Source organism: Pogona vitticeps, chromosome 5, assembly GCF_051106095.1.
Source record: "Pogona vitticeps strain Pit_001003342236 chromosome 5, PviZW2.1, whole genome shotgun sequence".
NCBI lineage: Eukaryota > Metazoa > Chordata > Lepidosauria > Squamata > Agamidae > Pogona > Pogona vitticeps.
Genome location: NC_135787.1, coordinates 64,905,218 through 64,965,637, shown reverse-complemented (window position 1 = coordinate 64,965,637; position 60,420 = coordinate 64,905,218). Strand labels below are relative to the sequence as shown.

The window sequence follows — 60,420 nt, the reverse complement described above, 5'->3', positions numbered from 1 at the left end:
TTATCTTGAAAGAAAATGGTTGGCCTCACCAGCTTTTTTAAAATTTGGAAAGAATCCAGACTGCAGAGGCTGAAATACTGATCCTCAAGAAAAACGTTTTGAAAAGGAAAAACATTCACTTTACTATGAGACTGAACATTTGTGGTACAGGGTAGCTAGCAAGAGCTTCAGGAAAAGAAGCACTGTATACATCATGGGCAGGAGAGGGACATACCTGGAGAGAAAGCTCTGAAAGGCTGAAAAGACCGTTTCCTTAAAGAGTAAAAGAGAATAGGTTTAAAGAAATTAGTGATAGTCCTCCAGATAGGGATAATTTGCCATATATCCCTCAGTAAACATTCCCTCAGGATTTCTGAGAACAATCTCCTCACATGTATGTACAAAGAAGAAATCATCTCCACCTCTGATGCAATTTGAACTTTTGACCCTATTGTTCAGGATACAGTTAGCTGATTCTTAGAAACCTTTTAACTTCTTCCAGACCACACAGATTTATCAGACTCATGCTTGCAAGGACAGTCTATATCTGGTTGTAAAAAAGGGGGCATAAAACAAATATTTAAAAATACAGATGTTGAAAATGTTTTAAAATATATATTAAAAGAAGAATACAGAAAAATATTTAGAAACTTGCTAGTTTAAGCTGTGAAATTACTGATTTTTGCTTTGTGGCTGAGGATGGCCTTACTCAGGGATGTTGATGAGTCCAAGTCTTTGGTACCAGGTCCCAAGTCCCTATTAAAAACAAGCTTCTCCCCACACACACACAGAAAAGGAAGAGGGTGGGTGGGTTCCGAGTTTCAAGTAGAGTCCAAGTCATTGAAAAAACCCGGAGTCAAATCCAAGTTGAGTCAGCAGTGCAACTTAAGTCCAACTTCAGCGAGTCATGTGACTTCAGTCTCCAAGCAGGAGAAATTCCTAGATCCTGACTCCTTTTTTCATCAATTAACCAACTGTCATCCAAAAACAATTGTCAAATCAAGTTCAAGTTTACAAGTTCACAATTGTTTAAAATAGAAAAATGATCTAATAAAATCACAGACATATAAAATAAGAAACCCTTCATATCTGTGAGTCCCCCGCACAATTGATGGCTTTCAGGAAATTAGCTTGAATATTTCTGCCCACTTTTTCAAACATAAGGGTATGTAACATAAGGGTCACAGTCCGAAAGTAACCTGACCACATTTATCTGAGGGCTTTCCTCTTGTAGAGCAGCCAAAATGTTACCCAGGAGCTTTTCGCTAGGGTTTTCGTAGAGCTGACAGTAGAGTGAATAGTGGACAACATCCTCTATCTCGCCTGCTCCGCAAATACATAGCCTTAGATGTTTAGGGACATTCATATACCTGCCGTCTAAGACAGCGGTTGGCATGGTTTGGAAATGGAGTTCTGTGAATGCGGTTCTCAAGGAGGCAAAAGTAAGTGTATGTAAGTATTGCGCCATTGAGAAGTTTGAAGAGTGAATTAAGGGTAAGTCCTGTTCGTTATCCAATTTGTAGAACCAGTCCCTCAACATTCTTTTAACCCCAGAAAAAATAAAAATATCTGTGGAGAGGGATTTAGATTTTAGTAGAGTTTGAACTGTATCAGTGGAGTAATTGCAGCTTGGCTGCATAGCATCTACTGAGCCTGTAAAAGGGCCCAGATATATTTTTTGGCCCAATATTAATAATATTAATAATTAATAATATATTAATAATTAATAATATTGGGCGGGATGAAGCAAAGGCCTGACCTAGTATTCAATCAGGTTTGTGTTCCCTGTAACTACAGTGGTGCTCCGCTAGACGATTACCTCGCAAAACGACTCAGCATGACAATGAGTTTTTGCGATCGCTATAGCGCTTCGCAAAACTGTTTCCTATAGGCGATTTTCGCTATACGATGTTTCAGGCCATGGTTCACAAGACATGTTTTTTTTCCGGGACCGATGCTTTGCAAGATGATGGTTTTAACAGCTGATCGGCGCTTCACAAAACGGGTGTTTTCGGGACCGATGCTTCGCAAGACAGTGATTTTATCAGCTGATCAGTGCTTCACAAAATGGCTTCCCTATGGGCGATTTTCGCAAAACGACGATTTGTCCCCATTGGAACGCATTAAACGGACTTCAATGCACTCCAATGGGGAGTCACATTTCACAAGACAATGTTTTCACAAGATAGTGATTTCAATGGAACGGATTAACATTGTCTTGCGGGGCACCACTGTACTTTCTACTCGTCCAAGATCAGTATTTCTACCATTCAGAGTCACAATTTGTTACTCATTAAGATGTCAATTTTTGCCTGTTTTTTTTTCCTCTGAAGAAAAACCTACGTTTACACCAGATCCTAGTGTTACTAATACAGTAATATGATGAAGACTAACTAGAGGAAACACCCAAAGAAGTAAATGACTTCCACATGATCCTCTTTTGGTATGTTTTGAGTACATGGATGATACCAGTTCACAGAAATGAATGGGATGTAGGACTGATCACAAGCTGTAATGTATAGCAAGTGAATACAAAGCCAGTATTTAAACATTGATCATAGCAATTATCTTATTTTCTTCAAGAAATTACAAGATGACAGATTACTTCCTCCTTAGTATTTTTATTGTAAAATGATTAAGAACATGTGAAAGGTACAATCTTAATACTGACTAGCAGTATTGAAACATTCATAACCTTGGTTAGTTACTAGGAAAAGCAATGGTGTCCCAAATTTTAGCAACTGTACCACCCAAGAGAAGTTCAGTTCAATGCAGACGTTACTGCAAACACAATTGATTCCCTGTGCTTTCACATGATTTCCCTTCTAATTTACAAAACTGCAGAATAGAGGGCAGAGGAACAAGGAGATAGGGAATGCTGGCCAAGAACACCAAGAGCTGAAGCTCTTTGTGTTACCTATGTTCCAGATTAGGCACCCATGCCTTGAAACACTGTAGCTGGAATCGGTGGCGTGCCGTTTTCGAGCCTCCCTCTCCCTCAGACTACAATTCTATGCATGCTAAGCTTGGAAATGAGCTTCTCTTAACAAAGTGGGATTTATCTTCCAAGTAAACGTGTAGGATAAAGAAACAGGGATCCAAAGTTAACTGTTTTACTTTTCATACATAAACAGTAGGCATTTGAAAGCAGGATCTTAAGAAAGGGTCCCAACTTGTCAATTTGGTTGTTTGAGCTGCAACTGGTTGAGATGCACACAGGCCTAGAAGGCTGTTTCGTAAACCACAGCAGGCTACGGAAGCTCTTGGCAGTGTCATCCTTCTTTATCCAGGGATAGCATCCATCTCACTTCAATCTAATTCCACAGGAAAATCCTCACCAGGGACTACAAGGAGTCGGGCAGTCCCTCAGGTAACTTTCTATGTGGCCTTCCGAAACCTCCAACAATGTTGTAGACACAGTCAACTAAACGAGAAGAGTTGTGTATAAAAAGTGAAGTCCATTGGAAAAAATGTCAAGAAAATGTGCTAATGTTGTCAAATAAATTGCTTTTTAAAAGGTAGGTCTGTTTTAGGACTACTTAGTATCTACAGATATTGTGCCTTAGGTAAATTATACAGGGCATTTACATGCAGCACAACAGAGCTTTTAATTTCTCAGTATCTGCATGCAATACTGCCCGCAGTACACACAATCGTCATATATAATGCCTGGCTTTTCACCCACCTGGAGGTAGCCAATAACTATCTGTTGAAACCTGGGAGCTGCTGAGGGCAGTGCATGAAGATGTTTAACACCTCCAGGCAACCTGGTTCATGCATTTAGAAGAATCAATGGGAAAACATATCTGAAGGGTGGTCCTGGTAAAAAGAAAAATCCTGACACAGGTAGAAGACTATTATGCCATAGAGAAGATCTAACTGCTCATCTGACATGCCAGTTTCCCTACCAGGAAGGAAAGATATTAAAGGGAGCAATCACCAGCCATATTTTCTATCTGTGGTGCCAACATGGTACACCATAACAGCTGTAGGCAGGGGTATTTGATTGAAGGTATAAACTCTTCTCAACTTTCCTAGCTCCCAAGGAGAATTGAAATAAACAGTAAAGAAGAAGTAATTCAACTTCCGTATCTCACAGCTTTCTAATGGGAGAGAAGCCTCCGGAGTTGACAAGCTAGGCTCTACTCTTTAGCCTCTCTGTCCCACCCACCAACTCTGGCCTTAAATACCACTAGATAAGCAGGAGCAAAACTACTGAATATATGTAATGAAAAGCAACACAGGTTAAAACAAACTGGGGCAAGCAAAATCAGGCTCACCAGGTTGTAGTTCAAATAAACATGCAAGACTAATAAAAATATTACCTTGTTGAGGACAGGTTTTGTGGAGAGAATGTTGAATATAGCTGGCAATGAGATGTTCTAGGTGCAGAGAAAAATAAACATTATTTCAGAACAAAAAACAAGAATCTACACAAGTTAATGCTTTATCAGTCTTGCAAAAGCCATAATAGAATAACTATATCTAATCAAATATAAACTAGGTCCAAGAGTTGAATTTTAATTTGAGAAGGGTTTTGAAACTGATTTCCAACATGGATGAGTGGGACCAAGAGCACAGCCAAGCAACATTCTAATTTTCAGTCCCACTGGGTGGGGCTCTGCCCCTCGCGCGTTTGGCTTTGCCCCCATATGTGAATGATTTCCCCCCCCCACGGGGTTCCACTGCAACTGGGTCCAAAGGGGCTGAAAACAATTGGTGCATGGAGGAGGAGGAAGACTGCACGGGGGGGGGGCAGAGGCACCCACGCAGGTGCACACCTTTAAGCAGAGCGTACTGCGTGCTCCTTGGAACCTTGCAGCCAAGTATAATTCTTGATCCAAACATTTTCTTAGCTGAATTCTATACATGTTTATTCAGGAGTAAGCAACAGCCTTCTCACCTACAAGGTAGACCTGCTTGCATTACTCCAAGGAACAGATGATTTTTGTGTATTATTTGAAGTTTACATAGACATTTCCAGAGCAGGTGCTAATCTCTGCAAAACTGTTATGAAACTGACTACCTGTGTCATCCTAAAGCAATGCAAAAGCAAAGCGTGCTGCTTATATACCGCCCCATAGCGCTTCAAGCACTCTCTGGGCAGTTTACAAGTTAGTTATGCAGGCTACACATTCCCCCCGCCCCCAGTGAGCTGAGTACCCATTTTATTGACCTCGGAAGAAGGCTGAGTTAAGTCTGAGCCGGCTACCTGGGATTGAACCTCAGGTTGTGAGCATGGTTTTAGCTGCAGTACAGCAGTTTAACCACTGCACCACGAGGCTCTCTCCTAGAGAGATGGAGGACTCTCTTGCAGGCCTCATTACGTTAAAACAGGGCATCTGTTGGCTTTACATTTTCTAGATACAGGACACAGTATAATATATCATAATGGTGAAGATCTTGAGCAAAAGTCACATCTTGCTTCTACCACATGCTTACCACATGGCTTCAGCTCAATCTTGGCCTTCTAACTTTTTTTGGACTGCAAATCTCCTACTTTTCCATTCTGGAAGTTCTACTGAACAGACACCTGACAGACACCTGAATTGGCTTCTCTGAGAGAAAAACTAACTCTGAGGCCTAGTTCAGCCTAGTTGTGTCTAAGTTTCCTGTTCCTGTCCCAGTGCTAGTTAGGAGCTTCCTTTCCGAACATGAAGACAGAGGCAAAGCCTTCCAGTTTATGCCTTACTCCCAGGTGAGTCATAATTTGGTATCTATTTTAAGGCAGAATTTCTGTTATAAAAACTAAAACTATTCAATTCCTGGAAAGAACACATTACCAGTGCTACTCCATGCCCTAATCTCCTGCTATAAGTTTCAGCCCAGTCAGAAGATTCTACTTTGTTTAAAGGTGACCATAACTCGTTACGTCATCAAGCTCATCAAACAGGTGTGAGTCTTAGCTATGCAGTTGGGCTTGTTTCCACAGCCAAGCTATTGTCTAAAGAAACTGTTCTGTTCCTACCAAGCCTAATTAACAGCTTAGCATTTTTATAGCATAATAAGCTGTTGTGAAACTATAATGGATGCAGACAGGAATACAAAGAAAGGGAAGAGAAGCACAGAAACCCCAGGTTTGTTGCAGTGAAAAATCCTTTATGTCCTTGCAGTACGACAAGGCTGTATATTGTCCCCCCAGCTTATTCAACATATGCAGAATGCATCATGCAAAAGGCTGGACTGGAGGAATCCCAAGCCGAAATTAAGATTGCCGGAAGAAATATCAACAACCTCCGATATGCAGATGACACCACTCTGATGGCAGAAAGTGAGGAGGAATTAAAGAACCTTGTAATGAGGGTGAAAGAGGAGACTGCAAAAAACGGTCTGAAACTCAACATCAAAAAAACTAAGATCATGGCCACTGGTCCCATCACCTCCTGGGAAATAGAAGGAGAAGATATGGAGGCAGTGACAGATTTTATTTTCCTGGGCTCCATGATCACTGCAGATGGAGACAGCAGCCACGAAATTAAAAGACGTCTGCTTCTTGGGAGGAAAGCGATGACAAATCTTGACAGCATCTTAAAAAGCAGAGACATTACCTTGCCAACAAAAGTCCGAATAGTCAAAGCTATGGTTTTTCCTGTTGTGATATATGGAAGTGAGAGCTGGACCATAAAGAAAGCAGACCGCCGAAGAACTGATGCCTTTGAATTGTGGTGCTGGAGGAGACTCTTGAGAATCCCCTGGACTGCAAGGAGAACAAACCTATCAATTCTAAAGGAAATCAACCCTGAGTGCTCACTGGAAGGACAGATCCTGAAGCTGAGGCTCCAGTACTTTGGCCATCTAATGAGAAGAAAAGACTCCCTGGAAAAGACCCTGATGTTGGGAAAGTGTGATGGCAAGAGGAGAAGAGGACGACCGAGGATGAGATGGCTGGACAGTGTCTGCGAAGCAACCAACATGAATTTGACACAACTCCGGGTGGCAGTGGAAGATAGGAGGGCCTGGTGTGCTCTGGTCCATGGGGTCACGAAGAGTCGGACACGACTAAACGACTAAACAAACGAACAAGTGAAAAATCAAAGATGGGAACTCATTTTTTCCAGACTATGACTCCTAAACTGGCATAGGCAGAAACGGGCTGGTCATGCTGGCTGTACAATTCTGGAAACTGTAGTCCCAACTACAAATTCCTCACCGCCAAATATCTCCCATCTTCTGTGTTAAGCCCATGAACTTGGTTGATTTCAAGACTTTACATGTTTTTGTTATGATAAATCTAACACTGTCCTGAACCAAGTGCATTTACAAAGTGTGAATCAAACTGATGAGTTCAGTCATTCATATCTAGCTAGGTTTGGCCATCCATAACTGTCATTAAGTTACATCATTGTTACGTTTCACAAAACTACCTCTTGCTTTGTTTGGTTCAAGCATTTCATTGCAGGATCTCTCCGGTTATCCAGAACAAATGGATCCTTCCAGCGATCGTAATTGGTTTCCACCAAATACCAAATGCCTCTTTTTAAGTCCAAGCTTGAGATAAGAAGAAAAACATAAAATTATTTTCTACCATAGATGCACCGCCCTGAATTTTATTCCTCAGCTACTCCTAAATTCACCAAATTCAAGTTGCTTAAGGTGGAATGCCCTAATAGTACAGAATATTACAAACATACTCTTATGATTACAAACAGAAACTGTTGTAAACTGTAATGCAAAAATAGGTGATATCTCTAGAGACCACGAAAATAATTATCATACATGAGCTTTCACTGGATTAAAACACCACTTCATCAGGTTTCTACCAGTGTGAAGAGCTTCAAAAGTTCATGGCAAGGATTTTGCCAGGAAAGTTGCTCTTAGATATAAAGTCCAAAGGTTCTTGGCAAGAACTTGTGTTGTTCTTCCCTTGACAGAGAATCCATAAAAACAAAAAAACACCCAAGCAACCCTTATGGAGATATTAAAATCACTAATTATACATTTGCAAGCATCAGCTTGTTCAGCAAGTTTAAAAACCTCGTTAAAACACATTTGCTTAAGTAGCTTCATTATCAAGCATGCTTACTTCCAAATGTCTAAGGCAGTCGTCCGAGAACGTGTAATAATGCATCCCTCTCCTGATTTGTTTCCTGCCAGGATGAAATAAGCTGGAGCCAGCAGTTTTGTGTTTGTCAGTTTCTCCTTTGCATCTTCATAACTAAATGCAACAGAAACAATGAGATGGACATACTAATCAGATATGACATACTTGTTCGGAAGCTGGCAGTCCAGAGCTTTTCAAAATTCAGACACCTCTGGGAGGGCATCACAGGGAATAGGGAATAGGAATGACCGCATGAATGGAGAATCCTATACAGTGGTGCCCCACATAACGGGCACCCCATTTAACGACGAATCCACATAGCGATGAGGTTTTTGCGATCGCAAAAGCGATCACATTGCGATGTTTTAAATGGTAGAACATCGCTTTGCGATGATCGGTAAGCTGTTTCGCTTACCGATTTTCGCATAGTGATGTTTTTAGAACAGCTGATCGGCGGTTCCAAAATGGCTGCTGGGTAAAAAAAATGGCAGCCCACTGTGTTTTCGCGCCCATTCCTCGCTTGCCAGGCAGCGAAAATGGCGGCTGTATGGAGGATTTTCGCATAACGGTGAGTTTTTTGCCCATAGGAATGCATTAAACATGTTTTAATGCAGTGGTTCTTAACCTTTTTGAAAGAAACGCCCCCTTGAGCCATTGAGGAAGTTATCATCGCCCCCCTCCCCGCGGCGATGATATCTTTATTTATTTATTTATTTATTTATTTATTTATTTATTCATTTATTTATTTATTTATTTATTTATTTATTTATTGCACTTAAATCCAATGACCCCTGAAAACAAAATTACATTCCAAGAAAATGAAATGTCCCCCAAAAAGTAACATTTAATGATTTAGTGGCAACTGACTTTTAAGACGCAAAAAGAAATATAAAAAGAGCATAAAAACAAATGCAGGAACTAAAAATTTCAAGACAAAAAGTCTGAAACTAAATTAAAATGGGAGAAAAATATATATTCATGCACACTGTAAAAAGGCTGCAGCCATCTTCACAGGTTTGGCTTGCTCCAGCGCCCCCTACCGCCCCCCTTCTGCTCCAGTGCCCCCACACCGCCCCTTTTCGTTCTACCGCCCCCCTGAAAAATGAAATCGCCCCCTGGGGGGGCATTATTGCCCACATTAAGAACCACTGTTTTAATGCATTCCTATGGGCTTTTTTGTTCCGCATAGCGACGAATCCACATAGCGATGATTTTTCTGGAACGGGTTGTCGTCACTATGCGGGGCACCACTGTAAAGGAGTGAGGCTCATTTCATAGCTCCAACAAAGCTCAAGGTAGACAAGCAGAAGCAAATGGATGCAGGTAGTATTTTAAGGAAGGGTAACAATTCTTTAAGGTCTTCTGTAAAGTTAGGCAAAAAAAAGCACAGGAGATATATGCAGCTGCTTCTCAGGTTATGTAAGTGAGTATCAAGTTCATTTAATGCCATGGAGGACAACTCACGGTCCTCCAGCTGTTGTTCAACTACATCTGTCAATCTTCATCATTGGTTCTGTTAACCCTCTCCCTTTCTCCAGTCCCAACAACAGCTGGAGAGCTTCAAGTCACCTAACTGTGTTTTACATCTTGACACCAGCACTTTATTACAACAAGATAAACTCAAGACCAAGAGCCGTCACTGCAGATCAAAGCCCATCCCAGCTTACAGTGAGTGCAAAGAAGATCTCGGGTACAACAGGTAGTGGACGGAAATTTCTCTCCATGAGCAGCAAGTCACATCTACCAGTGGTTACCGTATCTCAAGACTTCTTCAAGTCAAAGCCAGAAGCCTCTGTGTGCTGAGATGAGATGTGGAAGGGTAAGGTATGAACCACACAACAGCCCTACAGGTGAAGCTAGACATAATATGTCAGCATGTATTGTTTTGCTCCAAATATTAGAGAAGGAATCAATAAAATTCAAAGACTATCAGAAGTTGAGTGATTCTTTTCACAACAATGCACAATCTAGGATTTTGTGTGTGTGTGACTCACTGCCTGGAACCAAGAGGTCTACCCTTCAGATAGCCAAGAACCACACACTAGCATTTTTCAAAATATGACAAATACGATGAGATTAAAACTATTTGCAGCATCAATGGTCAGACAGGTTGTTTGATGAATCACTTTAAAACTTGACATCTACCTTGTACTGTTTTCCAATAGATTTCTAGTGAGGAAACTCATCCACCAACCATCTCTTTGGCCAAGGATCCACTCAAAGAGTCCTGTAAGAACCACACAGTTGGAAGAGCTGTAATCCTGAACAACTGTTTTAGTGTTCTCACTGCAAACCAAGCAGACCTGTAGAGAACTGCACTGCAAGCTTCTCATACCATAACCATAATTCAGTTTACAAGTCTGACTTACTTCCAAGATAATATTTGGTCAGATAGTCCTACTGTGCTCCACTATCCTTTTTCTTAAGGTTACATGTACTTTTCAATAAATGCATACACATACAATGTAAAGTTTTATCTTCTTGTTTTCTCTTTTGTACGATTTTTTAAAATCACCATATATTTTATATGTATTGCTGTGTGGCATCTGCAGGATTTTAACGTTTTAACCTGTACCCAGAGTAGAATGGGCACTAGTGGGATGCTACATAAATCAAACAAGCAAACAGTTGTATTTGCTACTAGTTTCATTTTATGCTATCTTGTGCTGTAGCTACTTTTGGTGACTTGGGGCTGTAATTATGATAAAACTACCCTGTTCTATGTCTTCCTAAATTATGTGCACAAGAACAGAACAGTAAGCACACTCACCAATGTAACCTCCATCAACACTGAACCGCTCGTTCATGGTTAGAGTAAAAATGCCCTAAAACATAAATTCAGTCAACACCTGAGTTCAGCATAGTGATGCCTAACAGCCAAAAAAACAGACTAAATTAAGGTGAATATCTAGAACCTTGAATAGTTTCTTACAGGCAGTAATGCTATTGCTACCAATTGTGTTTTATTGATATATGTAGGCTCCCATGTTTAAACTGTGAATGAGTAAATGCAGATCAGCCTGGATAGAAAGAACATTCCACTCTTAGGGATGATGAATCCTTAAGGCTCCAGCTTGTTAGAAGCTAGTCTGAGACTGGTTAATACACCTTGTAGTCTGAGATGTCCCAAATATTGGGAAAATCAGAATGTGGGAAATTTGTTTTGTAAATTTTATCCTCAGAATCAGAACTTGGAAAATTTATATGGACTGAAAGTTGCTGAATCTTCCACTGGCAGTACAGCCCATCGAAGTCAAAATCCTAATAAAAAGCATGCTTTTTGGGGGATGCATGCAGTCTCATGCCACACTAATTACTGGCAAAGTCTGAAATCAGGACATTTTCATACCAATTTAAAAACAGAGTGTGGAAAGAGACCGGACTGAGGAATTTCTTTTGCATCTTCTGCCTTGTGTCTGAGGAAAAGAAAAGTTCCACTGGTAGTAAGGGATCCTTGCAGAAAACACATCACATTTCCTAGTAAATAAACTTTCTAGGTGAAGATACACTTCTTGTGTCTGATGAAATGGACTATATAGTTCACCAGACCTCATAAATATACATGTTCCTTCCTATGGTGGTGGAAGACTCTGCATTTTGCTTTTCCAATTTCATTAAGAAAAGACTACAAGCCCATTTTTCATGTCAGTTACAATAATTGGGAAACTATATCCAAAGAGACAGCCTTGTTAATCTGTTGCAACAAAAACCAAGTTTTGTCCCACATGAGAGATTAACTCATTTATGTTGGCATCAAGATTTTATGAACTATGCCCCACAATAAAGTTTCTGCAGCTTATGAATAAATGCAGCCAAAGGGAAGGGAAGTTTGGAGGCAAACTGTGCTTGAGCCAACCATACGTTGCCACATTTGGAGACACTGATAAGTTCTGAGTTGCTTCTAACTAGAATGAGTGACCCAAAAAAAATTGCGCAATCAACAGATCACTGCAATATTAAAATAGGATTAATACACCAACTTAATACGCTAACAATATCATACCATAAGCATTTATCAATACAGTAAATATACTATGAAGTAAAATAATACCGATATTTATGCATAAAATTAAAATATAAAGTATGATAATTGATTATTTACACCAATTTAACTGGGGACCTCAAATAAGTACAGTAATAAAACTTTAAAATCTATAACATATAACATTTGACTTATGATCCCCGGAATTGTAGAATTAGAAGTTTTTGATCTTCTCCGTTTGCTCCCAGAGGAGACTTCTGCCTCTGCTTGTAACAGCAAACCGTGATTTGCAATTACATCAGAATCCACCTAATACTCTGCAGGAAGTAAAAAAAAAACTTACTGGTTTGACACCAGATATCATTCCCACATAGCCAGCAAGATTCGAAGACTTAAACACCGTTTTATTGTTCCTCTGAAAATCCAAGGACACCATTAATGGCCTCAGTAATTCTGTGGTAGACCAGGTACTATTTTTTACATCCCACCTGCAGGAGGAAAATTTTGAATATAAGTGACATTTGTGTACTGAGTGTTAGTTGTCAGACGAAGCTACTCTACAGCTACAGAATGGACTCATCTCCTGAGGTTAGAACCTTTTGTCCTTGACACTGGCACACGGAAAAATCTGTAAACATTTCTTAACACAAACCCTGCTGCCAATTCTGCTGGGGCTTGTATAAGTCATGAATATAATTTACTTTAAGTAATAATGGGTATCTAAAAGCAGTTATACAGAGGGCTGCAGCCCAGTTCTCAAATGGCTTAATGTCTCCACAGCTGAGTGAAGACCTGAATCTTGTCCATCCTGGTGTAACTCCCACATGCTGGCTTTCCATATCACGGCCAACAGATTCACAATAATTAGGAACTCCTGGCTTCAGCTAAAACGGCGTCTGAGGAGACATTCAGATATTCCACCCACAAAAGCACACTTATGCCTCCTTCTCTTCCTCCAGCACACCCCAGTTAAGATTTTAAAAATACAGCAGTCCATCTTCAGGCCCAGACTCTCAACCCAGGGATCTGTGGCACTATGTCATTAGGTTCTTTAAGAGATCAGGAAGCAAATTTTGTACCCAGCATGATATATATGCTGTCAGCTAAAATGGACGGAAATATCAGGGGTTACTGGTATCTAGCTGGTTGTTGGCAGCACCTTTATTAAAAAATGTGGGATGTTTCACCTTCCTTTTTAAGGTCAGAATTGAATGTTCATTTCCAGTTTTAAACATTTCTGGAAGAAAAGCAAAATTTTGCTAAAGCAAAAGGTATGCCTTACTTTAGGGGGCAACTATGGTTCTCAGAGGCTCTCAGGAATGTGATGCTCTTGTTTTAAACACTTTAACAATTAAATTTAAGAGTACATCTAATTACTCAAAGGCCCATGCTACTGCTTAGCTTTTTGAAATTGGAAAGAATAAAAGAGGGTATATGACCAAGCTACTGTATTTTTACATACCCAAGAAACAGTCCAAAATCAAGATTTCTGGCGTGATACAGCTTGCCTGGTTTGAAAGGGGGAAAAAAAAGAATGGAGTTAAATGGATCAACAATTATTTAGATATCATCATAATCAGAATGCACAGTATCAGTTAAGCTGTATTACCTGAGCTATCTTCTGCTACTATTGAGGTGCACACTGTGAAGATTTCATAAAAGATATTGAACACAACGATGTCACCTAAGGGCAATGGGTGGGTCAAGGAGAAGAGGAAGGAAAGAAAATGGCCAGTAAATTAACGATAAAACAAACAGTGTGTAAAGAGAAGGAAAAGAGTCATTGCACTTCATGCACATGGCACTGGACAGCAACGCACAAAGTGAGAGACACTGGCTGCACAAACACCTAAACATCATAATTGTTGGAAGTGAAGAAATACCTTTGGCCACAATCTGTTGCATATTGAGTCCTGGGGCTTGGCATGCAACAGATAATGCCAACAAAGATTTCTTAACTTATGGAAATTCATGTCTAAAATTTACACCATTTGGCTGAAATTCTGTAGTGCAGTAACATAAAGAACTGCATCTTCTAAAAGTAGCCAGATATGCTAGCAAGATACACAAGTTACATGGCTCATCCTCCTTCAGGAAAGTACCAAAAGCTATCAGAGTTGTCATTTCAGATATGAGTGGAAAGAGGACAGTAGACTGCAAAGAGTATACTGAACATGTTAGCCCATGTTACTTTCTCTCCTGTACTTCAGCTTCTGAATTAATATGGTGTGGCAGAATTCCCACGTCAATCCTGTCTATCATAGTTAAAGCTCAAGTGCAGGAGCCTATGAGAAGACAGGAGGGGCAGAGTCAAAGGGACAGTTAGACAGAGGGAGGCAGTTAGAGAGGAGTTGATGGAGAGTTAGAGAAAAGAATTGGAGAGTTGAAGAGAGAGAATTGGAAAGCTGGAGATTTAAAGAGAATGAGAATGAGATAAATGGAATAGTAAAGCTAAATAGATAGAGAATATTAATTAATTGGTTAATGTGAATAAATACACCACTTGAATGAGCATACGTGTGACCAAATATAAGAAGTTTAATGAGTGATCCTAAACAATAATAAAAGAACATCTATGATTCAAAAACCAAAAGATAAATAAACATGTTATATTGGCAGCACGTTTCTGATGCATATATGGTGCAGTGTGGAAGAGAGATACACTGGTGGTAGCGGAAGAAAGAGTAAATGTATCCAAAGAGTGAATGGTGTTTGGGGGAAACAGAGAACACTGGGTGGAACGTCACATATGGTAATGAAACAGATTTGTCTTCCTGAATTACTCAGTACAACAGCAGTCCCCAATCTGATTACTGGGCTATAGAGTCCTACCAAGGGATCCTCATGATAGAAACAATGATCTAACATGTTTGAAGAGTGCCAGGTTAGGAAAAGCTACCATATGGGCCGTGGATAACCTGAGGCTTCATTTCTTTAAAATCCAACAATCAGGTGACAGGATCAAGGAGATCCAGCGTATAGATCAAGGAACTATGGTGCCCTCAAGTGTTTTGTTCACCACACTGGCAAGAGAATGGACAGATGGAGACCTGCTTCTACTTTTATGGCACCAAACTTCACACCATGGAAGTTAACACCTGATCTGGACTGAGATATGGCCTTCTGATGCAACCTCTACTACATGCTTCGACCATTCTTAGGCACTGAACCTCTAAGTAAGGAGCAGAACCTCCGCATGTACGGTAGAGTAGCAAAGATATGAGCAAATACTTTTGGCTGCCTAAATAAACTTCAAAGCTAGACACTGTAATAAAAAAACAAAAACAAAAAACAAATGTTACCTAAAGGAGCATTAATAGCAGAAGCAATGCCTTTGATCTCTTCATTGAAAGGATAGGGAAGGGTGGACCCAATCCAAGCCTAAGCAGAAAACAAAAACAGTTAGTCAATATCCAAAAATCACAGGATATTTATATTTGGAATTTATTCTTTTGTTTTCTTTATTTTTGACTGTCTCACTCCATGTAAAAATGATGATAACTTTCAGAATTTTTAGGACTATTTGCATATTGCACGAAGACAAACTCTGCTTTGCCACAGAGTCTGCATTAATAAGAGGTTTAGACAAAAACAGCTCCTCAGTGCATGCAAATGTTGAAGTACATGCATTCCCTGTGTTTACATGGCACATACCTAAAACATACAGTGCATCCCACAGGAAGTAGCCTTCAGATACATTTGCAAAATTCTGAGATCTTTGTGTATAATTTGTAAGAGATATTCAAATAGCCGCTTGAATAGCTGCTGAAAAAGTACTCAGTCTATATTTTCAAACAATATATGAAGACAAAGACTAAGGCCCATAGAATTTTTGGTGTGGCTAATATGTAGTTGCAGCTGGAATTGTAGAGCGCCAACTTTCTCCCCACTCTCAGGAAGGAGCCTCATGGCACAGTGGTGAAGCTGTACTACTGCGGTCAACACTCTGCTCATGAGCTAAGTTTGATCTCGATGGGCTGACAGGTAGCTGGATCATAGTTGGCTCAGCCTTCCATCCTTCCTAGGTCAGTAAATTGAGTATCTAGCTTGTTAGGAACTCAGCTCCCTTGTGTGTGTGTGTGGGAGCAATGTGTAGCCTGAATACAGTGGTGCCTCGCATAGCGATCGCTCCGTATAGCGATGAAATCGCTTTGTGATGGACTTTTTGCCATCGCAAAAGTGATCGCTTTGCGATGGTCCCTATGGGGAATTTTCGCTTTGCGATGATCGCAGGGAAGCGATCATCGCAAAGCCTTCATTTGAGGCCAGCTGATCGGCGGTTTCAAAATGGCTGCTGGGTAAACAAAATGGCCACCCGCTGTGTTTCCTCGCTTAAGAGGCACCGAAAATGGCCGCCCCTATGGAGGATCTTCACTTAAAGGTGAGTTTTTAGCCCATAGGAACGCATTAATCGCGTTTTAATGCTTTTCTATGGGCTTTTTATTTTCGCTTAGCGATGTCATCGCTTAGCAGCGATTTTTCTGCACGGATTAACATCGCTAAGTGAGGCACCACTGTAATTAAATGTAAACTGCCTGCAGAATGCTTTAAGTGCTATGTAACAGTATGCAAACAGCACACTTTGCTTTTCTGCTTTGCTTTCTTTACATTAACTGTAACATCTGGGTTCATGCAGTATATTGTTAGAAGCAGGGATAGCAGAAAGCAAGGAAACATGGGGGTTTCAACTCATGTCTATGAAGACATAGCTAGCCAGAGAAGGGTCCTTTCTGTTTCTAAGTTTCTTGTCAATATTGCCTAGATTTGTCATCCTTATCTCAAAAGAAGGAGCTTAGTACAACAATTCTGTGTTACATCATCATCCTTTGACCCAGCCAGCAAATGAAGACCAATGCAAACAGAGAACTGAAAGAGACAAAAAGAGAACAGACGTCTGGAAGCGAGTCCCTTCGAAATGCCTGTCCCTCCAACTGGCAGTCTCTGGGGACACTGAGTTTGCAGGGCTTCTGCCTCTCTCCCCTTGCCCTCTTCTTCACTGGCTCTCCACTTTCTTCTCCCTCCAATGGAGGCCTCAATCCAACTGCTACGTTTGCCCCTCAATCTGGCACACACCAGGGTGAATAGCAGGAGAAGTAAAGAGGTAAAGGTGACACCAGGGGAACAAGAATAAGGGAGAGCTTAGAGAGGACAACATCAGGCACTCTAAAGGCTGCCAACAACACTGGACAAATTAATTACATCTTGTGACCCAGAAGGCATCTGGATCTCTGAAGTTCTGAGGTACAATGTGATATTATTTCAGATTGGTCAGTTTCTAGAAATTGGTTTTACAGATTTTGAAGATTGGATTCTTACTAAAAATATGCATATTAGTATCAACTGAGAATATCAAGAATATATTTAACAACAACACTACTGCTACTGTTGCTGCTGCTACTACTACTAATAATGCCTCCTTAATAAGAATCTATTTAAGGGGGGGGTAATTCAATATCTCCAGATTCTTTCCCAAGTAGGCAGCTATTCACAGTCTTTAGCTCTACAGCTCTTACCACTCCTTAGTACTGCACTCCCCTTTATAGACTGCTACTCAGCTCTTCAATACATATTTCCTGGTTAATTTACATCAAATTGTAAGTAAAGCCAGCTGCACACATTCACAGAATAATAGTGGAACTGCTTGCGGGAGGTTTCCTCCACACATCCAAACTCAAATTAAAAATAAATGAAGTCATTAACCCGGCCCTGACTCACTCACAAGTAATTTCTGCTGAAATAAATGGATGCCAGAAAGCTTAAACAAGAGATATTAGAAGACAAGTATATCACATCTGAATTTGTCAAAATGAACAGAGACTTGGAGGGGGGGTGGGATAAGCACACTAAGTAATCTGCATAGAGATAGGCAACCCAGAACTTTTTTTGTTTTGGACAACAACTCATTATTGGACACACTGACTGGGACAGACGGGATTACTAGCCCAACACCAGGTTGTCTAAGCAGATTGGCAAGCTTCAAAAGTATGCGCCCATCAAGGTGCTTATCACAAGAGATGCCCATAAGCATTGCTCCTGGATTCATCCAAAAACCCCTTCCCTCTGCTTTTCCTAAAGAGGGAATGGCCACAGCACACCATCTGCACGTAAAAGGGAAGATTCCAGCCTGAAACCACTGAAAGCCATCCCCAGTGGGTGTAGATCAGCTCCCTCATTGAAGCAGATACCCACCAAAAGTTTTGGACAACTCTCATCCTTCCTGACCATTGGCCACACTGGCTGAGGCCAATGGTGATCGATTCCCAATGCATCTAGAAGGCATGTGGATTTGGGAGGCTGGTATAAAACATACTGAGCTAGAGAACACAGTGACTTGATCAGCAGAAGGCTGCTTCTCATTTATTCTAATTAACAAATGGAATACTGACATGTCAAGTACACTACCGACTCGTTTTCAAAGCCCAATTATACATCCAAAATGAGATCTTTGGAAAGGCATCTATCATCATGACTTCTGTCTGAATGTATCCATTATGCAGTAAAAAGTGTGCTAATTCTCCTGTTTTTTCTTATTACCAGTTATTAGAAGGCTAGATGCAGATAGGGATTCAGTAAACAGTAAACATCTCTCTCACCTCTTTTTGTAAATGATCGGTATTGGAAATATACTCACGAATTTAGATTCTAGTGCTGCTATGAATTTTTCAGTGGGGGCAAATGAAGCCAACATTTTTTTCAAGGTTTGCAGTACAGTCGTTAGCTAGACAAGCATAAAAGAAAATTGAAAGTTCAGATTAACAGTTCAGAATATAACTGAAATCCAGAACCACATAACCAGAAACATACAAGCCTCTCACTTGTGATTAAAAATAGTTGTTGCCTTGTGAATGCATCTAAGGAACGGGTTTTTCAAGTGGCAATCGGGATCTCTTTGAAACAACATCTGAAACTGAGTAGTGAGTCAGAACTTCTGGGTAGGTACTTCCAGCATCTCTTATTATCATCTTAAACCCTGATAAGGCCTCCTTCAGAGCTCTAGTTATTTTCACAAATTCCCATCACTGCGAAACAGGTGGAACAATAGGGCTAGTCAGAACAGGAAGACTGAAGGCTTGTCCCTTGTAAGATTTCACATGATAAAAACAAAGGGTATAGCTGTATCCCACAACGCATGGGCACAACTCTAGCCAGCGGCCATGAAAGCTGGAGGTGATGAGAGCTGTTGGTCAATGCACAGCTGGGGGGCATTTTATTAGGAAAGACTGTTCTCTCCTCCACCTTTCTTTCTTCATGCCTTACATACTGTATTGTTAGCTAACAAAGTAGTAGCCATAAACAATCTGATCTCTCTTTGTTTTACTAAATCATTTAAAATAATGCTTCTGCTTATTGCAACAAGGTGGAGGCTGGTGTCAATAATAAGACTATGCTGACACAAATTAATTACTTCCTAATTTTAAAGTACTGCCTCCATGAAAGATATGACAGAAGGAGAAACTCAAGATCCTAACTCTGGCAGGTTCCATACCTCTGTTTGTTTGTCATGTGCTAATTGGGTCCATCTCTCACTGGGTGGCAAGTCAAGATTGATGATGTAGGTTGGAATCTTTCCTTTAAATCTGAAAATTGACCAATTTCCACGACATTCATAAAGACATTGCAACATATAAATCATTCTCTTCTCTATCTGCTTTTTTACGTACTCAGTTTTCTAGGCTATTTATCATATTGTTCTTATGCAATCTGGCTTTCCCTTGTCAATAGGTAATATTAGTGTATCTTAGTTATATTTATTACAGTGGTACCTCGAATTATGAACGTCCTTACTTACGAACATTTCGACTTACAAACAGCTCCGATCGCAACTTTTTGCTTCGACTTGCAAATGGAGCTTCCACTTACGAACAGAAACAGGTAGGGGGAAAAGGCAGGCAATTCTACTTTCTAACTGTAGGTGGTGCTGAGGCTGCTTCTTTGTGCTGTAGCTCCTTTATAGGGTGTGTCACAGTTGGAGGCTTGGGAGAGCCTCCTGCTTCGGAGTGAGCCTGTGTGTGTGTGTCTACAAGGAGGTCAGCTGCTGTTTTCTCCTTTAAAAAACTGTTCTGAGTGGGTTTTGGTGGCTCTGCTTCTGTGTGTGTGTGTGTGTGTGTGTGTGTGTGTGTGTGTGTGTGTGTGTGTGTGTGTGTGTGTGTGTGTGTGTGTGTGTGTCTGCAGGGAGGGTTTCTTTCTGTGCTCTGCTTTGGAGTTTGTGTGTGTGTGTGTGTGTGTGTGTGTGTGTGTGTGTGTGTGTGTGTGTGTGTGTGTGTGTGTGTGTGTGTGTGTGTGTGTGTGTGTGTGTGTATTTTTGGAGATTTTTTTCCTTCTTAAACCTCAGCAATAGAGGTGGCTTTAGTGTCTGTTTGTTTTTTGAGTTTTTTTCTCAAAGCCTCAGCAACAGAGCACCTTCCGACTGGGCTTGCTGTGCTCTTTTTATCTATTTGGTAAGTTTTTTCCTCTGGGCAGTGGGGAGGAGCCGTGGTTGCTGACCGGAGTGAGGGAAGTTCTGGAGGAGCAGGAGGAGGCGGGTGGGCGGGCAGGCAGGCGGGCGCTTCCCGGCCAGGTCTCTGGCCCCGGCCCCGTTCACTTCAGCCAGCCTTTGAGACTCCCTTTCTCTCCTGGGTTTTGTTTTGCTTTTTTCAGGCCCGGCATGTTCCTATGGAGCTTTCAGTGTCCCCCCCCCCCCCCCCGGGGTATTTTTTTCTTCGGCCGGAAGGGTTTTCAATGCATTCCTATGGGAAATGGTGCTTTGACTTACGAACGTTTCGAGTTACAGACACTGTTCCAATATGGATTAAGTTCGTAAGTCGAAGTACCGCTGTACTTAAATCTAACAGAGAATTCCTTATTATTTCTACACAGTGACAAACTAGTGTTCTCTGTCTTCTTCAGAATCTCTGAAGATAGCCAAGATATTTTTTGGGCTAAATATATATTTTCCAACTCTTACATGTATATTTATTTATCTTATTCTCACTCTTAAGTTCTGCATGCCTATCATTATCTTCCATTTCCAAAGATATTATTATTTAAAACATACTCAATATACAAATAGTGGCCTAGCTGAACTTTAACATTACTGCTAATCACAGTTGCATTGTAAGATGACTCTACTAATTAGATGATATTCACCTTGTTTGCTGTGCTATTCCAACCATGGCTCAGTGCAATAACTTCAAAGTCTAAATTTAATGAGATATCTCAAAAAGAAGGGCTCTCCTTATATTTGCAACTGTCACCTATTGATCTATTATTTACTGTTATTTACCTTGGTCCTGATGGAGGATATTCTTGTCTTCTGCATTCTTCAGCAAACTGCAGAACAACAGAAAGCCTTGTTTAGAAAAAACTTTTTTGTAACAGTTGCATATCAAATGCCTCCACAATTTATCTTCACTTTTCATCTCTGCCTGACAAAACAATAAGACTGAAGTTACAACCCCATAAGCACATAAACCTAGGACAAAGTCCCATGGAATTCGGTGGCTAAAATCGAGCAGTAATTTGTAACTAGAGTACGCCCACTGAATCAGTGAGCATTTCATGAGTCAACTCCTCCATTACTTCCATTGAGGGCCTACTCTAGCGGCAATTTACTGCTGCCTTTCAGCCTGTGAGTCACTTTTAGTATTGGACTGCAAGACTTTTTTACCACAGGCCACACTTGGCCCTTGAGGGGCTTACAAGCAGTTCCAAGTATACTTGGCTCAGAAAGTTTGATTGTGCCTCTAGTGCAAGATGCAATGCTGCCACGCTCTGGACCCCAAACGACTTTTAGAAAGAAGGAAGAAAGGCTTTATGCAACAATCTGGAAAATGGAAAAGAATGACAATTTTGATGAGCATTGTGGGCAAGAATCCTGCTTCTCATCCTCAAATACTGCCTGTGATTTTATAAAAAATTGGCCACTAGAGATGAGGGGAAAAGAAAAAAAAAATGAAGTAGGTGGGCTGCAGGAAGTATAGCCCTCTAAGGCACAGATGTGAGCATGTGATGCTCTTGGAACACTGGATGCTGTTAATCTCTGCTTTACAACATGCAGGGATAATAGTTTGCAGGTAATTTTGAGATCGAGCTTTAGATATAGTTTCCAACCCCCTTCCCTGGCATGTAGCAGAATGAGGAGCACACAAGACAGAGGTTCACTGCAGCCCATTTCCATACCACTCAAAGTATGGTTTACCATTGCAGCCAGGCTGACACACTAAGTCACTACAAATAACATAACCTAGCAAAGTAACTTACACCTGGGATATATAATACAGGTTTTGCAGAACTCAGGGCTGTTGGTGTTATCACTTTCTTTACATCATGAAACACAAATTAAAATCAAAGAGCAACCCAACAGAATGTCATGATCGAGTAATGCGGTTTCATTCAAGAAAATGTTGACATCTTTATGCAGAGATGCTGGTATTATGCAAGTTAAGCATCAATTATGCAGTTTTCAATAATGAGCAGAGACTCTGAGTATGGGATTTCTGTGATCATCACCACCCATGAGTGATGGGGAAACAGAATGCCAACATCCAGAAATCCTCCTTCTTACTAGCACTTGTATGTGTACTTGCAATCTGGGACAAATGCAGATAAACACAACACATGCTTTCTGTAAAGTAGTGTGTCAACCGAAGAAATCTTAAAACAGATGGCACATACAAGTAAACATAATTGCTCTGTGGGAAACAAGATACGCACCCTGCATGCACTAAACTCTATTTGTCTATAGAGCAATTGTTTCTCAAAAGAATATTGTTAACTACCCTTCTTTGCTTTGCCTCTGAAATGAATCTTAACAGTGGAAGTCCATCACAACGACATGAGTTTACTAACAGGAGGCTTTCAGCATTTGCTCCACTGGGAGTCAGTTTCATCATGTGACATGGCTTGACTTTCAGAATCCTTCCCTTAATTAGAAAACAGCTTTGACTTACTAATTAGGCATCTCATGCAGAGGACAATGGATAAATTTGGAGATGGCAGCAAGCTATCGCTTAAGCTTCCATACAACAGGAAATCTGATTCAAAGCTGCTTATCTTCTTTCATTGCCTACTATCACAGCACTCAGATTCATCCCCTATTGGCAGTTGTACAGGGCATGTGAAGGTGGAATGATGGTTTGTACATATTATAAATTCAAACAACATGTCAGACCATCATTCCTAACCTGCCTTATCCACAATTTGGCAAGATGTCTGCATGACCTTTGCCAGCTGGGAAGAACATCCTGCTTTCTCTAATTAGTTTGCTCTGGCAGAGCTATACCACTTTGATAAATAAGACATAATAATATTTGATACCTCACAGAGGAGCGGCTGGTGGGTCTAGAAAGCCACCTATATGCAGAAATATGGAGAACCAGCTTGGAATCTGCAATGCTGGTCCTTGCTCACCCCAACTTTGCAGCTGAATAGCAAAAGTGTCCACCCTCTTTTCTTTCCTTCTTCTTGTTTGTTTTGTGAGGTGCCCAGAAACATGTTTTTATGGGGCAAGAAATGGCACCTGCACTTGCTTGCTTGTCTTTTCTCTTTTTTAAAAATCACATTTATTATTTTGGAACCTCCAAGCAGTGACAGGCTCATCCTTTAATCTCTGTACACCATGTCACAATTAACACCACTATTATAAATCATTTAAAGCACCTACAACATTTTAACACTATTGCTGGAAAATGTTTGAGCTTTTGAATAAAGCTGGATTTTCTCTGCATCAAAGAAAATTGATTTAGAAAATATTTTTCTGTACTTTCTGAATCTTGTTCTACAGTATGTGACACAGAAACAACTCTTTGTCTGAAACAAAGACTAGTTAATGCTGAAGGATTTCCACATTTTGTTGAAAATATACAATATAAAAATATATTTGCATAAAATGGTTTTAACAGACTAATTTTTAGTTGTGACTATTTTTACATATCTCTTCACTATTTCTTTACTATGTTGTAGACTCCTTCACACATTTGAATTCACTTACACTGCCATTCTATACATGCTTACTTGGGAGAGTGAAAAGAAATGCAGCACATTTCGAAGATTTGTCCTGGCATCTAAAGTTCACAAACTATGGCTGGTCTGGAATAATTGTGTTCCATCATGTCAATTCTAACTTACTGAGTTTTTAAGTAGAAAGTACACAGGAGTGATTTTCCATTCCCTTCTTCTGGGGGTGCACAATGGAACTATGCAGCTTGCCCAAGGCTTCACGGGCTGCCTGCTCTACTGGGAAGCACAGTGAAAACTGAAACTCTCAGCGCTTGGTTCTGCAATCAGGTAGTCCTTCTCTATGAGCTGTCTAACCAAAAGGAAATCTGTAATCAACCAAGACCTTTCCCACATCTCTCCTTAGTTCTCCTGTTCTATATTTGGCTACAGATTTTGTACCTTCAACATACCTGTACAAGTGTAGAATACAAGCCCACTTTATTGCTTATACCAAAAAGTCACCAGTACTCATACTGTAACAATTATATTTCAGTTTTAATAATTTGAGCAAAAAATAGGCCATAGGTTGTTCCTACAGCCCTAGTGCTTTCCTCTGCATGTGTGAGAAAACAAAGAACGATGTCTTCTACAGACTACTGTTTCTCTGTCCATCCAAATCTCGAAGCTACAGTCAAAGGCTCTGAAATAAGCGAGGACATTAAGCTGTGGTTTGAAGTTGGCTATGGCGTGCTCTGGTCCATGGGGTCACGAAGAGTCGGACACGACTAAACGACTAAACAACAACAACAATGGAATAGAAGACTGTAGCTTGTTTGCCAGCTCATGTAAAGTGGGATGCAAAGAGGGTTGCATGTGCACCCACAAGGCCCAGTTCTCTCTCATTATTAAGCCAAGCTACTCCTGTGTGCAACCAGCAAAACACTTGGGGATCATTTTTTTTAAAATATTTGCTATGGGAACATGGGAGAATTTTCACCATTTCAGAAATGACTGCTTGATATTGACCACAGCCTGCACCAGTGACCTGTATGGGAAAGGAGCCATTAATAATTTCATGGGGCAAACAAAAACTTTCATATATCCCGAGATTAGGCAGATAGGCTTGCAATTAAGTGGAAGAATAATTTAGAGATTTACAATTTGAATTAAATAAACATTATAAAATACAATCAAAGCGGAAGCCATATGAGAAGGGAAGGGGAGACTAATTTAATAAAATGAAATGATTGTGTTGCAGAGTTTCTTCATATTTCATTTATAAGATGTTTGTTGTGCATTCTTTAGTCTTAAGACCTCATTTCAATACTTTTACTGTCGCAGTTGTTCCGCCCGGATGGCAGACAGATTAAGATAGGGTTATGAACGTGCACAAAAGCATTCAACACTTCAGCAATTTTTGTTGAAATAATGCATGAAGCTGACGGTTTTGCTATGTGCCACAAAATGCAGAGTGCGCAAATCTGATTTTCTCACAAGTTGACCTTGAAAACAGCCTATACAAAGGCTATTGCTGATTAGCAACACTAAAATAAAATCTATTCAGAGGCAGATGGAATGGGAAATACATCCATCCATCAGAATGTAAGATCTTCAACTAAATAGTGTGTTTTTGAAACACAAGTTCTCCTTGCGAGTGAAGACTATATGCCAACTTGTGGATGTTTTGTGAGACAGAACAGCAAAAAATTGGGGGCTTAAAGCTATTTTTGTCAACAATCCTCTGAAAAAATTCAAAAACAAAGATAATGCTAAGAGACGGTGCAGAAAGCAGGGAGATAAACTGAAGGGTCCGGCCATTTAACTTTACCAACCAGTGTTCAAAAAAGACAAAACACATGAAGTCACAAATGCTTTTCAGGTTCCAGTATGTCACTGTGGAATGTTATAGAAATGTTATAAAGGCAAAGAAATAAATGCAAAGGAGACATTTAAAACCAGACACAAATTCTAGTTAACTCCAATCTTTCATTCATTAAATAGCCTTCTAGTTTGCCCTCTAGTTTACTCCCTCTAGTTTATATAACATAATTTTAGAGGCAAGGTTTATGCAAACTTATGCTATCTTCCAGCAATGCAGAGAAGTACATAGTTCAGCACATATCCTAACCAAAGTTACCTACATCATTCTCTGATGTAAAACAGGCGAATTAAAATTAAACAGCAGTGAAACCTGCTCTTAGTGCACTCAATACTGTGCTAAATAGACCAGTGATGTAATTGATATAAAAAACCCTTCTATTTGACACTATTTAAGAATCCATGTTGGCTTCAATTCAATTCTTAAAAGATGTCTTACAACCCAAAGAGGGAACCTGATTCAGGGGTCTCCAGTTTCTCTACCTGAGAGAAATGGAGACAGAAAAAACGGACTGAAAAATGCCTATTCAATACAGAGTTCCAGCAATCTGACACCACTTAGACTGATATGGCTCTCTTTTAGAGAATCCTGAGATTTGTACTATAGTTTGGTGAGATTCTAAACATTCTCTGTTACAGAACTTCAATGTGCTTCACTGAACAACTCTAACAATCCGAAGCAGGAAATTCTTAAGTATCTCACCAAACTACAAATCCCAGGATTCCACAGGATGGCAATCTGATATTAAAAACAATATCAACTACCAGAATTGTGTAGGGTGGACAAACTTTACTTATACGCCAAAGGCTGAACTCAAGATCATCTTCTCGTAACCCACTACTTCCACATTTGAAGTCTGAGCAGAGCTCTGCCCAGGCCTGAAGGCGAACGTATGCACACTAAATGCTGTGAAGAATAGACTTGTCTCAAGGCTGGTGTTGCACTTCTAAGAAAGGGGGGGAAGGGCTGGCGTTTGACTGATCCATGCCCTCTTAACCTGTGACATTCCCTTCCCACAAGGTACGGAAACTGCCTTCAGCAATACAATAAATAAATAAATACAGTACACTCTGCACCAGCTCATGGCCGCTTTCACCACTTCATATTTCAGACCTTTGGGCGTCTATTGACGAATGTCAATACAACCGTCGTTTCTGTACCCCTTGTCACCTTGATCCTGTCGCTGCGCAACCAGGTCCGCTGCATATACACTTGAGATTTTATTCTTAAACCGGGCGGATCTGGATCCACTCTGGTTCGTGTTAAAATGTGGAAGGTGCCACGGGACTTTTTTTTTTTCCCTCCTCTCCCTTTTCTCTTATGTTGGGACTAAAGGAGGCACCCTTTTGAAAATCAGTATTTCTTATATGCTTTAAGAGGTTTAACCCTGGCACGAAAGAGAGTTGGCGTAAGTGAGCTGAGGAAATCCTTTCTTCAAACGGGGCTAAAATTCAGCTTGCAGCCGCGGCACCTCGGCGTTTAGCAAGACACCGCGTTCCGGGGAGAAAGGGCCTGATTGGGGAACAGACAGAAAACTCGAGCTGTTACTATGTCGCCCCAGGAAAAAACTCACCGGATCCTTGGCCAGCACGGCCAGCGCGGCCGCCAAAGCCGTAGCCGCGGCGACAACCCCCGACGCGCGCATCGTCCTCCTCCTCGATGCCAAAGCCTTCTGCGAGCAAAAAAAGGGGCCACCCTCCGCCGGGGCAGAAAGAAAGGCGGCTCTGCGGGGTCATATGACTGCCCCCATCCGGCCCCAAACGCTCCCCCCACGTGACCCGCCTCTAGGCATTTACCAGCAACCGGGGCGGTGCGAGGCAGGGCGCGAAGGCGAGCGCCCCAAGTGTTTGGCTGAGGGATGTGCCTTTCAAGCCAGAAAGGGACATAGGAGGAAGGTGGAAGCCCGGGGTTGGTTTCTCTTCCCTGTTCTGTGGCTTTCATTTTGGGGTGCTGTTGTTCTTTTCCCGCAGCCTTTCCGGGCAGGGTGGGTAGGAGGAAGTAAGAACAATTCAGGACAGCTCTGCTGTATTTTCTTTTATGCATTTTAAAGCTTACCTTCCTAGAAGCATAGGCTCAGAATAACGCAAGAGGAGGGTGATTCCAGGTGTATGCACACACCTGGGAGGCAGGAAAGTTCTAAGGGTTGGATCATACTTCCACACTATTAAAAAGCAGACCGGGTAGGTGGGGCTCGTCAGCCATGGAAGATAGCCCATCTAGGAGAAGGAAAACTCCGATTTCAAATTTCCATTGCCTTGCGGATATATCCACTCATGGAAAAGGCTTTAGGAGTTAACCTCGAGGCAAAATCCGGAGCCGGAGTCCCAGAGGCAGTTCGTGTCGTTTTGCCAACTCCTGCGACGTTGCTGGAACCAGTTGTATTGGCTCTTGCCTTTCCACTGGACCATTTCAGCAACGTGGAGAGGGGGATCTGTTGCTTGGGTAACAGCCTATCCTCCATATTACTCTACCTAGGCTTTATGCTCTGGAGAGGACACTCCTCGATTCAGAGCATGTTACCATAGTTTCTCGAGACTGAAGGATGCTTATGTAGGGTGATTCCTTTACCAAACCTCTGCTCTTGCATATGTGTAATTCTGAACCACATGGCTGTCTCCTCATCATAAAATAATGGAATCAGAAGGGACCTGGAAGGCCCTCGAGTCCAACCCCCCTGCTCAAGGCAGAAATCCAAGTCAAAGCAGTTCTGACAGAAGGTTATCCAATTTCCACTTGGATGCCTCCAGTGGTGGAGCGCTCACCACCTCCTGAGGTAATTGGTTCCATGGTTGCCCTGCTCTGTGAGGAGGTTTTCCCTGATGTTCCACTGAAATCTGGCTTCCTGTAATTTGAACAAATTATTGTGTGTCCTGTCCTGTAGGATGAATGAGATCTTGCCTTCCTCTGTATGACAGCCTTTCAAGTATTTGGAAAGTGCTATCATATCTGCCCTCAGTTTTCTTTTCTCAAAGCTAAACAGGCCCAAATCTTTCTGTCTTTCCTCACAGGGATTGGTTTCCAGTCCCCGATTTTCCTTGTTGCCCCCACCTAAACTTCCAGTTTGTCTAAATCCTTTTGAAAGTGTGGTATCCAGAACTGGACACAGTACTCATGATGAGGCCTTACTTCCCCCTGAATAGAGGGGAACCAGGACTTTGTGGGATTCAGAGATTGTACTTCTGTAAATGCAGCTTAAAATAGTACAGTATACTTTTTTGCAGCTAGATTGCACTGTTGTCTCCTATTGAGCTTGTTGTGATCTATAAGAATCCGAAGATCTTTCTCACATGTAGTATTACTGAGCCAGGTATCTGCCATCTTGTAATTCTGTGTTCGGATCCCGCTCCCCCCCCCCCGTACAACTTTGCAGTTATCCCATTTCATTCCGTTATTTTCAGCCCATTGCTCAAGCCTATGAAGATCTTTTGAAATTTCGTTTCTGTCTTCCAGCATACTAGCTATTCCACCCAATTTTGTATCATTTGCAAATCTGATATGCATTCGTGACACACACACCCTCATCCAAGTCATTAATAAAAAGTATTGAAAAGCACTGAGACTAGCACTGAACTTTGTGGTGTCCTACTTATTATTACCTCCTCCTAGTTTAAGAAGGAGCCATTGATAATCACTCCCTGAGTATGATTCTATAACCAATGTTCTATCCACCTGGGAGTTGTTCTATCCAGCCCACACTAGTTAGCTTGCTAATCAGAATATCATGGGACACTTTGCCAAAAGCTTTGCTGAAGTCAAGATATATTATATCTACAGCATTCTTGCCATCTAACCAATTAAAAAATGAGCTCCTGCATTGTTTTCAATGTGCTTGCAGTGTGACCATTTGATAATCTGCTCCAGAATTTTCCCTGAAATTAATGTCAGGCTGACTGACCTGTAGTTTGCAGATCTTCCCTTTTTGATGATAAGGACAATATAAGCTCTTCTTCAGTTCCTTCAATCATCTGGCACTTCACCCATCCTTCATGAGTTCAAGAAAATAGACAGTGATTCTGAGAGTTCTTCAGGGAGTTCCTTCAATTAATTGGGTCCTGGAGATTTGAACTTGATCAAAATAATAATGTATTACTGTACTTAACTTTTATCAATCTCAAGCTGCAGTCCGCACCACTTGTACTTCATATTTGCCTGAAGGGTCACAGATAGACATGGGGCTATTTGTATATGAATACCCCTGCACAGGTGGAGATAATGAGGGTCTGGCCCCTTGGGGCCGGACTGTCCACTCACCCTTCTGCTGCTGCCGCAGGCACCGCACTCCCTTCCTATCGCTCCGGAGCTCGCTGTTGGCTAGCCACTCCTGGCCGGAGGTGGGACAACAAGCCTCCCTGCCAGGTCAAAGCGAGTGTGGAGCCCGCAAAAGAAGCAGAAGGGTGAGTGGAGAGTCTGGCCCCAGGGCGCCAGACTCTCATTATCTCCATACAAATACGAATACCCCCATCTCTAATCATAGACTGTCTTTTGAGAAAAGACCAAACTAAAGTAGGAATTGAGTACTTATGCCTTTTCTTTGTCATCTGTTATCATTCTGAGCCACTATTTCTTTTCTGTCTTTTGCTATCTGAAGAATCCTGTTTTGTTGCTTTTGCCTTCATTCTCAGCTTTTGCCTTCCTAATGCCATCCCTGCAATTCTTTGGTACCTATCTGTGTGCCCATTTTTGTTTCCAAGTCCTCTCTGAGCACTTTTGAGACTACTGTATATTGGTCTTTTTGTTGTTGTTCTTGCTTTCCACCTTTTTTTCTTGTTGGAATGGTTTGTAATTTTGCATTTAGAATTTCATTTTTAAGAAGCTCCCACTGATCTTAGTCTCCTTTTCTTGTTAGGATCTCCTACAGTGGGACCTTTCTGAGTTTATTAAAATTGACTTTCTTAAAGTCCAGTTTATTAAAATTCATCTCCCTAAATTTTTTTGAAACCTTTGTTTAATCCACCCTGAATGAGCAATAGTGAGAGTTGTGGTCCTCAAGATTTTATTATTGGAAGTACGAATTCAAATTGGTGCCTAGGAAAGCCTCCTTCCTCAGTCCCTTGTCAGACTCCTTTCCCAATTTTGAACCAATCAGTTGTTCCATATCCAGTTCTAACTGTTGGTTCCTGTCCCACGTATAGGTTTCTCAAGAGATAGATAAGGTGGTCAGGCACTCCCATTTCTTTAAGAACCTGCCATAGTTTGCTGTGCTCCACACAGTCAAAGGCTTTTGCATAGTCAATGAAGCAGAAGTAGATGTTTTTCTGGAACTCTCTGGCTTTCTCCATAATCCAGTGCATGTTAGCAATTTGGTCTCTAGTTCCTCTGCCCCTTCAAAATTCAGCTTGTGCTTCTGGGAGTTCTCGGTCCATATACTGCTGCAGCCAACCTTGGAGGATTTTGATTATAACCTTGCTAGCGTGTGAAATGAGTGCAATTGTACGGTAGTTGGAGCATTCTTTGGCACTGCCCTTCTTTGGGATTGGGATGTAGACTGATCTTTTCCAGTCCTCTGACCACTGTTGAGTTTTCCAAACTTGCTGGCATATTGATTGTAGCACCTTAACAGCATCATCTTTTAAGATTTTAAATAGTTCCACTGGAATACCATCACCTCCACTGGCCTTGTTGTTAGCTAAGCTTTCTAAGGCTTACTTGACTTCACTCTCCAGGATGTCTGGCTCAAGGTCAGGAACCACATTATCTAGGTTGTCCGGGATATCCAAATCCTCTTTCTGGTATAATTCCTCTGTATATTCTTGCCACCTTTTCTTGATGGCTTCTGCCTTTGTTAGGTCCCTCCCATTTTTGTCCTTTATCATGTCCATCTTTGCACAAAATATTCCTTTAATATCTCCAATTTTCCTGAAGAGATCTCTGGTTTTTCCTTTTCTGTTATTTTCCTCTATTTCTTTGCATTGTTCATTTAAGAAGGCCCTCTTGTCTCTCCTTGCTATTCTTTGGAAGTCTGCATTCAGTTTTCTGTAACTTTCCCTATCTTCCCTGCATTTTGTTTCCCTTCTCTTTTCTGCTATTTGTAAGGCCTCGTTGGACAGCCACTTTGCTTTCTTGCATTTCCTTTTCTTTGGGATGGTTTTTGTTGCTGCCTCCTGTACAATGTTACGAGCCTCTATCCAAAGTTCTTTGGGCACTCTGTCCACCAAATCGAGTTCCTTAAATCTCTTCTTCACTTCCACTGTGTATTCATAATTGATTTGGTTTAGATTATACCTGACTGGTATAATCTAAACCAGTGGTTTTTCCTACTTTCTTCAGTTTAAGCTTGAGTTATGCTATGAGAAGCTGATGATCAGAGCCACAATCAGCTCCAGGTCTTGTTTTTGCTGACTGTATAGAGCTTCTCCATCTCTGGCTGCAGAGAATATAATCAATCTGATGTCAGTATTGCCCATCTGATGATTTCCACGTGTAGAGTCGCCTCTTGTGTTGTTGGAAAAGAGTGTTTGTGATGACCACCTTGTTCTCTTGACAAAACTTGATTAGCCTTTGTCCTTCTTGGTTTTGAACTCCAAGGCCAAAGTTACCTGTTGTTCCTTTTATCTCTTGACTCCCTACTTTAGCATTCCAGTCCCCTAGAATGAGAAGAACATCTTTCTTTGGTGTCAGTACTGGAAGGTGTTGTAAGTCTTCATAAAATTGGTCAGTTTCAGTCTCCTCAGCATTGGTGGCTGGTACATAAACTTGAATTGTTATGATGTTGAAAGGTCTGCCTTTTTCTCCAGTTATATGGATTTTCTCCATACAGCATCCCAACTTCTCCTCCTGCTCCACCCCTTTCACTGCATTTAATAATAACCTGTTTGCTGTAGTTCTGAAAGCCCTGTCTATAGGTACAGTGATGAGGCTATGCAAGCCATTCTCTAGAAATAGTATAGGATATCTCTGTGCTCCTCTTAAGCAGGAAAGGGATAATTAGCATGTCACTGCATAAGCAGATGGAGGATTTGTGTACCAATTGTCAGTTTCTGCAAGGCTGGAAAGGCAAGCTTTGTTCAAACATGCTTCTGCTTGAAAACAACAATGCATTTCCTGGTCTTATCATTGCTTGCAAGAGGGCACATCAGGTTTTCTAACACAGCATGTTTTGCATCAAAAGGCTGATTGTACCACCACACAGAACTGGACCAAGATGTTTTGCTGCTTGAGACAATGATCAATGCCCCCTTCCATGTGGAGAAGATGACTGCAGACTGTATATCACTAGAAGCAGAGCTCCCTTAAGAGATAAAGGCACCTATTTATCCTAGCATAGGCTTGCCTGATTCCATGTATTGCAAATTAGCTTGCTTTTGTTTGTGAGTGATGATAATAAATTAAATGAAGGCTTCATTTGCAAGTGTGCGACTTAAAGGAACTGTGTACCTGAAAGGACAAAACTGGAATAACAGGAAGTAATTTCACCTCTAATTGCCTCACTTGCATTTGAGTCTGGTTTAAGGACCACTGAACAGGCAGTGTAATCCCACTGAGTATGTAATCCCACCCGTATTTGTCTCCTCTCTCTGCCGAATGGTAGGGCTGGCCTTGTCACCAAGTGAGGCCTATACTCATGTCTGCCTCCATCACTGCTGAGTTTCCTACAGGCAGCCAAAAACTAGTCTTCCAAAAGGCCTTTGGTCTTCAAAATTTTCAGATTGACCTTTAGATCTGTTTTCCTGTAATCTGTTTTATGGGACATTGCTTTGAAGCATCCTGGTGGGCAGAAAGCTGATTAAATATATACTTTTATTAAGTGAGGAAGAATGGCTGCTGTTATTGTTCAAGTTTTTGCAGCCTTGCTTGATGCCTTTAATAGGTCTGGCTGGGAGTGACCGTTCTGGGCAAGCTTACCTCACCAGTCCGAAGCCTCCTCTGATCGCACTCACTCCCCAGTGGGGACGGCCATAGCGGAGGGTGAGGCCGGTGTGAGCGGCCAGAGCATCCCGGCCAGGCTCTGCCTCCTGGCTTTGGACTGCCATCATCACCGTAGAAGCTTGTCGGGAGGCGAGCAGCCAGAGCATCCCGGCCAGGGCTCAGCCTCCCGGCGCTGGGCCACCGCTGCCATTGCAGCCCATCGGGAGGCGAGCCGCCCCCATGGGGCCAAGCACAGAGCGCGGCCTCACCAGGAAGGAGGAGGCAACGGCACGGGAGGACCCTTCCTCTGGAAGCCGGGATTGGGGGCCCCTCTGCCCTCGTGCCGAGGCCAAGGACCAGGATCCCGCCATTACCACGTGTGGTAACACCCCCGCCACCTCCCCCCACTGCTGCATCCCTTTCCCTAACCGTTGGAGCAAAAGAGCTACAAAGAAGCAGCCTCTTCACCACCAACAGTTTGAATTTCCCGCCTTTCCCCCCTGCCTTTCCTGGTCGCAAGTTGAAGTTCCGGCCGCAAGTCGAAGCAAACTTTTGCGGCCAGAGCTGGTCGTAACTCAAAATGGTCGTAAGTAGGGATGTACGTAAGTCGAGGCACCACAGTAGTTTTATATATGGGCTGCACATGAAAGTGTTTGTTCATATAATTGGTGTTTCACTGCCATCTCTCTATGCAAAATGTTTAATTTTTAGATGCTGTTAGAAGGCAACTCTTATTTGTTTAGCCAGAAGAGCCAGTGATGAAGCCTGGTGGGAGTTGCAATCTGAAAAAAAAGTGGAGGCTAAGAGAGTCTCCCTCTCTCCTCTATGTGATTCCTGCCCGCCATCCCATAAACTCCTGAAGGCTATGTCTTAGGGGTCAGTAACAGTCTGGTCTGGGCTGATCTGTTGTGTTTTCAAGTTGTTTTCTTAAACGTAACAGCAATCCTGATTCACACATACAGTTTCAATATGAACTTTAAGGCATATGGCAGTTGCCTTTAATAAAACTACATCATTGCAATGCTGCAGTACAAATTTATTTGGGTTCAACTAACTTCTAGCATTTGAGATTTAATTCTGAGATATGAATATACAGATGACAGTAAATCACTAATTAAAAAAATAATTTTAGAATTGGTAGCTGTTGATAGAAGTAAAAGTTTGACTTATTCAATTAAGGCAATTGCCTCATAAAAGATTGTTCTTACTTGAAAAAGAAAACCAAGCTGTTTGTGTGTGTATTCAGAAGAGATTATCCAGCCTTGTAAAAACAGGCTCCTCGACCCCCCCTTCTCCTTGCTTTCTTTCTTCATAACTCAAGGCTAAAAGCTAGATAAGCATGGAATGTTGAGACAAGGGGCCGATTTAGGGAAAGTGATTGTTCTGCGCATGTCTAAAATGTGTTTTCACTAATCCAATGAATTGTTGCTAACTAACTTAATGACCTCAAAGGCCCACCCCTCTCGCCCTGAGGGGACAGCTATAAGACTGTACCAATTCCTTTGTTCTTTGAAGAAATCCTAATCACCCACAATTAAGGTGAAATTGGTTTTTCTTCCCACCAACTGCAGTGGTGTTTTGTTTGTTTTGTTCTCATGTAAATAAAATGAACTTCAATAGAAAAGCCTTCGTGTCTCAGTCTTTTGTTTAAGGTAAATTGTTTGGCATAACAATTTGGGGGCTCGTCCGGGATCCTCTAAACGCCCCGATTGGGGCTGGATTTTGATCCAGTTGAGGTCAGGCAGAACAGGCGGTGGTGAAGTGAATCGGAAGGCGCCCCTGCCTTCTTTTAAGGCAGCCGCTTCCTTGCCGACGCTTTGGCTGCTTGGCATCAAGAACTCGGAAAGAGGCACGAACGCGAGTTTTTTTTTAAGCCGGCCGGCCAACGAATCAACGAGCCAGCAGACCAACGGACCTGGTAAGTCGTAGTGGGAAACTCTGAAAGGGTTGGTTGTTGTTGTGTGAATGAAAAGTGAGTGACCTTGCGGTTCCCAGAGGTGGCCGTTGAAGTAGTCCGGGGCCCTGGGCCAAGGTGTGCGACTGTTGTCTGTACCCTCCTTGTGTCTGCATCAGAGAGACCCCTTACTCTCTACGCAACCTCCCTATCCTTATGTCTTTGTCTCCCGTGGGATGGGAATACAGACTTCCAAAACGGGCCCGCGGGGGGGTCCAGAAGGTCCGGTGGGGACCATGGGAATTCCGAGGGGGACGCCCCGACTCCAGGCCCTTGTGGGGGTGGTAATGAGTTAGGAATTCCTGGCAACAGTGCGGTGGGCAAGCTGTTGCTGCATTGGGAGTCTGTAAAAAGGTACAGGAGTTTCAGACAGAGAAGGAAATGGTCCATGTGCTCTGGAGTTTAGACACAATTTGATATTCGTTCTAAAGGGCCAAAATTTGGCCCATCCGCCCCGTGTCCCTTATGTAGATTTTTGGATATGGTACCTAATCAAATTTGGAGAAGGAATAAAACTGGCAGTAAGTAGAGACTTGATAGGTTCTAAGTTACAAGGTGAGGAAATGACAAAATTGGAGTTTGTAAATTGGACTGCTCCACCTCAGTAAAAGAAAAGGAGGGGGATGGCGAAAATAAAGACGGGACGCTGTCCGAGGGACCAGTGACCCGTTCTCAGGCACGGCAGATGAAAGAGCAGGGAGTTAGTGCCCAGTATCCACTCAGAGAAGTCTCAGAGATGCTTTAGGGATTATGATTTACAAGCCCACAGAGCTGCTGCACATTTGTAAGCAGCTGGCCGGAGTCACATAGGAGACTCTGGCAATTGCCGCTCGAACAGAACAGGCGGCCGGGGAATCCCTTCCAGAAGTAACCCCTGGAGATTGGGATTTCCAGGATGAAAATATCAGAGGGCGAAGTGCAGAAATGAAAGAGTTCTTGTTGAAAGGGTTGGAGGCAACAGTCCCTAAGACTGTTAGCATGAAATTGGCTTTTTGGTTAACCCTAAGGAAAAGAATGAAAGTTCAGTTGAATATCTGGAAAGGCTAAAACGCAATATGCGAAGGAACACTGGGCTGGACCCAGAAGATTCAGGAAAAAGTGGTAGCAAGAAGAGAAAACAGGAGGAGTTTTTCTCTGCCCTACCCGCTCAGAAGAGAAGGGAATGAAGAAGCGGGGGGGGAGAGAAAGGGGGGCAAGGGGCCCTGACTGTGTTCACTTTTAAGGTGGCTCAGGAAATACTTAGGTGAAGCTAGGCAAAGAGAGAGAGAGTATGTTGTAAAGAAGGCAAGGAAAGTTGTTGCAAGATCAGGTAAAGAGTTTTGAGGGGAAATGGGAAAGGAAAGGCTAGAAAGGAGGGAAAAATAAGTGTGTATCAACAAGCGATGCAGCTAGAGGAGGAAGGAGATTCAGGAAAGGAGTCCTTAACAAAACTAATAGTGCATGCCAGCTCGGACAGCAGAACTGTTTGCTCTAAGCTGAGCACTACAGTTAGCTGAAAGGAAAAAAGGATTAAAAAGAGAAGAAGGAACGTAACTTTCTCAAAGTTCATGAAAAACACAGAGAATGTTATCCAAAAGTGTATATGAAATGGAATCCTCAGGAAGAGTCCTAAGAGAAATAGGAGCGAATGGAGAACAGGGAATGAGAAAAAGCTCTTTTGGCTTGTTAAACTTACTGGGGTATAAAGGGTTAAGAATAGGCACAGAGTAGAAAAAAAAAAATCGCCTGGTGTTGAGGGAGGGAGATCCCGGCCAAGGTTAGGACTGTATAAACACATGCAGACTTTAGTGATTAACAGGGTAATTCTTTTCCATCTAAAGGGGCTGTAAAAGCCTACTGGAAAGCTAAGAAAATGGGTTTCAGAAAATGGGGAAAATCACACACACACAAAAGACACTAGGGGAATTGTTGACTATGGAATCCCACAGAAAAACATGCAGGAAAATGACAGATGCAGTATGTGGATTGATTGGCAGAAGTACGTGTTTAAAAGCCTGAAAAGGAGGCTTTGGAGGTGTGAAGAAACAGGAACTATGTTGGCAGTGATAGAGAAATGCAAAGAAAGAGAATTTGACAGGAGAAAGAAATAGGTTAGTAGATAAGAGATAGCAAGCAGAATTGCTGGGAATGTTCAGATCCCCCTCCTTGCTTCTCCAGATGCACAAAGTGGGAGCTGGAGAGACAAGGGGGGTTGATTTCACACCAGGAATGGTTTGCCTGTTTTACATAGGCACTTTCTGTGGGAATTCCTTAGAAGTCACTTTTGCATTCAGGGGTCACTACCAGTTTTAAGAGATTAAAATGTGTAGTATTTTTATTGAGAGTGAATTATCCAGAAGCCACAGAGGATCTAATCATTGGCATGAGTAGTAGGATAGTGGTAGCTTTATTCAATCTCAATTTTGACAGGTGCCACGCCCCCTTTTGGGACCCTGGACCGGAAGGGGAGGGACTTCCGGCGCCTAGGCTGGACCCAGGCCCCTTCCGGCGGAAGGGGTGGTCCGAACGGTGACGTCAGGGGTTGTGGGGGTCCCCGTGGGCCTATAGGGGTCTTTCCCTAGAGGCCGGGGTCCCCCGTGACCCTAGGGGTGCCTGAGGATTGGACCCCGAGGGGTTGTGCCACCCCACGACCCCGTAGGCCAATGGGGAGCGGTTGGATGTCCTTGGCTAGAAAAGGGGTGGTCGTAGACCATGTCTCGGCTTGCCCCAGCCCCCTGCGTGACGTCAGGGATTTCGGGTGGGCCCGTGAGCCTATAGGAGCCTTTTCCTAGAGGCAGGGGTCCCCCGTGACCCTGGGGTGGCCTGAGGATTGGTCCCCGAGGTTGCGTGCCACCCCACGACCCCGTAGACCAATGGGGAGCGGTTGGAGGGCCTTGGCTGGAAAAGGGGTGGTCGTAGGACATGCCCCGGCTTGTCCCTAGGCCCTGCAAGGGTGGGAAAGCCCCGGGGAGTTTGCTGAGAGGCTATAAAAACGTGGTTCGGGGACACTTCTGCGCGCTCTGTCAGCTCTTTGCAAAGGTCCTGCGGTTTTGTAGACATGGCGGAGAAGGAGAACAAAGCTCCGGAGCCCGTCCATAAGCCAGAGGAGCAAAAGGTCACGGCCTGCATGACCCTTTCCAAACCCCGAAAGCGTTACATGAGTTCAGATTCCGACAGTGAAAACGGCCCTCCAGGAGCATTAAAACGGCTTGAAGAACCCGACGGACAGTGTCATCCTAGGAAAACATCATGTTATAATGAGAAAACTTCTGAAACGCAGGTAGGTAACCCCTGGGGTAAGGTGTTGATAGAGGAGCGCTATAGATGTTTATTACGTGTGCTAAAAACCCCTTTTTGAATTTTTTTTTTTTTTTTAGGAGATGCGGTACTTCCAAGCCGGAGGCTATTCTCTGAAAAAACACAAGGACATGCAGGCCCTTACAAGGGCCTGTCTCTTCACAATGCTAAAAGACGCTTTGTCTGAACATCTGATTCAAAGGTGCTATGGATGCCAGGAAGATCTGTGTGGGCAACAAGCGCACCCGTGCATAGGTTGGAACGATGCTGACTATTCCAAGATGTTGAACGAGATATGTTCGAAACTTTGCTATAAAAAAGTTATCCTTGTTATCACCATTACAGCTTTCCAAACTAAGAAGCTCTGCATGACAAATCGAACCTTGATCTACATACACAAGATTATTAAAAGCTTAACAGCTTCTGACGAGTCATATAACTTTTTAAAAAGACTATTGAGGTCGACAGATGAACAATATCTAGACATTGTTAAACGAACACTACAACAAGTATACGATTGTCATTTTTACTGTTGTCCAAACATGCGTGCTCAACCTCACATCCTGGCTCGTGCAGGTAGATCCACCATATTTATGTGTGGCTGCTGTTGTACCTGGTCATAATAAATGAAATAAATATACCTTCTAGTACCACTATCAAAAGCATCAGTGTTTTTAGAGTGTGTTAAGTTGTATTTCCACAATGGGTGCTCAAAGATATTGAAGATTTACCAAGTAATATTTCTACATTGTCACCTTAACCAATTTCCAACCTCTCTGGCTCCTTCTGCAAAATACAAAAATAAAACTCACTTAGGAGTACACGTTTATAATAGGTTAAAACAATTATTTATTACAAAAATTCAACGCAGCTTGGCTGTGGGGTGAAAAAATAAGTCATTTCTGTTTCCCAACGAAAATCAGTGGACAGCAGGATCACTGAATATTTCAGACGCTTGAAGGCAGATTTAGTAAGTAAGCTAGAAATAGTGAAGAGCAATAAGTTGAGCAGTATAAAAACCCATGCTTTTAGTAAATGTCTTTAATACTCTCCAAAGTAAAAATGTTTTCCACATGTTTATACCCAAGGAAGATTCCTAGAATCTCTCTCTCTCCCTGTGTGTGTGTTAAAGCCCCTTTTGATTTTCCAGGCATCCCTCATAGAGCTTTAAGCCATAGCCTTCTCAACATCTCTCACAAACAGAATCACCAAGTTAAGAAAGTCAAATGTGACCATCCGCCCTCAAACGCCTAGAGACTTTTGAAAAAAGTTTGCAACTTAAAAGACCATGTGCCACCAATCTTCAACATCTCCGGCTCCTTCTGCAAAATACAAAAAACACCCACTATGAAGTGTACATTTTAAAAAAAGTTAAAACAATTATTTATTGCAAGGAATCAGCACAGTCTGGCTGTTAGGTGAAATTTCACTGAGATTTCAGACGCTTGAATTCACATCACAATCAGGGCAGCTCAGGACCAAATAGGTCCAAAGCCGAACTGTCAAAAGGGTGCTCCAGAGAGAGCTGTGAGGGAGTGCTAATAGTTTATGAATTAAACTCAGTTTCAATACTCAGAATCCTCAGTGCTGAAAAAAGTGTTAAGAAATTCTAAAATGTTGAGCTTGCTGAGGATGTCTTGCCTGCCTGGCATAGTTAGTCCATTTTCCTGCAACACAGAAAGGGGAAAGAAGGGTTTATTTCTTTGCACATATAGTATAAGTGAAACTCTAACCATGGCACATGTAAAGCAAAAGGCTACATCGTTTTTGTTTTTTGTCTGAATGCAGTCAGAGGGTTAGAGCAGGTCAATATACAGCTATGGTTCTCAACCTTAGTATTGGTACACCCCAAGGAGATGTGCTGAGGCCTCTGCACCATGCCCAATATACATAGGTTTGTATTTCTGCTTTTAACAGCCATACCAGTGTTACGTTCACAGAGGATACCACAGTAGGGTGCCTCATACTGGAGGAACTGTACAGGGCCCGTTGTCTTTCAAAAGCACAAAATACTCTAAAGGGCACCTCCCCTCCTGGACATTCTTTGTTTGAACGACGGTCATCAGGAAGACGATATAAATCTATTAAAACAAGGACAAACTGATTTAAAAACCATGCATAATGGGAACTTGAGTGTCTTGTTATGCCCAACCTGTAACAAGGTTCCTAATAATTTAGAAGGGATGGTTTCCAGGGAGGCCGGCATGCAGGGGGGTAAGCTCCCTAAGAGCTGTACCACCTCTCTTCTTTTCTATAAATATTTTCATTTAGGAAAAATTTCAGGCTGGGGCAATGAACCTGAATCTCACCCTCCCTGAAACATCAACCATGTAGTGCACAAGGTACACAGCCCTTCTCCCCTACACCCTGTTCTGTGCCATTATTAGCACTTTTCTACCACAAGCAACAAAGAGATGTTTATAGTTTTGTAAGTCATGGTTTCTATAGTTTCATCCTGAAAAGAGGTTTGAGACATTTGAACCCACATCAGAATCTGGTCAGCTCAGGACCAAATAGGTCCAAAACCGACCTGTCAAAAGGGTACTCCAGAAAGAGCTGTGAGGGAGTGCTAATGGTTTATGAATGAAACTCAATTTCAATATTCAAAATCCTCAGGGCTGGAAAAAAATGTTAAGAAATTCTAAAGTGTTGAGCTTGCTGAGCCTGTCCACTTTCCTGCAACACAAAAAGGGCAAAGAGGGGTTTATTTCCATTTTATTTTTCTGAGCACAGTCAAAAGGTCTATCTAATAGCAGCAGCAACTTTGAATTTCCTGTTTGGGGATACAGATCCCAGAGACCCCAAACCAGCGTGGCTGTTGTTCTGTGAGATGTAGTCTAAATTCTGAATTAATATAAATAATAGTCACAAATACCTAAAAACTTCAGCAGCAATTTATGTTGGAGTTATTTTAGCCTCATATGCAGCCTTTAGTAGATATGATGGGAGATACCTTTCTGGGGGTGAGGTGACTATCAGTAACCAAATATTCCTGACCATGTCTCCAATATCAAAGAGGACATCTCTTTATGACCAAATGTTCCTGCCCTGTCTCCAATGGCATCTCTTTGTTTAAGTGACTTTCCCCCCCTTTTTAGTCATTTTTGAAATTGTAAATAGTCTGTTGAGGCCCTGTTGTTCAAAGCATGCTTGTTTTTAGTTTTCTGATAGCTGTTCAACTGTAAGTAAATTAAATCTTTTTATTTTGTCTCCTGCTAATGTTTCAATGTGGGTTACTGCAGTGGGGGTTACTGAGCCTGTAGGGCCAGCTGATGAGCAAAAGGGGGGGGGGTGTACTAACCTTGGGGGAACTTGAAGCTATTCAGTTTTGTCAAACCTTACAATTAACCTGAGCAGATAGAGTAATTTAACCAAAAAAACATTGAAGCTGCAAAATACAAAACAAGACCAAATTGATTTAAAACATTGCATAATGTGAATTGAGTGCTTTTGCAGCCTGTGGTAATGCACCTGAAATTCTCCATCCCTGAAAATATCTACAGTGCAGTTATAGTGTGCCCTGAGACCTGTTTGCTAACCTGAATATTCAGTTATATAGCAGTCACAGCAAGGAAACTTCATTTTCATGACATACAATACTTTTACATAACTAAATGTATTAACTAATTGTATCATAGTTAACTTACTCAACAAATGTCAGCTAGACATAACCTGTCTTAACTAATGTGGGTTTTAAGTCTCAAAGGACAAGCTTCTCCCGCTTCTGAGATTATACATATTAGTTTGCTTTGTTTGGCTATTGGTCTTCAGAATTTAAGCATGCAGCTCCTTGGAAGGCTAGTTTCACAAAGTGTGTAGGATTGTTTTAATTCTTGAACAGAATGACATCTTTTCTGTGCAGGCCTCTCCAGGAAGTTAGAATTCAAGTTAACTTTTTTAAAAAGTTGAACTAATGTCACCAGGAATACGATATAGAACTATTAAAACAAGGCCAGAAATTCCCTGGGAGTGTGATAGCAATGATAAACCATCTCCTTGAACATTTCTCATATTATTAGGGTTGCCACATTTCAGAAGCATCAATTTTTCGGGGGTCAGCATTCTTTATGGTCCAGCTCTCACTTCCATACATCGCTACAGGAAAAACCATATTTTTGACTATGTGGCCCTTTGTTGGCAAGGTGATATCTCTACTTTTTAAGATGCTTATTTGCATTTTCCCACATTCATGGGGATTTTGTTCTGTTTTAAAGGTGTTTGGGAAATGCCTAGACAGTGTCTGGATTCAGGAATGGTGTGGATTGGGGCATTTTCTAAAGAACACAGGACAGGTTGGCCCCAATCTGTATAATCCCTTTATTTGTGTACAGCGGGGAGCAGATGAGAAGCAAGAGAGCTGCTTGAATCAATTGGCAAAATGTCACTAATGAAATGAAGACAGGTCAGAGCACAAAGAGTAGTACATCACTGTCACCACCATCAGACACAATACCTCCAGACAGGACTGTTTGCACCAGCCCTGAGACTGTTTTCAAATTTCTTACACTGTTTAAAGAGATGCAGAAAATATTAAAACAAACACAAAGCAAAACAAAAAACCTTCACACTGTGCAGAATATTGCCCAGCAGTGGAACTTTTTGTCAATATATTGACAAAACAATAGAAAATTTAAAAGATCAAAAGACAAAAAACATTGTGGCATTGTGGCCTCTTAAGAGCACTATATACTAGGATTGCAGCATGGCCTAATGAGCCTACAAAAAATATCTTTTGATGGGGGGGGGGGGCATTCTTTCAAAACATTTAAAAAACAATAGGCATTTGTGTTATCTCAGAGAAACAGACCACCCCTCCCCCACGTGCTCTGTTGGGCCATTTAACCTTCACTATGCCTTTGAAAAGGGAGGGGGACTCTTCCTTTGAAAAAGCAGGGACAGGCATTCTAAAATCTTAACATTCCCCCACCCCCCACCCCCACCCCCCACCCCCCTTCCCAACCATTGCATAATGCTAAAAAACTTATTTTTCCAGTGGCCCAAATAAAATGGCTGCTCTATTTCTTCCCAGCCCCCCCCCCCCCAATTCAAAAGCACGGATCTTACCTCAGCCTCCAACAGCCATGTGGGGAAAGGAAAGAGATGAACGACCCGGGGTTTTTTAAAACCCACAAGGCCCCTTAGAACAGCCTATCAGCAGGCTCGTATCCATAGGCTGAGGCTGAGGAGGAGGAGCTGAAACAAACAGTTAAACTACTACAAACAGTTTTTGGACTACAGATCCCAGAATGCATCTGGGTTAGACACAGGGACTAGCCACTTTCATCATTACATTCAAGACAGCAAACCCCCCCTCCCCCCAGGTTTCTCAGACAGCTATACAATAATGGAATGAATTGTACAATATTTTGAAGTTTGTTTGTGGCCATGGGAGATAGGGAATGTTACAGAAAAATGAATGAAGATTTCCAAATAATAGCAAGGAGAGACAAGAGGAAATTCTTAATCAAACAGTGTACAGAAATAGAGGAAAATAATAGAAAGGGAAATCCAGAAAGCTGTTCAAGAAAATTGGAGCTGTTAAAAGTTAGTTTTATGCAAAGATGGACATGGTAAAGGGCAAAAATGGTAGGGCGGTAACAGAGCAAGACATCAAGAAGAGGTGGCAAAAAGACACAGAGGAATTATACCAGAAAGATCTGGATGGCTTGGACAACCCCAGATAGGTTGATTGCTGACCTTAAGCCAGATATCCTGGAGAGTGAAGTCAAGTGGGACTTAGAAAGCATGGCTAACCACAAGGACAGTGGATGTGATGGCATGCCATTGGAACTATTTAAAATCTTAAAAGATGAAGCTATTAAGGTGGTATACTCAACAGGCCTGCCAGTTTGGAAAAATCAGCAGTGACCTTAGGTTTTTGATGTTGAGTTTCAGACCATTTTTGCAGTCTCCTCTTTTACCCTCATTAAGAGGTTCTTTAATTCCTCCTCACTTTCTGACATCAAAGGGGTATCATCTGTCTATCTGAGGCTGTTGATTCCAGCAATATTAATTACGGATTGGGATTCATCCAGTCCAGCCTTTCACACGATGTATTCTGTATATAAGTTAAATAAGCTGGGGGACAACATACAGGCTTGTCGGCCTCCTTTCCCCGTTTTGACCCCATAAGTTGTTCTATAGCCATTTCTAACTGTTGGCACGTATCCCACATAGAGGCTTTCTAAGGAGTTAGATAAAGTAGTCAGACACTCCTTTTTCTTTAAGGATTTGCCCATAGTATGCTGTGGTCCACACAAAGGTTTTTGCGTAGTCAATGACGGAGTAGCTGTTTTTCTGGAACTCTCTGACTTTCTCCCTAATTCAGCGCATGTTAGCATTATAGTTCCTAGACTCCCTTCAAATCCATATTTTATTTTTGGGACTTCTCAGTCCACATACTGCTGAAGCCTTCCTTGAAGATTTTGAGCATAATCTTGCTAGCGTATGAAACTATTGTAAATGTACAGTAGTTGCAGCTTTCTTTGCCAGAGTTTTGTTATAAGAAGTTGATGATCAGCGCCACAATCTTGTTTTTGCTGAATGAATAGAGCTTCTCTACGGCGTTAATGTTTGACTTTTCTCGAGGTTGATGCAATGTGTGTGTCTGGGAAACCTACGGTAGACAGTAGATACACAATTTGATGCGGAGATGTCATCAATATATTAAATATAAGGTTTATTCTGCAATCCATGCAGAATCTTGCAGTATATGACCAAAATCCCCTTATTTCCATTCATCCTCCTTATATCAATACAGCTGTCCTTCAAATTTTTCCTATCCTACTAAATCTTAAAAAGAACAATCCCTCTAATTGCTATCTACTTGCACAATCGTTCAGGGGTCTAAATCTTAGACTGAATTTAAAAGCAATAAAAATTTAAATACAAGAAAATATCTCTGGCTTTTTAGTCTATATAGGACAACTGAAACCACAATTAGGATATGTGAACCTGTAAAGTCTAATTCATTAGAAATATACATGCACTTCCATGTAAGTTTCAAAATAAATATTTTCCACTGCTGACCTTAAGTCTATCTCTGTACATTTTCTCGACATATCCATTTCTCCATACACGTTCTTTAAATACCCTGAGATGCTAGGAACAGAACCACCTACATCAGATCCATGTGCTCTGCAAATGGGATGTAAATTCTCCCTCCAAGGGCTACCACATAACTAATGTTGTATAATTAATGCAAACCCAGTAAGTTGTTCGCCTGTTCCAATCTACAGTTCAGTTAAGCTGCAAGGCCTGTTACAACATGTTCACTATTCCATTATTGTATAGCTGTCTGAGAAACCTGGGGGGAGGGGGGGTTTGCTGTCTTGAATGTAATGATGAAAGTGGCTAGTCCCTGTGTCTAGCCCAGATGCATTCTGGGATCTGTAGTCCAAAAACTGTTTGTAGTAGTTTAACTGTTTGTTTCAGCTCCTCCTCCTCAGCCTCAGCCTATGGATACGAGCCTGCTGATAGGCTGTTCTAAGGGGCCTTGTGGGTTTTAAAAAACCCCGGGTCGTTCATCTCTTTCCTTTCCCCACATGGCTGTTGGAGGCTGAGGTAAGATCCGTGCTTTTGAATTGTGTGGGGGGGGGGGGGCTGGGAAGAAATAGAGCAGCCATTTTATTTGGGCCACTGGAAAAATAAGTTTTTTAGCATTATGCAATGGTTGGGAAGGGGGGTGGGGGTGGGGGTGGGGGTGGGGGAATGTTAAGATTTTAGAATGCCTGTCCCTGCTTTTTCAAAGGAAGAGTCCCCCTCCCTTTTCAAAGGCATAGTGAAGGTTAAATGGCCCAACAGAGCACGTGGGGGAGGGGTGGTCTGTTTCTCTGAGATAACACAAATGAACATGAGGAAACATTTTTTGCTTTATTTAATTGTGCCCCCTATTGTTTTTTAAATGTTTTGAAAGAAATGCCCCCCCCCCCTATCAAAAGATATTTTTTGTAGTTCTGTTAGGGCCATGCTGCAACTTTAGCAGAGAGTCTTTAAGAGGCCACAATGCCACAATGTTTTTGTCTTTGATCTTTTTTAAATTTTTCTATTGTTTTTGTCAATATAATAACACACAAAAGTTCCACTGTTAAAAGTAACATTCTGCACAGTGGAAGGTTTTTGTTTTGCTTTGTGTTTGTTTTAATATTTTCTGCATCCCTTTAAAATGAGTGGGGCAGAAATTCTTGGTGCCTAGTCTCAGGGCTGGTGCAAAACAGTCCTGTCTGGAGGTATTGTGTCTGATGGGGGTATAGGATAGGCATGCTACTCTTTGTGCTCGACCCTGTCTATTTTCAGACATTTTGCCATCATATCTGCCAGCCTCTTTTGCTTCTCATCTGCTGGATCTTCAGCACAGCATTGTCTCCTAAAGCTATTGGACATGTCCTGTGTTAACATTCTCCATTACCTTTCAGGGATGCTAGTCTAACAGAATGTACATTAAGAAATAAGAGATTATTAAGAATAGCTGTAATACCTGTTTGAATGATTTCTGTGTTGTTTTATCTTTGAGTTATGTTGTGTAGAAGCCTCCAACCCCCGCTGTACACAAATAAAGGGATTATACAGATTGGGGCCAACCTGTCCTGTGTTCTTTAGAAAATGCCCCAATCCACACCATTCCTGAATCCAGACACTGTCTAGGCATTTCCCAAACACCTTTAAAACAGAACAAAATCCCCATGAATGTGGGAAAATGCAAATAAGCATCTTAAAAAGTAGAGATATCACCTTGCCAATGATAGAAGTAAAAGTTTGACTTATTCAATTAAGGCAATTGCCTCATAAAAGATTGTTCTTACTTGAAAAAGAAAAACAAGTTGTTTGGTGTGTGTGTGTATTCAGAAGAGATTAGCCAGCCTTGTAAAAACAGGCTCCTCGACCCCCCCTTTCTCCTTGCCTTTTCTTCTCTGTTCAAGGTCTCACGCTTTTCTGAGATAAGCATGGAATGTTGGGACAAAGGCCCAATTTAGGGAAAGTGAATTGTTCTGCGCATGTCTAAAATGTGTTTTCACTAATCCAATGAATTGTTGCTAACTAACTTAATGACCTCAAAGGCCCACCCCTCTCGCCCTGAGGGGACAGCTATAAGACTGTACCAATTCCTTTGTTCTTTGAAGAAATCCTAATCAGCCACAATTAAGGTGAAATTGGTTTTTCTTCCCACCAACTGCAGTGGTGTTCCGTTTGTTTTGTTCTCATGTAAATAAAATGAACTTCAATAGAAAAGCCTTCGTGTCTCAGTCTTTTGTTTAAGGTAAATTGTTTGGCATAACAATTTGGGGGCTCGCCCGGGATGCTCTAAACGCCCCGATTGGGGCTGGATTTTGATCCAGTTGAGGTCAGGCAGAACAGGCGGTGGTGAAGTGAATCGGAAAGGCGCCCCTGCCTTCTTTTAAGGCAGCCGCTTCCTTGCCGACGCTTTGGCTGCTTGGCATCAAGAACTCGGAAAGAGGCACGAACGCGAAGAGTTTTTTTTTTAAGCCGGCCGGCCAACGAATCAACAAACCAGCAGATCAACGGACCTGGTAAGTAGTAGTGGGAAACTCTGAAAGGGTTGGTTGTTGTTGTGTGAATGAAGAGTGAGTGACCTTGCGGTTCCCAGAGGTGGCCGTTGAAGTAGTCCGGGACCCTGGGCCAAGGTGTGCGACTGTTGTCTGTACCCTCCTTGTGTCTGCGTCAGAGAGACCCCTTACTCTCTACGCAACCTCCCTATCCTTGTGTCTTTGTCTCCCGTGGGATGGGAATACAGACTTCCAAAAGGGCCCGCGGGGGTCCAGAAGAAGGTCCAGAGGGGACCGAGGTAGGAATTCCGAGGGGGACGCCCCGACTCCAGGCCTTCTTGTGGGGGGGTGGTAATGAGTTAGGAATTCCTGGCAACAGTGCGGTGGGCAAGCTGTTGCTGCATTGGGAGTCTGTAAAAAGGTACAGGAGTTTCAGACAGAGAAGGGAATGGTCCATGTGCTCTGGAGTTTAGACACAATTTGATATTCGTTCTAAAGGGCCAAAATTTGGCCCATCCGCCCCGTGTCCCTTATGTAGATTTTTGGATATGGTACCTAATCAAATTTGGAGAAGAAATAAAACTGGCAGTAAGTAGAGACTTGATAGGCTCTAAGTTACAAGGTGAGGAAATGACAAAATTGGAGTTTGTAAATTGGACTGCTTCACCTCAGTAAAAGAAAGGAGGGGGATGGCGAAAATAAAGACGGGACGCTGTCCAAGGGACCAGTGACCCGTTCTCAGGCACGGCAGATGAAAGAGCAGGGAGTTAGTGCCCAGTATCCACTCAGAGAAGTCTCAGAGATGCTTTAGGGACTATGATTTACAAGCCCACAGAGCTGCTGCACATTTGTAAGCAGCTGGCCGGAGTCACCTAGGAGACTCTGGCAATTGCCGCTCGAACAGAACAGGCGGCCGGGGAATCCCTTCCAGGAGTAACCCCTGGAGATTGGGATTTTCAGGATGAAAATATCAGAGGGTGAAGTGCAGAAATGAAAGAGTTCTTGTTGAAAGGGTTGGAGGCAACAGTCCCTAAGACTGTTAGCATGAAATTGGCTTTTTGGTCAACCGTAGGTTCAGTTGAATATCTGGAAAGGCTAAAACGCAATATGCGAAGGAACACTGGGCTGGACCCAGAAGATTCAGGAAAAAGTGGTAGCAAGAAGAGAAAACTGGAGGAGTTTTTCTCTGCCCTACCCGCTCAGAAGAGAAGGGAAAGAGAAAGGAGGGGCAAGGGGCCCTGACTGTGTTCACTTTTAAGGTGGCTCAGGAAGTGCTTAGGTGAAGCTAGGCAAAGAGAGAGAGAGTATGTTGTAAAGAAGGCAAGGAAAGTTGTTGCAAGATCAGGTAAAGAGTTTTGAGGGGAAATGGGAAAGGAAAGGCTATAAAGGAGGGAAAAATAAGTGTGTATCAACAAGCGATGCAGCTAGAGGAGGAAGGAGATTCAGGAAAGGAGTCCTTAATAGTGCATGCCAGCTCGGACAGCAGAACTGTTTGCTCTAAGCTGAGCACTACAGTTAGCTGAAAGGAAAAAGGATTAAAAAGAGAAGAAGGAACGTAACTTTCTCAAAGTTCATGAAAAACACAGAGAATGTTATCCAAAAGTGTATATGAAATGGAATCCTCAGGAAGAGTCCTAAGAGAAATAGGAGCGAATGGAGAACAGGGAATGAGAAAAAGCTCTTTTGGCTTGTTAAACTTACTGGGGTATAAAGGGTTAAGAGTAGGCACAGAGTAGAAAAAAAAAAATCGCCTGGTGTTGAGGGAGGGAGATCCCGGCCAGCGTTAGGACTGTATAAACACATGCAGATCTGTAAAATTTGTAGTTAGAAAATGGGGAAAATCACACACACACACAAAAGACACTAGGGGAATTGTTGACTATGGAATCCCACAGAAAAACATGCAGGAAAATGACAGATGCAGTATGTGGATTGATTGGCAGAAGTACGTGTTTAAAAAGCCTGAATTGAAAAGGAATAAATAAAATGCAAGGGAAGAGAATTTGGAGACAGGAGAAAGAAATAGGTTAGTAGATAAGAGATAGCAAGCAGAATTGCTGGGAATGTTCAGATCCCCCTCCTTGCTTCTCCAGATGCACAAAGTGGGAGCTGGAGAGACAAGGGGGGTTGATTTCACACCAGGAATGGTTTGCCTGTTTTACATAGGCACTTTCTGTGGGAATTCCTTAGAAGTCACTTTTGCATTCAGGGGTCACTACCAGTTTTAAGAGATTAAAATGTGTGGTATTTTTATTGAGAGTGAATTATCTAGAAGCCACAGAGGATCTAATCATTGGCATGGATGCCTTGCAAACTATGGGTTATGGTTTAATTCCTATAACAAACAACTACATTGAGCCTAAACCCGGAAATCGTTAGGAGAAAATATATTCCAGTTTTAAGGTGAAGAATTTGAGAACAGGAGTAAATGCAACATAGGAAGCGATTGTCCTGCATTCTTCACACCAGCATAGGACTATCCTTGGCGGTGGATGATGGTCAGTAGGCTGCTACAGATCGAGGCTATTCTCCTTGAAAAAAAAAAAAACTCGATCTAATACTGAGGGTTTATCAGAAACTGTCAGGAAGGAACTGTGTAATGAACATGATGGTATTGCCCTGACTGGTCTACAGATAAAGTTTAGGGAAGACCTACGGGAAGAGGCAATAGGGGGAATATGGAACCTGTACACTGACGGTTCCTCTAGAGTAGTGAATGGGAAAAGAATAACGGGATATGCAGTGGTAGAGAGGATGGGGGGGGGTTCGAAGTTGAATCTGGACCCCTTCCCCCGTCCATGTCAGCTTAGACAGCAGAATTATATGCCCTAAAAGAGCTTTAGACATAAGCACAGGAAAATCTGTAAATATCTGGACAGACTCTAAGTATGCATGTGGAGTAGTCCACGTTTTTGGAAAAATTTGGAGTGAAAGAGGACTACTTACATCCCAGGGAAAGAATCTGGCCCACCATCAGTTGATACTGGACACCCTGGAAGCGTTGAGCCTCCCGTCTGAGGTAGCTATTATCCACATTCCAGGGCACCAGAAGGGAAACTCCCCGGAGGTAGTAGGAAACCGGCTGGCTGACGAGGTAGCAAGAAAGGTGGCAGGAAAAGAATTGAATCCCGCCCTCTTAGCAGCCCTTATTCCTACCAGTAAAGAGATCACTGCCCCTTTGGTGTATTCACAAAGGAGCTTGAATTGACAGAGGAGCAGGGAGCTACAATGGTGAATGGCACGCTAAAGTTGAGAGATGGAAGACAATGGCTGCCCGAGGGGGTGGTCAGGGAAGTCCTCAAGGCATTGCACGAGGGAGGACACTGGGGAGTTAAGGCTCTGGTCTCAGCCTTTCTGCAAAAATATACAGGGAAGAAAAGTGTGGTCACACGCCAACACCATTTTAGCCCACTGCATTCCTTGCCAGAGAGTAAATAAGAATAACCTGAGAAAAACAGAAATGGGAGGACGACCTCTGGCCATCCACCCCTTTGAACATTTGCAATGTGATTTTATTGATATGCCAAAGTCAGGACTTTGGAATCAGTGTTTGATAATAACTGATCAGCTCACTGGCTGGGTAGAAGCATACCCTACGGCTCGGGCAACGGCAGGGATAGTTTGTAAAATCTTATTGGAATCCAATCAATGGTTAGCAACAGGGGTAAAAACTGAAAGGATGAACCAGACTTTGAAAGAGCAAATTAATAGTTGATGCAACAAGCGCAGTTGCCCTGACCGAAGGGTTTGCCCCTAGCAGCTGCATAGCATTACAGGACTCTCGCCCTTTGAAGCCTGTGCAGAATGGAAATTTGGGATGTTAATGCACAGAGATACACAGAGAGTGAGCCTTAATTTAGATTTGTTCAAGGATGCCTTTATAAGAAAGTATTTGCTGGCCCTATTCTCTATTTTCTCCGATAACAGGGAGCGAGGCATTTCAGTGCAACGGACGCTATTGGAGGTAGCAGTGCATTCCTTCCACCCCGGGGATTGGGCTTATATCAAGGCATAGGAGAATGAACCGCTCGCCCCAAGATGGCTTGGTCCGTTCCAGATACTGTTGACAACAGAGACTGTCATCCAAACTGAGGAAGCTGGTTGGACTCACTATACCAGAGCCAAGCGCGCAGTCGACCCTGAGGGACGGTGAAAAGTTGTGCCTGTGTCCAAGGACGGACTAAAAGACTATTTTTAAACGACATATGTAATGTCCATTAGTCGGTTAGCGCATAAGTATTGTCCTTTCTTTAGTGTGTATATAGAAGTAAGAAAAGTTAATAATCTGGTCCAAACTTGGCAGGTACATTTGAGAATAGACAGGAGTCTTAGGGGACTCTATTTCTTAAAAAGATATTCAATTGGTGATCAAGTAGTGTTGGAGGACGAGGGGACCATTGATTGGGAGGAGGAAAGGAAAATCTTTAAAGATCAAGAACCTTATGAAAGTACTGACACTGATAGTTGCTCTGAAGAAGAAGGGTTTTCAATGAGGATTGTCGGATTTCATTGTCCTGCCCAGGTTACCACTATTTGGGTAATTGCTGTCAGAGTAATGTCTATAACTCCCTATATAACAGGTAGAATTTGTCCCTGGTTTTCCTGTTCAATTAGTCGAACACCAAAAGGGGAGGTGGAAGAGTGGAAGGTACAGATACAAACCACTTCCTATTGGGACACTGAATACAAAGGGTTGGCCTGTGGTAACCAATTGATGGTACGCAAAGAGGTACGAGGTAAGGGCCGTGGAACTTTGTATACCAGCACTGAGTTGGCTTCAAGTCTAGAGTTCTGGCATAACCGAGATTGCAAGCAGTGCCCCCTCATTAAAATCAGAGATAGCAACATCAGCCCTGGATCAGAGTCAGACTCCGACTAGGTCATTCCCCGAAGAAAGTGGTCTTTCTACTCTCATACTTTCACCTCCCGGCAGTTTACTCGGAGTATCAGGTAATATCTGAAACTTAAAGACCCCCTGATAGGATTGGATCCTTTTGAGCCTTACTGTTATTTGTATTGCCATTTTTGCCCTCACCATTGGAGTGCCAGAATAACTAAATTTGACGAAAACCCGGCTTTGAGGTGGTATGTGCTTAAGGTGAGATATCCTGAAGGGTTGTGGACTGAAGCTTGTAGGCTGTAAAAACGCCAATTGCAAGCTGTCTGTGGAGAATTCAATCTGATAGCTCGGCGCAGGCAAAGACCAATTCCCAAGGGATGGCTCCGTTACGCATCTTCGGTGCACCACGAAACGTGTTAGAAGTGCAAGAACGCAAGCCCCTGGTCAGTGCCCAGTCTAGATTCAGAGGACGAGGAATGGAATTCCCACTACAAGCGGAGGTAAAGCCCACCCCTCTAATGTCTTGGAGAAATATCAGGCAATTGTTTATTGGCAGACCACGGGTTGATGGCAAAATAATGATAGTGTGAGGGCTCTTCTTGAGCCTTGTGCTACAAGCTACAGGATCCACCTGCCCCTGTGTAATAACAACAAGGCAGGGAAGCAGGGAACAGCAGACCTTAACCTATAAGTCCATCTTCAATTGTGTTGATAATATTACCTCCTGTGCATTTGACAAGGTAGAGTACAAAATTTGTCAGGACTCCCTTGGAACTCAAACTTGTTATGACCCTAGAGAAAACCCCGAGAGAATTTGGATTGAATTCCGTGTTACAGTAATTAGTAATGGAGGCTGGACTAGAATTAAATGTGGTGGAATAGGCTGGGTTCAGCACCACATGGTATGGAGAATAGCAGCAAGTGTAGTTTAGAAACTCACCTGTTTGTTTCTGTATGAAACTGTGTGAAGTTAGCCACCTGATCTACCACGCCCTGCAAGCCTCAGGAAGGTGCCTGTAAAGTTCGATTGTACCTGGGGCTCCTATGAAAATTGTCCAAGTGAAAGACACCTTTGGTCGGTCTGGGGGAGGGGGGAAGTTTTCATAATTGTGAATAAGTCAAAGGAAATTATAAAAAGAAAAACGGGGAAATAATTGATAGAAGTAAAAGTTTGACTTATTCAATTAAGGCAATTGCCTCATAAAAGATTGTTCTTACTTGAAAAAGAAAAACAAGTTGTTTGGTGTGTGTGTGTATTCAGAAGAGATTAGCCAGCCTTGTAAAAACAGGCTCCTCGACCCCCCCTTTCTCCTTGCCTTTTCTTCTCTGTTCAAGGTCTCACGCTTTTCTGAGATAAGCATGGAATGTTGGGACAAAGGCCCAATTTAGGGAAAGTGAATTGTTCTGCGCATGTCTAAAATGTGTTTTCACTAATCCAATGAATTGTTGCTAACTAACTTAATGACCTCAAAGGCCCACCCCTCTCGCCCTGAGGGGACAGCTATAAGACTGTACCAATTCCTTTGTTCTTTGAAGAAATCCTAATCAGCCACAATTAAGGTGAAATTGGTTTTTCTTCCCACCAACTGCAGTGGTGTTCCGTTTGTTTTGTTCTCATGTAAATAAAATGAACTTCAATAGAAAAGCCTTCGTGTCTCAGTCTTTTGTTTAAGGTAAATTGTTTGGCATAACACCAACAAAGGGCCACATAGTCAAAAATATGGTTTTTCCTGTAGCGATGTATGGAAGTGAGAGCTGGACCATAAAGAATGCTGACCCCCGAAAAATTGATGCTTCTGAAATGTGGCAACCCTAATAATATGAGAAATGTTCAAGGAGATGGTTTATCATTGCTATCACACTCCCAGGGAATTTCTGGCCTTGTTTTAATAGTTCTATATCGTATTCCTGGTGACATTAGTTCAACTTTTTAAAAAAGTTAACTTGAATTCTAACTTCCTGGAGAGGCCTGCACAGAAAAGATGTCATTCTGTTCAAGAATTAAAACAATCCTACACACTTTGTGAAACTAGCCTTCCAAGGAGCTGCATGCTTAAATTCTGAAGACCAATAGCCAAACAAAGCAAACTAATATGTATAATCTCAGAAGCGGGAGAAGCTTGTCCTTTGAGACTTAAAACCCACATTAGTTAAGACAGGTTATGTCTAGCTGACATTTGTTGAGTAAGTTAACTATGATACAATTAGTTAATACATTTAGTTATGTAAAAGTATTGTATGTCATGAAAATGAAGTTTCCTTGCTGTGACTGCTATATAACTGAATATTCAGGTTAGCAAACAGGTCTCAGGGCACACTATAACTGCACTGTAGATATTTTCAGGGATGGAGAATTTCAGGTGCATTACCACAGGCTGCAAAAGCACTCAATTCACATTATGCAATGTTTTAAATCAATTTGGTCTTGTTTTGTATTTTGCAGCTTCAATGTTTTTTTGGTTAAATTACTCTATCTGCTCAGGTTAATTGTAAGGTTTGACAAAACTGAATAGCTTCAAGTTCCCCCAAGGTTAGTACACCCCCCCCCCCCTTTTGCTCATCAGCTGGCCCTACAGGCTCAGTAACCCCCACTGCAGTAACCCACATTGAAACATTAGCAGGAGACAAAATAAAAAGATTTAATTTACTTACAGTTGAACAGCTATCAGAAAACTAAAAACAAGCATGCTTTGAACAACAGGGCCTCAACAGACTATTTACAATTTCAAAAATGACTAAAAAGGGGGGGAAAGTCACTTAAACAAAGAGATGCCATTGGAGACAGGGCAGGAACATTTGGTCATAAAGAGATGTCCTCTTTGATATTGGAGACATGGTCAGGAATATTTGGTTACTGATAGTCACCTCACCCCCAGAAAGGTATCTCCCATCATATCTACTAAAGGCTGCATATGAGGCTAAAATAACTCCAACATAAATTGCTGCTGAAGTTTTTAGGTATTTGTGACTATTATTTATATTAATTCAGAATTTAGACTACATCTCACAGAACAACAGCCACGCTGGTTTGGGGTCTCTGGGATCTGTATCCCCAAACAGGAAATTCAAAGTTGCTGCTGCTATTAGATAGACCTTTTGACTGTGCTCAGAAAAATAAAATGGAAATAAACCCCTCTTTGCCCTTTTTGTGTTGCAGGAAAGTGGACAGGCTCAGCAAGCTCAACACTTTAGAATTTCTTAACATTTTTTTCCAGCCCTGAGGATTTTGAATATTGAAATTGAGTTTCATTCATAAACCATTAGCACTCCCTCACAGCTCTTTCTGGAGTACCCTTTTGACAGGTCGGTTTTGGACCTATTTGGTCCTGAGCTGACCAGATTCTGATGTGGGTTCAAATGTCTCAAACCTCTTTTCAGGATGAAACTATAGAAACCATGACTTAAAACAAAACTATAAACATCTCTTTGTTGCTTGTGGTAGAAAAGTGCTAATAATGGCACAGAACAGGGTGTAGGGGAGAAGGGCTGTGTATCTTGTGCACTACATGGTTGATGTTTCAGGGAGGGTGAGATTCAGGTTCATTGCCCCAGCCTGCAATTTTTCCTAAATGAAAATATTTATAGAAAAGAAGAGAGGTGGTACAGCTCTTAGGGAGCTTACCCCCCTGCATGCCGGCCTCCCTGGAAACATCCCTTCTAAATTATTAGGAACCTTGTTACAGGTTGGGCATAACAAGACACTCAAGTTCCCATTATGCATGGTTTTTAAATCAATTTGTCCTTGTTTTAATAGATTTATATCGTCTTCCTGATGACCGTCGTTCAAACAAAGAATGTCCAGGAGGGGAGGTGCCCTTTAGAGTATTTTGTGCTTTTGAAAGACAACGGGCCCTGTACAGTTCCTCCAGTATGAGGCACCCTACTGTGGTATCCTCTGTGAACGTAACACTGGTATGGCTGTTAAAAGCAGAAATACAAACCTATGTATATTGGGCATGGTGCAGAGGCCTCAGCACATCTCCTTGGGGTGTACCAATACTAAGGTTGAGAACCATAGCTGTATATTGACCTGCTCTAACCCTCTGACTGCATTCAGACAAAAAAACAAAAATGATGTAGCCTTTTGCTTTACATGTGCCATGGTTAGAGTTTCACTTATACTAGATGTGCAAAGAAATAAACCCTTCTTTTCCCTTTCTGTGTTGCAGGAAAATGGACTAACTATGCCAGGCAGGCAAGACATCCTCAGCAAGCTCAACATTTTAGAATTTCTTAACACTTTTTTCAGCACTGAGGATTCTGAGTATTGAAACTGAGTTTAATTCATAAACTATTAGCACTCCCTCGCAGCTCTCTCTGGAGCACCCTTTTGACAGTTCGGCTTTGGACCTATTTGGTCCTGAGCTGCCCTGATTGTGATGTGAATTCAAGCGTCTGAAATCTCAGTGAAATTTCACCTAACAGCCAGACTCTGCTGATTCCTTGCAATAAATAATTGTTTTAACTTTTTTTAAAATGTACACTTCATAGTGGGTGTTTTTTGTATTTTGCAGAAGGAGCCGGAGATGTTGAAGATTGGTGGCACATGGTCTTTTAAGTTGCAAGCTTATTTCAAAAGTCTCTAGGCATTTGAGGGCGGATGGTCACTTTGACTTTCTTAACTTGACGATTCTGTTTGTGAAAGATGTTGAGAAGGCTATGGCTCAAAGCTCTGTGAAGGATGCCTGGAAAATCAAAAGGGGCTTTAACACACACACAGGGAGAGAGAGAGATTCTAGGAATCTTCCTTGGGTATAAACATGTGGAAAACATTTTTACTTTGGAGAGTATTAAAGTCATTTTACTAAAAGCATGGGGGGGTTGTGTACTGTTCTACTTATTGCTCCTTACTATTTCATGCCTACCTACTAAATCTGCATTCAAGTGTCTGAAATTTCAGTGATCCTGCTGTCCACTGATTTTCGTTGGGAAACAGAAATGACTTATTTTTTCACCCCACAGCCAAGCTGCGTTGAATTTTTGTAATAAATAATTGTTTTAACCTATTATAAACGTGTACTCCTAAGTGAGTTTTATTTTTGTATTTTGCAGAAGGAGCCAGAGAGGTTGGAAATTGGTTAAGGTGACAATGTAGAAATATTACTTGGTAAATCTTCAATATCTTTGAGCACCCATTGTGGAAATACAACTTAACACACTCTAAAAACACTGATGCTTTTGATAGTGGTACTAGAAGGTATATTTATTTCATTTATTATGACCAGGTACAACAGCAGCCACACATAAATATGGTGGATCTACCTGCACGAGCCAGGATGTGAGGTTGAGCACGCATGTTTGGACAACAGTAAAAATGACAATCGTATACTTGTTGTAGTGTTCGTTTAACAATGTCTAGATATTGTTCATCTGTCGACCTCAATAGTCTTTTTAAAAAGTTATATGACTCGTCAGAAGCTGTTAAGCTTTTAATAATCTTGTGTATGTAGATCAAGGTTCGATTTGTCATGCAGAGCTTCTTAGTTTGGAAAGCTGTAATGGTGATAACAAGGATAACTTTTTTATAGCAAAGTTTCGAACATATCTCGTTCAACATCTTGGAATAGTCAGCATCGTTCCAACCTATGCACGGGTGCGCTTGTTGCCCACACAGATCTTCCTGGCATCCATAGCACCTTTGAATCAGATGTTCAGACAAAGCGTCTTTTAGCATTGTGAAGAGACAGGCCCTTGTAAGGGCCTGCATGTCCTTGTGTTTTTTCAGAGAATAGCCTCCGGCTTGGAAGTACCGCATCTCCTAAAAAAAAAAAAAAAATTCAAAAAGGGGTTTTTAGCACACGTAATAAACATCTATAGCGCTCCTCTATCAACACCTTACCCCAGGGGTTACCTACCTGCGTTTCAGAAGTTTTCTCATTATAACATGATGTTTTCCTAGGATGACACTGTCCGTCGGGTTCTTCAAGCCGTTTTAATGCTCCTGGAGGGCCGTTTTCACTGTCGGAATCTGAACTCATGTAACGCTTTCGGGGTTTGGAAAGGGTCATGCAGGCCGTGACCTTTTGCTCCTCTGGCTTATGGACGGGCTCCGGAGCTTTGTTCTCCTTCTCCGCCATGTCTACAAAACCGCAGGACCTTTGCAAAGAGCTGACAGAGCGCGCAGAAGTGTCCCCGAACCACGTTTTTATAGCCTCTCAGCAAACTCCCCGGGGCTTTCCCACCCTTGCAGGGCCTAGGGACAAGCCGGGGCATGTCCTACGACCACCCCTTTTCCAGCCAAGGCCCTCCAACCGCTCCCCATTGGTCTACGGGGTCGTGGGGTGGCACGCAACCTCGGGGACCAATCCTCAGGCCACCCCAGGGTCACGGGGGACCCCTGCCTCTAGGAAAAGGCTCCTATAGGCTCACGGGCCCACCCGAAATCCCTGACGTCACGCAGGGGGCTGGGGCAAGCCGAGACATGGTCTACGACCACCCCTTTTCTAGCCAAGGACATCCAACCGCTCCCCATTGGCCTACGGGGTCGTGGGGTGGCACAACCCCTCGGGGTCCAATCCTCAGGCACCCCTAGGGTCACGGGGGACCCCGGCCTCTAGGGAAAGACCCCTATAGGCCCACGGGGACCCCCACAACCCCTGACGTCACCGTTCGGACCACCCCTTCCGCCGGAAGGGGCCTGGGTCCAGCCTAGGCGCCGGAAGTCCCTCCCCTTCCGGTCCAGGGTCCCAAAAGGGGGCGTGGCACCTGTCAAAATTGAGATTGAATAAAGCTACCACTATCCTACTACTGGCATGGATGCCTTGCAAACTATAAACTATGGGTTATGGTTTAATTCCTATAACAAACAACTACATCGAGCCTAAACCCGGAAATTGTTAGGAGAAAATATATTTCAGTTTTAAGGTGAAGAATTTGAGAACAGGAGTAAATGCAACATAGGAACAAAGGAAGCGATTGTCCTGCATTCTTCACACCAGCATAGGACTATCCTTGGCGGTGGATGATGGTCAGTAGGCTGCTACAGATCGAGGCTATTCTCCTTGAAAAACTCGATCTAATACTGAGGGTTTATCAGAAACTGTCAGGAAGGAACTGTGTAATGAACATGATGGTATTGCCCTGACTGGTCTACAGATAAAGTTTAGGGAAGACCTACAGGAAGAGGCAATAGAGGGAACATGGAACCTGTACACTGACGGTTCCTCTAGAGTAGTGAATGGGAAAAGAATAACGGGATATGCAGT

General features: G+C 42.3%; 2 protein-coding genes and 2 long non-coding RNA genes across 6 annotated transcripts; 1 reads left to right on the top strand and 3 right to left on the bottom strand.

Moving 5' to 3' along the window:
• Positions 1 to 2,584: 2,584 nt before the first annotated feature.
• ASAH1 (N-acylsphingosine amidohydrolase 1) lies at positions 2,585 to 27,545 on the bottom strand. Its single transcript, XM_073001336.2, has 14 exons — positions 27,371 to 27,545; positions 21,265 to 21,311; positions 19,489 to 19,579; positions 18,634 to 18,720; positions 15,305 to 15,383; positions 13,612 to 13,686; positions 13,465 to 13,510; positions 12,346 to 12,490; positions 10,791 to 10,845; positions 10,166 to 10,247; positions 8,003 to 8,134; positions 7,344 to 7,467; positions 4,305 to 4,361; positions 2,585 to 3,403 (listed from the first exon to the last, which is right to left on the bottom strand). The coding sequence occupies exons 1-14, from the start codon at positions 27,440 to 27,442 to the stop codon at positions 3,314 to 3,316; spliced, it is 1,182 nt and encodes a 393-aa protein (XP_072857437.2). The 5' UTR covers positions 27,443 to 27,545; the 3' UTR covers positions 2,585 to 3,313.
• A 7,246-nt stretch (positions 27,546 to 34,791) lies between these two features.
• LOC144589600 (uncharacterized) lies at positions 34,792 to 54,860 on the top strand. Of its 2 annotated transcripts, none has more exons than XR_013545811.1 (2): positions 34,792 to 35,560; positions 52,303 to 54,860. It is a non-coding gene; the product is annotated as an uncharacterized LOC144589600 (long non-coding RNA). The 2 variants fall into 2 exon arrangements; XR_013545810.1 differs by lacking the exon at positions 34,792 to 35,560 and adding an exon at positions 47,610 to 48,399.
• On the bottom strand, positions 39,426 to 44,116 carry LOC140703145 (uncharacterized). 2 transcript variants are annotated; one of them, XR_013545812.1, is made up of 3 exons: positions 43,937 to 44,116; positions 40,796 to 41,548; positions 39,426 to 39,658 (listed from the first exon to the last, which is right to left on the bottom strand). It is a non-coding gene; the product is annotated as an uncharacterized LOC140703145 (long non-coding RNA). The 2 variants fall into 2 exon arrangements; XR_013545813.1 differs by lacking the exons at positions 39,426 to 39,658; positions 40,796 to 41,548 and adding an exon at positions 40,228 to 40,539.
• A 2,235-nt stretch (positions 54,861 to 57,095) lies between the features above and the next one.
• Positions 57,096 to 59,964, bottom strand: LOC140706603 (uncharacterized). Its single transcript, XM_078376661.1, has 3 exons — positions 59,071 to 59,964; positions 58,478 to 58,973; positions 57,096 to 57,133 (listed from the first exon to the last, which is right to left on the bottom strand). Exons 1-3 carry the CDS (start codon positions 59,290 to 59,292, stop codon positions 57,096 to 57,098), a joined length of 756 nt encoding a protein of 251 aa, XP_078232787.1. The 5' UTR covers positions 59,293 to 59,964.
• Positions 59,965 to 60,420: the final 456 nt, after the last annotated feature.

Excerpts from the sequence above, each read along its gene's own strand:
- ASAH1 (XM_073001336.2), bottom strand. The coding sequence starts at position 27,442 with ATGCGCGCGTCGGGGGTTGTCGCCGCGGCTACGGCTTTGGCGGCCGCG. Across the intron at positions 10,248-10,790 it reads TGTTGATGGAGGTTACATTG|GACTCTTTGAGTGGATCCTT; the intron begins GTGAGTGTGCTT and ends TGGTTCTTACAG. Across the intron at positions 8,135-10,165 it reads CTATTGGAAAACAGTACAAG|TTATGAAGATGCAAAGGAGA; the intron begins GTAGATGTCAAG and ends TGTTGCATTTAG.
- LOC140706603 (XM_078376661.1), bottom strand. The coding sequence starts at position 59,292 with ATGGCGGAGAAGGAGAACAAAGCTCCGGAGCCCGTCCATAAGCCAGAG. Across the intron at positions 58,974-59,070 it reads AGAAAACTTCTGAAACGCAG|GAGATGCGGTACTTCCAAGC; the intron begins GTAGGTAACCCC and ends TTTTTTTTTTAG. Across the intron at positions 57,134-58,477 it reads TCACATCCTGGCTCGTGCAG|CCATACCAGTGTTACGTTCA; the intron begins GTAGATCCACCA and ends TGCTTTTAACAG.